At 36.6% G+C, this 72,089-nt stretch overlaps 1 protein-coding gene across 1 annotated transcript; it reads right to left on the reverse strand.

The window, feature by feature from the left end:
- Window positions 1-39,880: 39,880 nt before the first annotated feature.
- Window positions 39,881-43,354, reverse strand: LOC145660805 (uncharacterized). Its single transcript, XM_081726219.1, has one exon. It carries the CDS (start codon window positions 43,352-43,354, stop codon window positions 39,881-39,883), a length of 3,474 nt encoding a protein of 1,157 aa, XP_081582345.1.
- Between the last annotated feature and the right edge of the window lie 28,735 nt (window positions 43,355-72,089).

Consider the following 72,089-nt stretch of genomic DNA (forward strand, 5'->3'; position numbering starts at 1 on the left):
TCGATAAATTTTCTACTACTTAAGTGGTAGAGTACCTAGCAACATCCATTAGTGTGACTCTTTTTGTATTGCATTTCTATCATCCATAGCTCGCATGAGTGTATCCACGGAGGAGGAATGTCACCCCAGCCCCTCAAACGACTTCCTGCTTCTCCCAAAATGGAGTTGGACTGTTACGTGTTTCTTTAATAATTTCAATTACAGCAGACGACGAATACTTGGAACAGATATAAGTGAATATTCTTGACACACGAAGAACAATCTATATTATAAAATTGAAACTGACTATGTTTGTGACTCTTAATCTCTTGAACCTCCCTTCCGATCTCGATCAAATTTTCAACGTAGATGCGGTTCTAGCCTGGGAGTGTTTTTAGCTATTTACTTTGACTGTACAACTTAGGGTAGGAGGAGGGGTTCATAAAGAAAAATAAATAAAACTTAATAACTCTTGAACCACCCGAACGATATTGATCAAATTCTCAATAGATGAGGTTTGGGGCTGGGATGATTTTTATCATTTCACTTTTACGGAACAACGTAGGGAAGAGGATAGAGGTGGAGATATACAAAAATTAATAAACATAAAAATAAAAGTGACTATATTTGTGAATTAATTACTTTTGAATAGAGATACAAGGGCTCTCTAAAAAAAACGGCTTTTTTGGAAAAAAACCTCTTTTTTTCTGCTTCGCTTTTTCGCTTGGGAAATTTTGGGCTTTTTTGAAAATTCTGCTTTAAATTGATAAACCAGATTTTGTTCCGCTTCTCTACAACACAAAAAGTCATTTAATTAGTGGTTGATGCCGATAATAATATAAAACCTCGAAAATAAACCATGAATTTCGAAAAGATATTTCAAACAGTTTTACTTCTCAACATATTTACATTATGAATTCCAAAGGATTAACCAATGTATATAATAAGATTTTTTTAAAACCTCCTACATACAAAAGTAAGCAGGGTTGGCAAGAGCCATGGTTGTTTTTGAAAATGCCAAAAACCCGTTTTTTGGGAGGAGTTTAAACTAGGTTTTTTGGTTTAAACCAGGTTTTTTTGGATTTACATATTTTGCTTTATGTATTTATATTACATATTGATAAAAATAAGTTTGTTTCGCCTTGGTGTTATTATGCAACAACGGATTTATGCTGGAAGAGGTCACATAAGCTTAAAGAAGTCCGGTCAGTAAATTTCTTAAATTGAGAAACTCCCGCCCTAGCCATCGGGAAAATCCCGTCATTACTCTAAATGTAAAACAATAACGGAAAAAATCCTGTTATTGCTTTGCATGTAAAATTTAAAGGTCAACGTATCATAATCAGTACGCTAAGACTGTGGTATTAAATTATAAATTTAGTGTGTACATGTCATTGAAAGTACAATCCAAGCTGATGTTGGAAGCTACGTAGGCAATCGATAAATTTTGTCAATTTATATCACTATATTTAAGCAACCTTGGCTTCTTTATAAAACAACAGGCATTCAGGCATGCAGAAATATACAATTTAGTTTCATTTCGTATGTTCAGGCTTAACATCCTTACGTAATACCGAGGTTATCAAGGAGAAGACTTTCGCTTAAAGTGACATCCGAACCGCTACTTTGTTTACGCATGAAAGAAGGGTTGTGATTCGACCAAGAATTGAACATGGGACACCTTGATTAAAAGGTGAAAAGGAAATAAAACTAATGCAGATGGTTTGATGTATGGAAACGTCACCATGAAGTTCACAAGATTCGCATTTTTCGTACCTTTTTTTCGGTTTAAACCAGTTGTTTATTTTTAAAAAAAGAAGAAAAACAGCTGGTGTAAACCAGCCAACCCTAAAAGTAAATACTTCTTTTAAAAAAATACTCAAATAAGTAGCAAAATTCTATGTAGTATTTTTACTTCAAAATATTCCATACCCTCTTTTTGGAACAAAATAAAATTAAAATAAAACATAAGAAAAATACTTAGATTTATATGATACACTTAAAGGCTGCACACCTAGAGCTTTTGGTTTTGTATATTCTTGAAATTCTACAGTTTTATATAAGCACCATTACGGTTTATTCAGTCCTCAAGTTTTCTGTATTTTTAACAAGAGGGATTGAACTTGAAGGGTGTGAGATAAGAACATGGTAACCCATAATTTTACTATTTTAAGAAATTAGAAATTTTCTGCTGCACAATCCATTTTGAAAGTCGGAAAGCTGATTTTTCACATAAGTCTATACATGAGGGATTAAACGAAGCGGTATGCGTTGCTGCCTGTCTGATGCTGCGTAACTCAGCAATTGAAAATTTGTTAGTTACCATGTTCTTGGTTCACACCCTTCATATCATTATGGAACTCTCCCCACCCCACCAACACACAAAAAAAAAAGGACTACGGAATATATTTAAGTTAAGATAAATGCAACTGCACAACAAACATGATTGACTGGAGCTTTTGCGCTTCTATCGAGAAGTCCAGAATTCAACTCAGCATTCGACCATTCTGACAAAACTTTTCTTCATTCCATCTATGAAGTAGAAATAGTGCGTGTACTGTGAGTTGGCTGACTTCATTTCTTATTGTTTTTAAATCGTTATTATTACTAATTACCAGCAGTGACGGTTTTGCGAGGGTTAGGGGGGGCGGTCTTTCGGACTGTAGCCTGTTCCCCAAAATTACGGAATGTCTAAAACAAACGAAATATCTATTAGTTATGCCTTTACTCATAAACTTTAAGCTGCCGTCAAATAAAAATTACGAATGTTTAGAAAAACTAAACATTAGTAAGAAAAAAACTCTCCCAAAATACTTTTCTAAATCCGCCACTGATTCTCAGTATAAAATGATCTTCAAGGTTGTATCCGGAAGATTATCGCTAAATATATAAACGAAACGAAATACAGTATTAGTTATGCCTGTACTCATAAACTTCAAGCTCCTCCCAAATAAAATTAGGACATTTTAGAAAATGAAACAATCAGAGAAACCCGTCCCAAAGTACGTTTCTAAATCCGCTACTGATTATTTGTATAAATTAGTATTCAAGGTTGTATCCGGAAAATTATTGCTAAATCGTTGCACAGCTACAGTATAACAGAAATTTGGAAGTACGGTTAGACGGATATATTGAAAAACGTACGCTTTGACGGATATATAGAAAAACGTAAGTTTAACTTCTGCGTTAGAAGCTAGAGTACTAAGCTCTTAGAAATGAAACAGACGACAAACTGAAATGATATCGAGAAGAAAAAATATCGATAACTCAAAAGTTAAAATAAAGTAAAATAGCCTCTAAAATTGCCCTCAAATACTACATTCTTCATGTTAGCTTTAATTCGTAAAACATGTGCTCCATCCATCTTGATGGTGAATTTTAGAGCGAAATATGGCATTTAGGTCATGGAATTCTTATCTAAGTATAGAATATACTATAAGAAAGCTATTTAGATAGAAAAATCATGAAAATGAAAAAAGCCAAAATTTCCAAAATTCTCGTTTTTTTTCCCAAAAAAGCCGGCATGTGAAAAAAACCATCGATTCAAAAAAGCCGGCTTTTTTGCATCTCTACTTTTGAACCACCCGATCGATCTCAATCAAATTTTCAACATATATAAAGTTTAAACCTGGGAAGTCTTTCTTATCATTTGATTTTGATAGTAGAGCTTAGAGGAGGGGGAAGGAAGGTGGGGAAATATATGTAAATAAATAAAACAATAATTCTTGAACCATCCGACCGATCTCCATCAAACTTTCAACATAGATAAGGTTCGGGCCTGAGATGTTTTCTTCATTTCGCTTTTACAATGCAACGAAAGGGAGGAAGAGGGGGAGATATATATATATATATATGTAAAAGAAATAAAAATAAAGTGCCCGTCTTTGTGACTTCATCACGCTTTAACCACAGTACCGATCATAATCAAATTTTCAATATGGATGAAGTTCGGACCTGGAGTGGTTTTTATCATATCACTTTGACGATAGACCTTAGGGTTGGGGAGGTGGGCTACCGCGGCACCATGAGTTATTAAGTTTTATATATATATATATATATATATATATGTAAAATAATAAAAATGAAAGTGACTGTCTATGTGACTTCACTCTTGAACCACCTGACCGATCTCGATCAAATTTTAAACATAGATGAGGTTCAGGCCTGGGATAGTATTTATCTATTCACTTTGATGGTAGAACTTAGGGGAGGAGGTAGGAAGAGGAGATATATAAAAATAAATAAAACTTAATAATTCTTGAACCACCGGACCGATCTCGATCAAATTTTCAACGTAGATTAAGTCCAAACATGAGATGATTTTTGTCATATCACTTTGACGATGTGACATAAAGGAGTGGAAAGACATTTACAAATGATCGAAAATGGCCAATATGAGTGTCGAATCTAATGTTTTTGAGGTCGCTGAGATGAACAGTGACACTTCTGATGCCATTTAAATCCACATTGAGCTAAGCAAAAATTGTGGGAGGAGAGGGGAATATACCGTGCATTATCAGTGTCGAATTCATACTTTTCGGGGTCGCTGAGATGAACAATGACACTTCCGACGCCGTGGCCCGCAACATGGGGAGGAGAGGGGATATATATAAAAATCATAGAAAATGACCAATATCAAGGAACGCTTCAGTAATAGCAAACAGTGACTGACTAACAAAACATATTACTATTTTTTCTTAATTTAACCCAGTGAAGCGAGTAATTGATGATAGTATTTCATAAATATAAAACCAAAACTTTAAATATTGTTAAAAAATTGACCCTGTTCTTCCTTTTAGAAGCAAAATTTTCCAAAACGCTGCAAGATATTTAGACTTGTTCTTAATTATTAGGTTATGCATCGAATTCCATGCTTCCAACTTAAGCGAATACTCACATTAAACATTTTCTGGATAAAAGATCGAACAATTTCATAGTAGAAATTGTCCCCTTAAGGAGCCAAAATTTTGAAAAGGCTAAAACATGTTTTAGATTAATTTCAATTAGGAGTTTATGCAGTAGACTTAAACGAATACTCACACGTCTCTATAAAGAATAGAAATTCAATATTATAAAAATTGTTCCCTTTCCCTATTAAAAGTATCATCGCAACATGTATTCTCCTATTTTAATTTAGTAGTTAATTACCAAATTTCACATTTCTTGAATGCATCCTCATATTTAGTAGTTTCACAATAAAGAGTCGAAATTTCTAGAGATAGAAACTGTCGCTTTCCCATTTAAGAGCGGCACTTTCCGAAAATGCTGAAATATACATTAAGTTATTTTTAATAGGAAGTTTTATCTCCCTAATGTTCGATACGTTTTGTTGGAAACAAATTTGAATCCTTTTCAACCTCTCTCTTAGGACATTATTTTAAGAAACCCATTCCTATCTCTCATTTTTATGGTAAAAGGTGTTTGATGTCCAAATTTTATTTATAGCTTTAGTAGTATGGATTTTATGTTGATGACTGAATAATTCCTACTCTCTTAAGTAATAGTAGTCTGCAGATATGAAAGAAAAATCTTAATAGCGTCAACATTTGTAGTAATTATGAACTTCTCAAATGCAAAAATTAGTGCAATATTGATCAGTGGAATTGCCAGAAACACATTCAAATGCAATATTTTTATTTATAGCCCTTTCGACTAGGAGCACAAACGATAGGATAAGTGTCATTGGTTAGTCCATCGTTTGTGCACTTTTGTGCATGGAACCCCATCGTTTGTGCTTTTTTAGTTCCTAAGATAATAAGCAAAAATGTAGTACGAGGCCAAGTTTACGCTGGGACCGACTTTAAGCATAAACGATGAAAGTAGTACCGTTCATTAGTGCTTCGTTTGTGCTTCAATAGTTCCTGAGACATGAGCCAAAAACTGAAAACAGAGTTGGAAATTGAATACTAGTTTTTTCTGTTTGTTTTTAAACAAAATGCTTAAATTCTTACCCCAAATGAAGCACAAAATATGCATTATTACCATTGGTTAGCGCATCGTTCGTGCTCATTCATCAGTTATGTCATATCTCTCTTCTAAATTCATCTCCCAAATTTGATACACTTGTTACTTCTTTTTTCTAAGCGATTGTGTACTACTAGAAGCAAGAAATGCATCAAATTTAGAAGATGAATTTAGAAGAGAGATATGACACAACTGATGAATAAAACTTAAGATGAATCTTCCATACATATATCATCAGTTAATTATTTGCGTATGTTAGGGGTAAAGAATAAGAACGTACTCAAAATTATCAATTTCCCCAACAGTACGGCTTATGTAAGGGAAGGGGTTCGGGTGCTTGAGATGGGTGTAGAAATTACGGACCTGAGTGCAAGAGTAGTTTAAGTTGACACTGCAAAAATAAAACAGAGAAACAACGGTGCAAAGTCCAGTCTTCAACGGCCCCAAATAAAATTTCGCCATCGCATGTCATCAACAAATTGTACTACTTAATAACAGGGTTGGCAAAAACCATGGTTTTTATTTAAAAAACCAAAAAAAAAAACGGTTTTTTGGTTTAAACCAGGTTTTTATGGTTTAAATGATTTGCTCTATATATTCATATCATATATGGACAGAAATAAGTTTGTTTCGCCTTGATGTTATTATGCAACACCCGGGTTAGGCTGGAAGGGGTCATATAAGCTTAAAGCGGAATAAAAACCGCTTCTCGAGTTACATCCGAGAGAAATTGTACTCCATTTGAACTCGGAACCAGGACTAATTGGCCACAAATGCGATACGTCTGCCGACTCACTCACGAAGGAATCCTGATAAAAAAAAAAAATACGTTGTACTGATCTTTACATGCTTCTTAATATAACTGTCAAGAGGCATTTCAGAAGGACAAAAAGATAAACAGTTGCACAAGTGAAACCATTACACAGAATTACATATGAACAATTTCAAAGTACGATGGAGTACAGAAGAACTAATTTAGTTCAAGTTAGTTAACAACGACTTTTATTGGTCCAAATTAAAGAAATACACCGACTTAATCTGCATATCAATAAGAAAAGTGAATAAAGATACGAATTATTTGAGTCCACTTTGGCTCAGACTCATTTATACATAAATAGATACCAAAGATACTTATTTCACTAAATGCCTCTCGTGGGGTCTGTACGACCCCCCCACACACACACAAAAAGTACGGCATTTTCGATGTATTTTATCAATAGTAAACATTGAAACGAAACAATATTTAGAATTTTTCTTCGATTGCAATTACATAACAACAATAATAACTACAAAAAATCACAAAATAAACATTTATAAACTTGTAAAAAAAAAGTATAATCTTTTTGAGTAATGAATGGGGAATTTAGGTCTGAATATAATACGAATAATACGTTAGTGAAACGTGATAACCCACAAATGTGTGTTCATCAAGATTTTACAAACACTTACACTTTTACGAACAGTTTTTTGTTTTTTGGTTTAAACCAGTTGTTTTTTTAAAAAACCCAGCTGGTTTAAACCATGGTTTAAACCACCTTGGTTTAAACCAGCCAACCCTGCTTAATAATATTCAAAAAATAAATAGAACAGTCAAAATACCGTATACGTACATTATTACTACATTCTGGAATACAATTGGTCAATACTGAAAATAAGATTACCTAAACATAAATAAGATTCCCTAAACAAGAGATTAACTACTGTAAGTTCTAATTCGGCATCATCCAATCGAGGAAGAAAATGTTCTGGAAGATGCTCATTTGTGGGCCAAAACGAAAAGTACGGATATGGATAATTGATATACGTCTTACGATTTATACAACCTGCAATTCATATTCTATTTCTGGTTGCGTCACCACTTGACAAGAGGAATATTACGCTTTTCCACGCATAAAGAGTGTCGAACTATAGTTGTTCTGATCTGGCTTCGTCAGCATCTTCCAGAAGAACGAGAATGAGAAAGTTCTGCTCCTGGAATGCTACAAATCATACTCTTGCGCTTGTAGTATTCAATGAACACAACTTCTTTAATTGTAAAAACATTGTATATGTATGTATAAAGTCATATTTACAATTCAACGATATAAAAAAATAAAATAAACTTTATTAATACTTGTTAAATTAAATACAAATAAAACATATTTTGTGTTTTTTGTTGTTTATTTATAGCTTGCTCACCTTCTACACCAGTGTGCACTACAGTTTTTTTTGGTTGTTGTTGTTGTTGTTCTTCTTCTTCTTCTTCTTCTTCTTGTTCTTGTGTTAAGGTTGGTTGATAACTTGTGAAACATTGTATACCATATTTCAGTTCTTTCGCAAGGTGTAGGAGACATTCATGGATTGAACGGAGAGGTATTCTGCGTCTTACACTTACTGAAGGAAGAAGAAGGAAAAACAATTCTCAAAAGCATGTAACGATTAAGAACTATTTTATGCTGCTTTTCAAAAGTACTTCTACTGACATTATGTTGCAAGAATCTTGGAGCCCTACTCGCTGATCTAGTTTATAGTGCTCCCGCCTTTTGCGCACCCGGCCCTGGGTTTGATTCTTAGCGGGAAAACCTTGAACGTTTTACTCTGGTTCGTATTCTACCTATGCCACCTACTGCCCTTTACATCTACTTTGAAATGTATTCAATTTCAATTGGAACTGAATTCTATTTTCTGCGTACTTTATTTACTGCTTTAAATCGGGCTTTCACTGGTCGATAGGCTAGCGTCCATGCCTTTAGTTCACGTGGGAATCCCAGGTTTGATTTCCGATGGGAGAACCTTGAAATATTTGAAGTTATGACTATTGTTCAGATTCTACCTTACATAAATTGTACGTCTATGTCTCATATAGCCTCGTGCTGTAAAGGAAAACTAATCTTCAACGAACAGACACTTTTCGAAATAACTGTACATCAATTGTATACACTGATAAAATCTTTTAATTTTTGATTTGATTATCGTTTAGCGTCCCTTTTCAGTATTGAAGCTATATGAGACGTGAACCTACAGTTTAAGATTTAATCCGAACTATTGTCGTTCAGTGCTGTCCCACTAGGATTCGAACCCATGACCCTCGTGCAAAAAAAGCGCGCACTACAAAGTGAACGAGCGCGAATAGCTGCTTAAACTTTTAAGTATAGTGACGTAATATGGAGCAAAAGTTAAGACATTATCTTAAAATGACCAGTACCATGGACACAAACTGGCATTTTTACTGAATACGGATAATATACGGATTTAGTTTGTACGAAAAAAAAAAAAGGACTGAAAAGGCATAAGAGACCTTTCACAATGTATGATCACATAAATTAATACGTACGTCTTTCAGAATAAAAGTGTTTGAAGACGCAATATAAGTGACGGCAAGTAGCCTAGTATTTTCAAAAGCAAATTTATAGCAACAAATTTATAACTTTAAATACTTGTAATGTTTTATTTTTCTCCATAGGATGTAATCGTTATTTACTGAAAACAGGGAGTATTATTAGGAGGACCCAAGGAAGGGGGAAGTACCCGAAAATTAGTCTTAAAAAAGAGCGAGGTACTAGGTAGGAGTAATTAGTTATAATTAAAAGAAAATGCTATATAGTCAGCATATCAGTTTACTTCGACATTGTGTTTTGAACATTCGCCGCGATATAAATTATAAATAAACTTCTGATTAGTGACTGAAAAACCGTAGAACCAAACTGATCTTCCTAACTTATCATAAAAAAAATCCTCATATGCAACACTTTTCTTATGGATGTTTATATGGAAGTAATTGTTAAACTGATACATAATCATAGTCATACGTCTTGCAAATAAAATCAGAAAAATAAACACACTGCTGAACAAGACTACACTTATTTAATATAAAAAACACATTTACACGTGACGTTTCGATCTTCTAGCCAAGCGAGTGTACGTCTGATGAGGATTTTGGCTAGAAGATTGAAACGTCACGTGTAAATGTGTTTTTATATTAAATAAGTGCAGTCTTGTTCAGCAGTGTGTTTATTTTTTAAAAAAGTAATTGTTACATCTGTAATTCTTGCCTTATTATGACCTCCGGCTGGTAAAGTGTGGTTAGAGTGTGCATTAAGTACAGTAATTCGATTTCAGAAAGATAAGCCTTGAATTTTGAACATTTTACTGTGGTTCGGATTCCACCTTAAACTATATACAAAACCACGTTTCATATAGCCTAAGTACTGAAAAGAACGCTAAACTCCATTGCAAACACACACTACCAACATTTGCTACAGGTGTTTCAATTGAGTAAGTTTTCCATATTACATATTCTTTGTCAGGTACTATTATTTGCCCCGAAAATACTATTGAAGGTATTGAAGGATCCAACCAGTTAACATTTCTTTAACTGACTTTTGAAATGTCTAAAATTCTTATCTCTCTCAGTAGGATAATACAATCTAGCTAAATCACTTGTTACCACAACTATCTAATTAGCAGTTGTTTCACTTACGCTTCATAATGTAGCAGTGGAAATTATATAAGTTTATTACAAATTAGACAGTGCTCAAAGTTCAGAGTGGTATTCGGGGATGTGACATACATCCGCCTCAGAAAAATAATGGTCAGCATACCTCTCATTGTTTTGTTCACATCTCGGGACGTTCCATTTAATAAGTGTATGCACATGCACAAGTATTTATGTATATTGTAAACTTGCTGAATGTGTGAGTTAGAAAAATACATGTTCCAAAATATTGCCAAAATAAACGGAGATAGTAATTTTGTGTATAAGTACCTCCACTCCTTGAAAGGAACAAAGCGTAAATTTCTTAATTTTATGTCTGCTACACTGAAGTTTTCAGAAACGTATGAGTGGAAGAACTAATATATTCCTGTGACTTTCTTTTAACTCGTTGCAGCCTCCTGATCACTACACTTATTCGATTGTGTTTTAAGCCATTGTCGGTGCTCTTTAGATATTGCTTAATGCCTTGTATCAATACCGTGACTAAATAGGATGAGATTTAAGGTTTAATTTAATTTATGAACCACTTTTCCCCCAACAGGTATCGGACTCCTGAATTAGAAGGCAATGAGTGTAACCGATCACCAGTTTTTTTTTTTTAAATCAACCGATCATACCTCAGTTTCCTGGGCACCCGAGTTTCTTCGTATACAAAGTTTCTTTAACCTTTATCAAATTCCTCAGGGACACGAACAGATACATATCCTGGACAATTAAAATTCTAAAGGCTCTCCCACCGGGAATCGAAACCGGGACTCCGTACACCAAAGGCAGATGTGCTAGTTCCAAGACAAGCGCGGAGGGCTAACCGGGAAAACTATTTTTTCTTTACAAATCTCGCCTCTCAAACCCATTCAAAATATGAAATGATACTGCTGATGAACTGTCCATTACACGCGGAATTTTTCGCGAAAACAAAGAAGTATGACCACTTCCTCTGGTTTTCCACTTCGAGCATTGAGGGGAGCTTGAGTAATTCCGGAAAATTCTCAAGGTTAAAACTAACCATCTCAATTGTCAACTATTGACACCTGTCGGTTTGTCAAAAGATAGCGGAGTTTTTGAGATATGAATTCCCTCAAGAATTTTTCAAAACATCTTTTACTCCGAGGGAAACACTTCTAGCTCATTAACAAGAGGTAGTTAACTACATTATTAGAATGTCCATATCTGCCAAAAAGAATAAAACAAATACGTCTAGAATGAACACCGTTCAGTAACAACTGAAAAGAAGTCATATAAATAGCATATGAATTTCTCAATTTATAACTTAGATTTTCTTGTTTTCAATCTGAATAATTCAGTGTGCTATAATATCAATTTCAATAAACTGCGTACATAGTCTTCTATTTCATGGTTGTTTGTGTTATTGTGTTTTTAATCCGAAAAATCCAATGTGAAAAAAATTATGACTTCAATTTTCCGTACTACTATTACTTCAGCTTTTATATTATTATTATTATTATTATTATTATTATTATTATTATTATTATTATTATTATTATTATTATTATTATTATTATTAATTATTACAACACTGTATAAAAGTGAAAGATAGGGAGTTTGTATTTGAATACTAAAAAACTAGTTGATTGCCAACCTCGGTAGTCGTCAAGTCTAGGAGTCAAAAACATTGTTCACGAGCTTCTGAAATTGGGTTGAGGGTCTAGATTGAGTATTCGGGCTCGAGCCAAACACTGTTAAAAGTTATAGGGCAGTGGCCAAATACCTTCAAAAGTGCTCGGCTCGGATTTAGAATTGTCAACGACTCGAGCAGCTCGGCTCACAGCTCATTCACTCTCGACCCGAAGCGAGAAGTGAGCCCAGCCAACAGCTCACCTAACCGACTCGGCTAGAGCCCTGGGCTCAGTTGAGCCGAACCGAGCAAATGTCTCATCCCTACCAAGCCAGCTCGAGCCGATGGTTCACCCCAAGTGAGCCGGCTAGAGCCATCTTCTCAGTTGAGCCGAGCCGAGCTGAGCTTGTTATGAAAAATCTCTTCTGGTCTCGCTATCGAGACGAGACGAGATGCGAGCCGTGTCCCCTCTCGTGAGCAACACTAAAAGTATTCCATATTACTGTTTAGCTTACATTTCTCATGGCTTTCGTTTTCCATTGTAATCAGGCCATGATTTCAAGACGACCTAAAACGACCTAGCCATTTATCAAACTCGACTGGACTCGAATTCGACGCGAAAAACTGAATCGACTTGGAACTCGACTCGAGGATATTACCTTTGACTTGACTCGAAACTCGACTTGAATTCGAGTCGAGTCGAGTTTTAGCTTGACTCGTGCTCATCCCTATGAGTTAGAAAAAATGGTTGCTTATTATTATTCTGCTAAACTAATTATATAATAATAACAATGTTGTTATGTAAAATTAAAAACACAGAATATAGAGAAATATTACATTACTCTATAATCAACGGGACTCTAGGATAAGCAAACTGATCTGAAAGAACTCCAATATTACATACCATCAGCAAACTATTTTCTAGTAATAAAGTACAGTTTATTCATATTAACCCCTTACTGTAAATCGTTAATTATGGCACCCTAGTTGTTGATAAATATTTTCCGCCGGGGCACTTCAGACACTTTACTTTTAAATTCTGTCCACCATCATCCTCAGCTCTTAAGAAAAAAGTATTCTTTCAAATGTTCGAACGGTAAAATATTTTCGTTCTCCATCTTTATAAAAACAACACCAATCAAAGTAAAATAGACTACCGGTATCATTGCACTCCTAGTTCACTCACTGAATGTATTGATTTAGAGCTGTCAAAATCTACGACAAAATCTTCCAGGTACTTGCAATCAGTACACGTGATTTCCCTAAGGCTGTCCTCATCTTCCAAAAACAGCAAGTGGCACTACGAACTTATCTGTTTCTCTGTGTGTCTGTGACTGTCGGTCACTGACATACGGAGTTCATGCTCGATTGTTTCATTCGGAGAAATTCACTTAAGGAAAAAAAAGGTTTGTTTCCGAAAAAAATATACATATATTGTAGTTACTCATCCGAAATGTAACGCGAAAAAAGTAACGCAAACTAGGTACGTTACTTAAAAATTTGTAACGCGTTACAGTTACAGTTACTTTGGAAAAAAATGTAACGCGTTACTAGGAAACGTTACTTGCGTTACGTTACTTCCCAAGACTGCCCTTAGGTATAACATATATTTTGTTATGGGCCTGAAAGGGATGTCAACATTGTCAAAAAGAAATAAAACTGAAAACAATTGTGTTTTTCGCACTGTTTTAGAGCCATTTTCCACCCTTTTAGTGCCTTCAAGGTGAGGGCCCCTTCAAACAATTCCTTGCCAAAGTTCACAATTTTCCTTTCTCTTGTGTTCCTTCCCCATTTGTCCTTCTTCGGTTTCTTCGATTGTGTCCATTTCGGAACTGAAACACCAAATATATCTCCGTAACTGCCTTCCACTTCAACCGACTTTTGCACAACAAAGTTACACACACTTCGCGTCGTCTAATCATATGTACCAGTGCTTGCTTAACTGGCCACACAAAGTAGCGCTCTCTGTTACCTGTATCGGGAAACGGCGACTCGCTACCGATTAATAATGCTTTCCCACAACTGACGTTTCGAATACGCACTAGAAGCAGCGGAAAAACAAGGTACGCCTTCTATTTCTGTTTTACCTGGAATCGAAGTAACTCAACGTACCTGGTTATTGTAGAGGGACCAGCAATTATTTGGATAACTACTGGATAAGAAAAGACGCGTTTTGTTTCAGATATTCTGAGTACTATATTTACCAATTTACTTTCTTTGTTTTGATTTTTGTTTGGTGATGTAAGTTGTATTTCTTTCCTTCATTTACGAGTATGTACACCTTCTTCCAGAAAGGTTAATCGCATTGATTATGGCTGTTTTGAGGCAAAAATTTTCTAAGTCTAAATTCGGGTATCTTCGTAAACAGTTACTCAAAGATCTCAGGTTCGAGGCCATCCAACCATCGTAATCGGGAAAATGTGTGCAGATGTGTTTATATCTTCTTTTAGGTTTAATACATGTCAAAATACTGTAGAAAAAGTAACGTTAATTGAAATACAGTAACGTTAATGCTACAATAATTTGAAAATATGTATACATATGAGTACAAGCTTGCTTTGTCATTTCTGTTTCTTTCACAAATTTTCGAATGACATCCAGTGCGATATACCTCTCCATTTGAAATTTACCCGTTGATACTTGTTTCCCGGCATCACTCACTTATCACGAGCACTTCAAACAGTGAGCCTCCGTGGCACAAGCACTACGTGATAGAAATCTTCAACTCCGAACTCTTTCTTTAAAAAATGATCTAGAGTTAGACTTTACTTCGTCGTAACGAAAGAAATTAAACTTCTAGTTTGACGTGTCATCATTTGTAACCTCTTTGACCTATCAGTATAAGATAAACGTCAGCATTCGTTATTTCTTAGGAGCTTTTGAATACCGCCCAATTTGACATACTTTTATATTTGAAATTTTTTGCTGTCTTTTCTTTTATTGGAAATGTTCCTTTACGTATGGAATCAAAAATGGCAAAGCCAGCACATGTTCACATGTATACGTAGTTTCAAAATATTGTATCGTTAAGTTTTTCAATCAATTTTACTTCTTTCCTGCGCTTAATAATATTTCAACATATTTTATTTTACTTAAAAGAAAAACATATCTACACAATGTCTGCTGATTGCAAAAGTTGACTTATCACCTTCGGATTTATCGTTTCCGAACATACCCTAAGTTGAACATAGAAAATTTTTGCCTCAAAATAGCCATAATTATTGCTCTCAAAGTTTTTGGAATAAGATGTAGATACCTGTAAATGAAGAAACGAAACAGCAACTAAATACAGCTTACATCACCAAAGAAAAATCGAAACAAAGAAAGTAAATTGGTGAATATTGTACACAGAATTTGAAGCGAAACGTGTCTTATGTTATCCGATAATTATCCAAATAATTGCTGGTCTCCCCACAATAACAACGTGCGTGGAGTTACTTCGATTCCAGGTAAAACATAGAAAAAGAAGCCGTACTTATTTTTTCGCTGCTTCTAGTGTGTATTCGAAACGTCAGTTGTGGGAAAACATTAATCATTGGTAGCGAGTCGTCGTTTTCCGATACAAGTAACAGAGAGCGCTACTGTGTGTGGCCAGTGAAGCAAGCACTGGTACATATGATTAGGCGACGAGAGGTGTGTGTAACTTTGTTGTGCAAAAGTCGGTTGAAGTGGAAGCGCTGTTACAGAGATATATTTGGTGTTTCTGTTCCGAAATGAACACAATCGAAGCAGCCGAAGAACGACAGAAGCAGAAGAGACGCAAGAGAAAAGAAAATTGTGAGCTCTGACAAAGCATTGTTTGAAGGGTCTCTCACCTTGAGGGCACTAACATAGTAATAAAAAAGCTGTACGAAAAACACATTTGTTTTCAGTTTTACTTCTTTTTGACAATGTTGCCATCACTTTCAAGCCCCGAAAAAGAAATATATGTTGTATCTAAGGGTATAACAAACTTTTTAACCAAAAAATCAGCGAAGTGTCCTCCTCGAAATTTTTTTCTACATTTTTTTTTTTTTTTTTTTTTTTTTGAAATTTTCAATACGCAAAAAGCAAAGAAAATGCTCATCAATAGTTTTGCAAAATTGCACATTTACACCTAGATAGTATGTAGAATCTGTCAAACTTTCAAAATATTTCGACCACCCTCACCAAAAATTAAAAAATATATATATTCAATTTTGAGCGTGTATGATACGATAATTCGGTAATGGGAGAGGGTATGGGATCAAAAATACTTTTGGAGGTAGTTTTAGATCAAGAGTAACCTTTTGGGTCAATAACGACCCAATTTGGATCAAGGCCCGGTTTCACTATCTTACTAGGGAAGGCTTTAGAGAGCGAGTTCGCCGCGGAGAAACACGAAGGTTAATCTGCGATAATAAGAATTCCGAATCAACTTATCATTGATTATCTTATATAGGTAAAGTAAATAAGCTGTGCGACGTCGTTTGTCAGGGGTATGTAAATTCATTAAAGACATTAGTTCCTGTCTCGAGTGATCACTTAACTCAGGAATTCTAAATCTCACTATGGCAAGAAAAAAAGTTTAAAAACGAAAATAAAATGAAATCTTTAAGTTTTACGTCCCATGGTTATGCCGGTTAGGCTAAAGGAGACGGTGATGATGAGAAATGAATGAAATAGTGGAATAAGGAAAGTGGGAGGAAACGAGAGAACAACGAGAAAACTCACGAGCAGGATGTTTGTCCATCACAAAGTCCACACGGCGCGATCTGGGATCGAACCAGGGATTCCAAACACTGTAGGTGAACGCTCTACCACTGAATCACCGCGCCTCCAAGTTTAAAACCGAGTCGATGCGAGATAGATCAGTAAGTACAGCCATATTAAATATAGGCGAACAATATTGAATGATGAGGGAAATAAAAACCTTATAAAACATCGTAAGAGCAGGGAGACTTTGTATTTCAGGAAATCTAAAACGTAGACCAAGTAGTTCCATGGCTCTGATCAATATGATGTTATCGGCAAAGTAGAGTTTTTCGTCAAAGACAACTCCTAGACCTTTTTGAGATGAATCCCATTTAATAGGTACATTATTGATCTTATATATCTGACAAAGTACATTGTTTTTTTTTTTTTTTTTTTTTTTAAGGAGAGAGAAAACAGTAGAACATTTGTTGAGGTTTAAGGTCAGATTCCAGTTGTAACACCAGTTACTTAATATATCTGTCAGCTTGCAGTGAAGAAGCATGATCTACGATGTTAATAACTCTAAAGAGTTTAGAGGGGCCGCGGTGGCTCAGTGGTAGAGCGTTCACCTCTGGTGCTTGGGGTCCCGGATTCGATCCCAGCCCCCGCCAAGTGAACTTTGTGATGGACAAACACCGTGCGCATGGGTTTTCTCGGGGTTCTCCCGTTTCCTCCCACTTTCTTCATTCCACCATTTCATTCATTACTCATCATCACCGTCTCCTTTAGCCTAACCGGCATAACCGTGGGACGTAAGACTCAAAGATTTCATTTCATTTCATTTTTCTAAAGACTTTAGAGTTATCGGCGAAGAGCAAAATATATTAGAAGAGGAGGTCGAAAGGATGAAAGGATGCTAGGTAAGTCATCTATATACAGTAAAAACAGGAGTGGGCCAAACACACATCCCTACGTCACTTCGGATAAGACGGGACTATGCGAAGACAGGTATCCAGGAAAAGTAACACGTTGTTCTTTTCACGAGAGATTATCTAGAAAAGAGAGGTTCTTGACATGAATGTCATATCTAGTAGAGAGTTTATAAAGAAGCAATTGGAGTTTATGGTATCAAAAGCCTTAGAAATGTCAAAGTAAACTACATTAAGTTGAGAGTTAGCTGTTATTCCTTGGATCACATGTGTGACTAACACTGGCAAAATTGTAAGATACGATCGTTCAGATAGAAACCATGCTGAAAGCTGCTTAGAAATGGTTTCACAAAGTTGTATATTCTGTCTTTATAACTATTTTCTCGTAGAGACACAGAAGAGAGAAGAGAAATTGTTCTGCAGGATGAAACTTGTTTTCTATCTCTCCACTTGAAGATAGTTATGATATTGACAGTCTTCCACAAATTGGGAAAGGTGCCTTCCAAGAGGGTAAACGAGCGCGTGTGCTGTGTTACAAAGAAAAACTATGCTAATATTGTCAGGGCCAGAGGAACGGCGAGAAGATAGTGAGAAAATAGTTTATTTCACTTCATCAGGGATGTAATAACTGCAATCAGCGAGTACGAACTCACAGTTTGGATTTTCGGTAGAAAAGGGGGAATCCCAAGCTTAGAAAAACTATTGCAGAAATGTTTATTGAAAGCAATAGCTCTATCTTTCCCCTCACAAGTATTAAAATTGTAGTGAACTTGTAGCGGAATTCGAGGTTGTTTCCTCCGGAAATTTATGAGCGTCCAGAAGGTGTTCAGTTCAGAAGTAAATGGACATAATAGGTTTTCTACATATTTCTTATATTTTATATGGAGGAGACATTCCGAATCCATTCTAATATTTTTTTTTTAAAAAAAAAACACCTGTTATCGATACAATACGAATATTGCCAGAATCCACCATAAGAAAGTTTTCGCCATAGTGTAGACTTGGTATTCATAGTAAGTAGATTTTTTCTAATTGTACTGGATTTTAATTAAGTTTTTATCAAGGAAGAAATGCAATTTTTGAATTTTGCTCTCATTTGAGACAGGATTTTATCAATTCTTCACTCACTGATGTGCATTGTGATTATTCATATTTGAAATACTGCAAATACACTGAAAATTTGTGTAGACACGTGAAATAGTGAAAATATACTGGTAATTATTGTGCACTACTGGAGAAAGGTAAAAAAAAATCCCTTTGAGACCCTCCAAGATGGTAGTCCCATCATCTTGAAGTAGGTGATGATAGAGCTAACTGGCCTTGCTAGAAAATGGATAGTGTTTATAACACAAGTGGGGAGAATAGAGACCAACACAAAAACAAGTGATTGTGGATTACGACTGGGATTTGTAGTAGAGTGCTTACCTCTAGTGCGTGGGCTCCCTGCTTCGACCCTCGGCCAAGTAAGTTTCTGGTTAACAACATCGTGCTCGTGGGTTTTACCGGGCATTCCCGTTTCCTCTCACTTTCTCATTCCATCAATTCTTCCAATCATCGTTCACTTACTTTAATCATCGTCTCCCGTAGCCTAACAGGCCTAAATGTGGGACGTTAAACTCAAATATTTCATTTCATTTTTTTTTTTTTTTTTTTTTTTTTTTTTTACGACTGGGATTCTGGAAGATATAACGCCCTAAACACATTCTTGTTCATATTTATTTTATTTTTATATTTCAACTTGCTAATTTCTGTGCATTCTTTTTATTAGAATATTGAAAAAGAATGCTTTTTCAACGTATTTTTAAAATTATTAAATATCACAGAATGTAATCATACGTGGGACTTACTTTTTTTTTTAAGTTCACCGTAGCATATTGGAATTTTTTCCTTGTAGGGCGCTGAAATATCCAAGTTAACTCCAATAAACTTTTTGTGTGTGGATCAACAAGGTATTCAAGGAAAAATTAAAAGAAATGTACAAAAGATTATCTTACTTAAGAGGATAGAATGCTAACGCCTACAGGACGGGCGAAACGGACTGTCTATCGGGCTGGGCACGTGGACTGACGATGTATGGAAGATTATCAGAGAATTCATCTGTTGTGCATTTAAAAGATGTTCGATCTCGAATGCGCTTGATAGCACAGAAGATGATGCTCTGTACGAAAACAGTAACAAAGAAATAAGCGACATTGAATTTGAATAATCTATTGGCATGGGCGCCCAAAGGAGGTCCAGGCTACCCTGGCTTACGTGTATAGGTAATATAGCAAACCACGTATATATAATATTAGAAATACCAAACGTAATATGGCAAACATAGAGATGGGTCCCGCTAGAAAATTTTCTTCGGGCGCCACTGTCTGTTGGTGATAAAGAGATGACTGAATAAACAATGGCAGCAGATTTATTACTCATGCTTTCTATGCTTCATTAATATTATTTTCTTTTTTGTTCTCTTTTTCGTTTCTGTGACTTCCGGGAAGAAATTGGAATACAATTAGTGAAAGTTTATAATAATGGACTAATAATACCGTAATCTTCATAAGTATCGGACAGGCTACTAGAAAAATACGAAAATATCAGAATTAAAATCACTAAATCATTCAGTATCGTCACTACAGGTTTTCCTTTGGGGAATTGCAAACTCTCAGATATAAGTAGATTCCGATATACGTTTTCATTATAGTATTGTTATCTTAATGATTAAAATGTATACATATCTCGAACTCAGGGGGAGAGGAAATTCTCGTCCCTTCTAAAGGCCCCTTTCACGCCGCTGGTCTCTCAATAAAACTGGGGACTTCAATTATACACGTAGTAGTAAATTAAATGTTTGATACTGTAATACGAGACCTGATTTCTGTTATTCTAATGTCTCAGCGGAGGACAAATTATTAAGAAACTTTTTAGTTGACGAACAATGCTAGAACGATCAAATAATACCCCTGCAACATTAATGGTTGAAGTTAAATTTTCCTCAGCCCTAATTCCTAGACCTTCCTGCTTGTTTCTCGAGCTCTCACAACCTCACACAAACCCAACTCAAAATAAAATTAATGTTAAATATGACAGTAAAATTTAATAATTGTTGACTCTTAGTTTAGTAAACACAACTAAGCTTCTGATTGAGTTGATTTTAAGTTTAACGTCCCGTTCAGCAGCGAGGCTATATGAGACATGGACCTACTGATTAACGTGGAATCCGAACCACATGTGTTCCCGTCGGGAATCGAAGCCCGGTCTCCAACGCCAGAGGCGCGTTCACTAACCGCTAGAAATTGTGTAAATGCGGAAATTTTATTTCAAGCGTAGAATATGTTAATAATTAGGAAATACAAATAATACCCCCCCCCCAAAAAAAATTGAACTTAACGTTTTAACTAAAGGACAGGAAATCCAAGAAATTTGACTCTTGTGAGTTCTACATTTTTACAATTATTTTATTTTATTTATTGATAAATATTGATAAATTCTTTTCAAGTCCCTTTTCAGCACCGATCCTATTGAACCATTTTTCTTCACATTTCTCTTAACAACAGGACAGCATCAACGCCACCGACGCTCTGAACGCCTATAAATTAAATAGCAATCAACAGACTAGTACCATTTCTCTCGTGTCCCTCCTACTGCTTGCCTTAAAGCTTTAAAAATAATCTACCTTCAAAGCCTCTAGTCTACTTCAAAACTCTTAGCTATTCTCTTCCTCCTGATTTAGCCTGCTTCGGGCTTCTATTAAAATTCCAACCACAATTACTTAGCCTACTTCGGGGTTCTGTAACTGCTTGCTTCGAAGCACTGGGGCTTCCTACTCCACTCTGCTTAGCCTGCTTCAACGCTCTGTAGAAATCCTACCCGCAACGTTACTGTCAAAAACTACCTAATTTTTATCTAACAAATTAAAGAAAAAGCACTTTTATAGTATTTTATATAAATGCTGTTATTATTTTTAAAATACTTTATAAAATAAACCACCGACGTAATAAATGTAATTTCAAACCTTAATTTTATTAACCTAGCTCTACCTACGAAGTTTTACAGTATCAATTCTCTTTTTTGTTTGTTTGTTTGTTTGTTTTTGTATAGGATGAAAATGCTCATTGATTCGACAGAAAATGAGAGTGAAAATTGAGGAAATGGAATACTTATTTTATTTGATTCACATATTATTTTCCTACTTACGAGAAACCTTCCTCTAGTGTCACATGAAATGTGGAACGAGACTGGTCAATCGATTTGTGTTAGTGAACAAGAGCATCCATAGGGTGGGAAAACAAGTAACAACGTTCCGTACTTATGGAGGGAGTAGGGACACTGATAACAGAAAACGTTGTGAATAATGTGACGAAATATGGAGCTAGTTCGACGAAAATATGCATTGAACCGCAGTTAAACATATACCATAATGTGACAATACATTCAACAATACTCTGACAAGTGAGAGCAGAGCCGTAGCACGTAACGCCAGAGGAGGGAGCGGGCAAGCGCAAGTAAAAAAAAAAAGTCGTATAATTGATTAAAAGGGAGAAGCAAGACAACAATATACGCGCCTGTGTGAATGCACTGCAAAGCACCAAAGAAGCACAATACACTGCAGATGAATAACACGTAGCAAAGCATTTATTCAGGATATTGAACGGAATGGTCGAAGGTGTATCGACATACGTGTACGTTGCTGAAACAATAGATTGTATCTATAGCTGTGATAACGTCTAATAAGAAAAAAAACTGCGTTCTGTATGAGACTAGTGTTGCCAAATCTCAGGATTGAAAAGTAGCGAGGTTATACTCCAAAAGTAGCGGATTTGAACTATTTGTAGCCCAAACAAAAATGAATTATTTTGCAACTATCAACTCTTACTAATGTGTATATATATATATATATATATATATATATATATATATATATATATATATATATATATATATATATATAATTCTTGTCCCGTACTTTTACGTCAGATGCTTGGGTTGGTAACAGTCAGGCGGTGACCTGAGTTTTCGTCTGTTCGCGGCTGTCTGTTAGGCTAGTTTTAGACGGAAGCATTTATCGTAGCATTTCTCGTAGCAGATGTGCTGCAAAAAATTCATATAATATTCTATAGCATGAAAAGTATATGGTGAATTTAAACGGTAGCATTTTGATAAGCATCTGTCGTGACGTAGCAGACAAATCACTGGAGAAGAGCGCAATTATGGCTCCGAAATTAAGCGTGAGGTAGCTACAGCTATAGTAATTGTAACAATAGTTCTCGCTGGTCATATTAAGAAACGAAAATCACAATGAAGTATGTGGGCAAAGAGCATCCCTTCTCCAACTCATTTTTCTTTACTACAATTCAATTTCCCACACAAAACAAAGAGCATGGATATTTGGCACAAAACCTTCGCTTCTTTTTAACACACCACGGCGCTGTAATCGGGTCAGAAATGCTGGGGAAAATGCTACGAAATAGAGCAGATTCTATCGACAAGAAATGCCATAGGATAAGCCATGGCATGGGAAATGCTATAGCATTTGCTACTTTACACGGTAGGATATCGATGATACGATTTTTGCTACTAGAAATGCTACGATAAATGCTTCCGTCTAAAACTAGCCTTAGGGCAAACTCCATACTATGTCAGGAACAGTGAAACTACAGTGTGCAATGAACTGGGCAAACGATGATAGTATAAATGGCCGACACTTCTCATTTCCAACGAGACATGTTTGCTTATGTCAGTTGTGTGGGAATGTTTACAGTATGCTTTATCACTGTCATTCCTCACTCCTTTAATTCATTTGTTAAATTCTTTATCTGGAAGCTATGAATTTTTGAAGTTTTTATTGTGACTTCATTTACTTGTTACAGGCACGTAGCCAAGGAGGGGTCCTGGGGGTCCGGATACCCCCTTCGAGATCAAAGATGAAAAAAATAAGGAAAGATGAAACAAAATGAAATGAGAAAAACAAGAATCAGCGTTAAAAATAAAAAAAAATAAAAAATACAGGAAGCTTTTGGTTACTCTTTCTTATGAGGAGATTTGTATTACTTGCAATACATGGTGCGAGGTGAGCAAGATATCCTGGAAGAGTCAGGGAATTTGAAATTTCTAGAAAAGTTACAGAATTCTCAGAATTTCTGCTACTAGTCAGGGAGATTTCAAACTTCCGAATGCATAGTGCCGTTGAGTAACAGCGTGGACATTTTTTATCATAATTTTTGGTCATCACTTCCTTGCAGTATCAAACATGTTATTTCAAAAACAATTTTCTACTACTCCTTTAACCTGTCATTTGGAACCGACAGTAGTTGCCGGAATAATAACAAAAATTTATGTGGAAAGAAAGTTCTATTAGCATTCGATTCGACAGAGTAAGGAACGCAGATATTGTAAAATATTTTACGACATTAATCAAATACTTTTTACATTATTGAAGTACTTTTTATAATAGTGAGTATGTAGGTTTTCTATAATAGTTGAGGTCATAATGAAAGGAAAATTGTTATATTTGAATACACAGAGAAAGTAGTTAGATTGATCAAGCTCCTGGGCCTTCAGAATTTCATGTCAGCCCCCCTCCCTCCCCCCGTTACGAAATCCTGGCTAAACGAACCAATATATATTCCAGTAAAATAGTTTAAAGTGATCGAGAACCTGGTGTGATGACCACAGTATTTTATGTCACGGACCCCCCTTTTACGAAATCCTGGCTACGTGCCTGCTCGTTATGTTAATAAGAATAATACAGTAACATTTAAATTTTCAATGTTCACGTTTATACAGCTCCGTACAACTATAAGCCTAGCCAGTAACTAAGACAGCGACACTGTCAGTGATACTGCAGTAGAATAAACTCAACAAAAGTCTAGTGTTGACAGATCTGAAGATTAAAAACAAGTAAAATAATAATTGAACTAGAACCGAACATACTGGTTTAATAAAACTGTTGTTGATTGTGGATAGAATACCCAACAAATTAAACTTTTATTGTAAAACTAATAATTGCGATTTCACACATGAAAATTAGAATGTAGCGTATTCTCAACAGTTACAGCCTACAGATAATTTAAAGTAGTCCAAACAGTAGCATGTCACCTAATTTGAGATTTTGGTAGCGAGGACACTCAAAAAATCTCCCAATCCGCTTATAGCTCAATCTGGCAACACTGTATGAGACTTCAATTAGCATACACAATATCGTTACCTGCTATGTAGTAGCTCTCTTTGTAAAACGTAGCTGTGGTGTCCCGGAAGGTGACCTTGGTGTCAAATGATACAAACGTACAGAGGTTAGCATAAGAAGGGTAGTTGTTTATTTTGTGTGAAGCATGCCGGTAAATGCAATCATCATAGTGAGTGCCCTATAGACGTATGTCTCCGAAAAGTATGGAACTTTGTCTTTGGACAGACAGCCGACAGAGGAAGAAGATGATGTAGCAAAGCATTTATTCAGGATATTAGAACGAATGGTCGAAGGTGTATCGACATCCGTGGACGTTGCTGAAACGGACTAGATTATGATACGGATTGTTGTGAGTTGGGTGAAGAAGAAAGTGATGGTATTACCTGTAGCAAATGAAAAGAAGCAAGTGATTTGCATAAGTTATTTGATGTTGATCTAATGAAAAAAATAAGGAATTGCATGATCGTGGATGGCGTGTGCAATCAATTATGAAGTTGTATCCCAAGATTAAGCATTGAAAACAACTCTATCAAATAATACAATACGTGCAACAAGGTGGCACCTACCAATCGAAAATAACAGAATTAAATACGAAGGTGTTCGAGTTGTTTAAAACCGCAAGGTGTAGCGATCTACCTGTACACGACAGAGACTTGCGAAGACGGGCAGGTACAACAGCTTGTGTGATAAATTTACGTAGGTTTAAAGCAAATGCTTCGTTTATTCATAATTTCGAACAAGAGTTCGTGTGAAATCACGGAAAGTAACAAGAATAGTCACTACAAGACACCAGGAGGACGCCGAAACAATACGTCAACTTGCAAGGAATCACGTATCCAAGGCCAATCAGAAGCTCCCATATTACAACAGGACAATAAACGCTAACCAATCGGGATTCGCCATGGAATTTCTGTCCACACGTTCACTGTCGCATATGAGTGAAAAGCAAGTATATGTTAAGGCGAACTGTCTCCACAAAAACACTCATTCGTTTACAATTAAGCCTTCACTTACGTCAGATGACTGCTTGTTGAATCCATTGGACATTAGCCTTAAGGAGACAACCGGCAACACATTTGGACTTCACGTTGCCATGCAAGTTGCTAACACATGCCCGATAATGTGTTTGTAACCTGTAGTAAGTCCGGTAAGATGGCCAAAGCCCACTTCAAGGAGTGGATGGAAAAGTGTCTGCTGCATCATCTTGACAGGCCCACCATGCTTCTTTTGAACAGCTGGTCTGGGCAAAGTGCACCTTACGTTACACAACTCCTTCATGGAATATTGGATAAACGGGTATCTGCAGATGAAGATCAGCACCAGTGACGACGCCAGAGGGGGGGCAAGGGGGCGAACGCCCCCTAGTAGCTACTTCTGCCCCCCTGACTGCCACCTAGACTGCCCCCCCAGACTCGTACAATCTTTAAACATTCTTCATGTAGTATTTTATATCAGTATCATAACCAATCTCATTGACAAATTGTAGTCTACTTTCCATGAATTTACTATGTAGCAGATTAATCCTCAAGCTTTCTTCTTTGAGCGTCTGGGTATGCACGCATATTTCTGTTTTCTAATTTAGCCCCTTTTGAGGTAAATTTTAGTTATACTTCTTTCTTATGATTTTTAATAATTGTGCCTAGCGAACAATAGTAGATTTGGTCGACTTGTTTTCTTCTCATTGGATCAACTTCGATTGGAAACGAAAGAAAGGTAAAACCAGTTACGTAACTTGTTTGTATTTATCCAGGTTTGAAGTTTTCAGTTTCATATTTTGTTTTATTTAAAACTTCTTTTTTCTGAAACATTATTCTCGGCTTCCAATATTCAGAGGATGTGCTTATAACAGCTTAGTTTGCAACTACCAGGGCTTAATTTTTTGAAGGAGATAAAAAGAGTTGTGTTTTCCCTTCCTGCAAATGATAATAAAATTACGCAATGAAATTGATTCCCAATAAAATGTATTGTCAGAGTGCTGATCTTTAGTTAGTAATTGGTTTATACTAGTGCTCCTTTACTTATTTTGTTTCAAAGTACTGACGTGACGTCTACCATATTAACTAGGAACTGCTGAAAAATTCGTAGCCCAACCCAGAAGGAGTGCACGTGGATTGGTGAAGTTTTACTTCTTCTTCTTTTTCCCCCGAGAGTCAATATACTACCTTGTACAGTGCTCCAGCTTTTGCAGAAAAGTTTAAAAAATCTAGATTTCCTCGCACCACTGTTCGTAGCACTGCCCCTATCAGATCTAAAATGGCGTTTTTCAAGTGTTATTTAAGTTTGGGAAATAAGTACACGTAATAGTTAGACGGAGCTAAATCTGCGGAATAAGAATGATGATCTAGACATTGAAATCCTAGATTATGCAATGTCAGTTATGTTCGCAGGGGCTTGAGGGACAGGTGTATTCTCCTGAAGGAACAGAATTCCTTTGTTTTCATTTTCCGCAGCGTTGAACTTTGAATTTTTCTTTCAGTTTTGTAAGTAATGTAGAGATTCTGGATTAAATATCTGACCATTGAGGAGGTAGTCTACCACTCCATACTTATACCAGAAGAATGTTCCAAACAGTTTCTCAACCTACTTCTGTGTCTTGAACTTCTTGGGGCGATGGAGAAATGAGTGCTACTACTCCATTGACTGTTGTTCCGATTCAGGATCATAGTGGTACAACCATATTTCATCTATGGTTACTATTCGTCAGCGAAATTGATCAGCATTACGGTCAAATTGGAAGAAGACTTCTCTTAATGCCGTTACCCTTTTATTCTCCTGACATATATTTTGGGAACCCATTATCCCGAGAACTTGCGCATACCCAAGCCATTCTGAATTATGCTACCGACGAGCTCCAAAGAAATGCCCAGAATCTCTGACACAAGTTTTGCTGAGAAGATAAAAACTGAGAAAGCGGGGTGCAGACCTCAGACTATAATAAATATATCGTGAGTTTACTATACACTTTAAAAACTATATAAATAATAGCTTAAATTATTTTTGTCACACAAAAACTGGGGTGGCCTAGGCCCTCCGGCCCCGGGCTATATCCACCACTGGCTGAAATGCTGCAATTTTCAAGAATAATGTCACAAATTGCATCCATGATTCCAGGAAGAGTCATTGCTTTTAATCATCCTGGGTGTAAAGCATAATTTGTTCAGAAATTGCTACGTTTGTACTAAGCCACTTACTTCTTCACCACCATATATAACGGAGGAGAGTCCCGTGGTGTTTCACTGATTTCCTAATTAATTTACTTCGGTGACTTTCCTTGGTGGAACAAAAATATTATAACAGTAAGGATCTGGATGTTCGTGAAATTATCTGTTTGGGCACACATAATCACTTCAGAGGCCTGAGAAACAATAAGAATTTCATTATTAATATGAAAATTTATATTTCGACATTATCAGCAGCTCCTCGTAAATTCTCTCTCTGGCTATATATATATATATATATATATATATAGAGAGAGAGAGAGAGAGAGAGAGAGAGAGAGAGAGAGAGAGAGAGAGAGAGACGTAGCATATAGACGAATGTGTTACTTGTAGCATACGCGAAAGTAATTCAATTTATGTTTAGGCTTCAAAAGTTTCTTTGAAAAATATTTCATGTGCAGACGTTACTTATTTGTTAGTTACAAATTTTATTTGAAATAAGTTTAATTTATAATCATATAGATCTAACATAAAAACAGCAACGAAATACACAATGTAATGTAAAATAAGTCAAACGTAATAAATATGTCATTTTTGGTATGGCAAATAGCCGCCCCCCCCCCCCCCCCCCCGAAAATGTATCTGCCTCTCCTTTGCTCCCCTAAGAACTTAAAGCTGGCGTCGTCACTGATCAGCACCCACCTAATTGTAATTGTCGAGAGAGTAATGATGTGACGTGTGTGAGTATTCCCCCTGGTACTACTGGAATTTGTCAACCAAATGTATATTTTCTGCGTCAGTTGAAGCTATTTGTGCGAAGTCTATGACCGAATGGCTCTTGATGGTGTAGCAATACCACACGATCGATATTTTATTATTAACGGATTCGTTAATACACAATCGATTTATTATATTTGTACGACTCAATTAATTAGTGCTGGCGATTTGATGCTACAGTGGCAGGGACGACGGACCGCATGGAATGTAAACTGGGGGGGGGGGCAAGGCAGAGAAAGTCCAATTCACTATTATACATTAAAAGATCAGTTCAGGAAGGTGGGGGCCGTTGCCCTCTTGCCATTCTACTCTCCTCCCATGTTCTTGACTAGATTCATGATATATTACTATGCTATTCACTGCAAGTCTGGCTCATATGTGTTCATACCTTCTATGGAACTTTTCCCCCACGCTATACTTCACGCTTATCCGCCCTGCTCCTCTGTCGTTACGTGCTACGCCTTTGCCCTCACTGGTCACAGTGTTGTTGAATCTAATGTCACATTATAGTATATGTTTAACTACCCTTCTATGCATATTTTCGTCGAATTCGCTTCATATTTCGTCTCATTACCCACAAAGTGTTGTGTTGCCAGTACCCTTGCTACCCCCCCCCCATAAGTACGGAACGGTTGCGATCGAGACTTTTTTCCGCCTATGGATTTTCTTGCTGACTGTAATAATTATCGAGGCATTTCTCTTCTGTCAACATCCTATAAAATCCTTTCAAATATTCTGTTAGCAAGATTGACCCCATACGCGGATGAAATTATTGGAGATTATCAGTGCGTATTTAGACGAAATCGATCAACTATCGACCAAATATTTACCATTCGCCAAATACTCGAAAAGAAGTGGGAATACAATACCCCGGTACATCAACTATTTATTGATTTTAGAAAGGCTTACGACTCGGTTAGGAGAGAAACATTATACAACGTTCTTACAGAACTTGGAATACCGAGAAAGCTAATTAGATTAATTAAGATATGTTTAAGTGAATCCCAAAGTAAAGTCCGGGTGGGAAAATTTTTGTCCACGAGCTTCCACGTCGAAAATGGCCTGAAACAAGGAGATGCGTTGTCGCCATTATTATTTAACTTTGTGCTGGAATACGCCATAAGGAAAATCAAAGATAGCAACCAGGGCCTAGAGTTGAACGGCATTCACCAGGTTATGGCATATGCTGATGATGTAAATTTAATAGGGGAGAATAGGAGAACAGTAGAAATAAATGCAGAGATCTTATTAAACGCTTGCAGGGACATGGGTTTAGAAGTAAATGCAGAGAAAACTAAATACATGGAAGTGCGTCGGGACCGTAATACGGCAAATTGTGGAGGCGTTAAAATATTAAATAATGCTTTTGATAAAGTGGATACTTTCAAATATTTAGGATCAATGTTAACAGACGAAAATCATATTCACGAAGAAATTAAATGTCGACTAAAAGCAGGGAATTCGTGTTACTACTCGGTTCAAAATCTCTTGTCGTCGCGAATTCTGTCGAGGAATTTGAAGCTTAAAATATATAAAACGATAATCATGCCTGTTGTTCTGTATGGTTGCGAAACATGGTCGCTTAATCTGAGGGAAGAACATAGACTGAAAGTATTTGAGAACAGGATCCTGAGAAGAATATTCGGACCCAAGAGGAACAAGAATGGGGAATGGCGGAAGCTCCATAACGAGGAACTACATAGTTTATACGGTTTACCCAACATTGTTAGGGTCGTCAAGTCTAGGAGGCTTAGGTGGGCAGGTCATGTAGCTAGAATGGAAGAAAGTAGAAACGCTTTCAAAGTCTTGACTGGTAGACCCATAGGAAAACGACCATTAGGAAGACCTAGAAGCAGATGGGAGGATAATATTAAGATGGATCTCGCAGAGATAGGAATACAAAGTAGAAACTGGATGCAATTAGCTAAGGATAACAGTCAGTGGAGAGCTTTTGTGAACGCGGCACTGAACCTCCGGGTTCCATAGGCCATAGAGTTAGTTAGTTAGTTAGTTAGTTAGTTATGGATTTTCTTGTTCACTAACACAAATCGATTGGCCATAGTCTCGTTCCACATTTCGTGTGACACCAGAAGAAGGTTCCTCGTTAGAGAAAGCCTAAACACCTTGCCTTGAAAAGACTGAAAAGTGGAAACAGTTATCGTATTATACAAACGTACAATAAATAAATATATGAAATTAGAAAAAATAAGAAAGAAGCAAAGTGAACGACACAACACATAAATATTACACTATAATAAAAATATTATTCACCTTTATACACTATCCTAGTGATATATGTTACTCACCTCTAACTTCATTATTCATTTCATTGGCCAATCACATTACAGCAAATCAGAAAACACAATACAGTCTGAAAACACTGTCCTGTCCGCCGACATCAAACGGTTCAATACTCCTTTGATTTCCGGTGAACATCCCATGTCATGAGTACGGCATTTGACACGTAATTTTCAGACAATCGCCTACCGAGAGAGACTTCGCTAAATTAGGTAAATTTACTTTTTATTATTATCGTGGACTTAGTAAGTAAAAGTGGGAATTAATATTTTACAATTTTGTTGAAATCTTTATGTTTATTTCACGCATGTGGATTTCCCACGTTCGTTTTTTTCTCTCTGCTTCTTAAATTGTCTAGACAAGCTTTAAAAGAATAGCGTTATGTCTACACAATATGTAAATTATGTTATCTCCATTGTTTAACTTCCGTGCCATGTAAAACTGTGTATGTAACAAATTGTAACAAACTGTAAGAACTTCTGTTACTTACGCTGATGCCACGTATTTCTCTCAAACTGACAGTTTTTTCTGCACACGTCGAGATTTTGGACTTGAGACATCACAGATAGTACTTTTCCACGTTTTAGTACTATCTCTTCAGTGGTGTATAAATTGTGGACTTTCTAGTTTCATTCAGTTTTGTTTCTAGTATAATCACCAGTTACTATAAGATCAATACCTTAACCTTTCAAAGATAAACAGTCGAGTCTGCAACGCTACCTCTAAATTCAACCTATCCTATGAAAAGTAACACTCTCAATTACCATATATTCTCATTCTAAGTCACACTGAATAAGAAGTGAATCCAGTGGCTCTCGCGTTTAGTCTGATTCATTGATATACACGGACGAGCCGGTTTCAGGTTCATAATACGAAAGCCATCTACATGATTAACAGCAGGGTAGTGAGACAGAAATATGTTCCTTCCATGCACAAATTCTCTACACTTCACTGAAAGACTATTAAACTCACATCAGAAATAAAACATATTCTGTGTCAAGCAGATAATTTCTTCGAAAAGACTAAGATTACCAATACGAGATTGATGAAGTACGTGTCTATATGATACTTAATATTGTAATATTTAAGCTCTACCTTCATCCCTATAACAGTGCCACTAAGGTATGTAGTAGTGGTCTACAGATGGGGTTTTCAATTCGAAATTTCTAGAGAAAAAGTACTATTAAGCGTTACAATAGCTCTAGCCAACATGTCGTTATTGACGCTCATTCTGTTGCTGTAATCGTTACTTAAAATCTACTCATAAACACAAAACAGCACGATCCTAATAAATTCAAAGTTTTAAATACGATTCATGATCTGCATGGTCTGACCGAGTCATGATCTGCAAAATTTCATGACAGAAATTAATTGGACAATGTCGCATTTGTCTTTAAAACTCCTTTAGAAGTACAGGTTGTTTATTAATTTTCACGAATGTTCACTATTAGTCAAATATTGGGTTTATCCTGTAAATTTTTGCTTAATACAGCTCGTATCTATTAAGTATGAAATTAAGATCTTTGTTTACATTCTCAATACTTCTTCTGTTATAATTTACCTGTGTTTGTCTCAGCAGGCTCGAAGGAGGAATGTTCTGAAAGATTCCCGGTCTGGGATTTAGAACAGGTTCGAGACCTTCCGAGTTGGTTGCGGTACATGTTTTACGCTATACTTACACCAAAAGTCATTTCACTATATAAGGCTGTTATTCCGAACTAGGAAAAGGACATTTTTCCTTCTCGTAAATACGCTAGAATTATTATGAAATATTGGTGTTGATTAATACGCAGTCGTCCTTCTCATTTCTCCACCCACACCATCATACAGTGCAGCCGATGAAATGTGGTGTCGGGTGTTGCATCGAAAACAGGACATACGAATTGAACAATTAACTAACCAACATAATTGTACAAAAGCACTATGTGGCATACGAAAATAAAATTTTAAAAAATGTAAACACAATTTATTCAACGTTCTCTAAGAAAACTTCAGGCATACTAGGGGAAACATTCCTCGTGCAAACAACATTACTGCCATCAGTTGTTCTGTGAGCTTACACCGGGTTTTAACTTCGCAAGTCACACACACTATATATAATTCACTTGCTTGTCTATTCCATTCTCTGTTGTCATTATTCCTCTTTTTTATATTTTCTTTGTAGACTCTACTTCCTTGTCTTATCATCAATTTGATCTCTTATCTCATTAATGTTACTTGCAAAGTTTGAAATGGCCTGTTGTGCAGAAGACATATTTTTCTCACTCGATACTACCCAAGTTGTTATTACTTTGTTGAGGAAAGATTCCTATTTAGGGGAGTGTATTAATAGTTCTTGAAATATGATTCTTAAAAAATTGCTTATTAATATTCAGTTTTCACGTGGCTGTCAAAGAAGCCTACACTACCTAAGAAAATTAACTCATAAATGCGTGCTTACTTTCTTTTGTTTTCCATTCTGCTACACAGTTTTCTTTTTATTTTGTAACTCTGAGATCATTTTAGAAAAAAGTATCATTATATTGGTTAGACTTTAAGATGGATCACCACACGCAAGTCAGTACACATTTTACTTCATTCCCTTAACTACTGCGTAATGAAACGTTACATATTATAAATATTGTACTATAAAATAGTTATGCTTCACCTACAACACAAGGTACTGATTCATTTGATTATGTATTCTGATATTAACAAAAGTAACAAATAAAAGAAAAAAATTAATTCATTTTTCAATGAGTCCACCAGATGGCATTCCCTGTTAGATCATACTAGATCTGTGCTCGGTTTTTTGGAATCTTTATTTGTATATGTAAAGTATTTTAAAGTAACGATCTCATGAAATAGATATATTGTTTAACTGTTTTTCGTCTTAATGTTTCACATTGTCTTTGAACGTTTAATCTATATTTAAGGAAATAAATTTTGAGAAGGAAATTACACAGAACGTCATAATGCATCGTTGCCAAATTTGGACATGTTGACAGTCGCAGTGAGGAAGTTCCTTGTATGTAGCGTTGTAGCTCGAGAAGCGGAATCTAGCACGTCCGTGAACTTGGCCCCCCACTTTGAGCACTAACGATAAAATTAGTGTCAATCGTTAGTGCATCGTTAGTGCTTCTTAGTGCACCAACCCCTAACGTTAGTGCTTAATTAGTGTAGGAGCTACAAGCAAAAAACCTTTGGGGGGGCCAAGTTCACGCACTTCAAGCACTAACGAAATAACTAGTGTCATTCGTTAGTGCATCGTTAGTGCTTCCTAGTGCACCAACCCGTGACGTTAGTGCTTCATTAGTGTAGGCTCTAGAGCCAAAACAATGGTACACGCTGGCCCCCCCACTTCAAGCAATAAGGAAAGGAATAGTGCCGTTCGTTAGTGCATCGTTAGTGCTTCAAGAAAATACTAAAAGGTTCGTTAGTGCTTCACTATTAGTATAGATATAGCCAATTATAAGTCACGAAACTCCCATAAGAAATGCATGGGGAGTTTTTCATTGCGTCAAATTACCGCCAAATTCCAAAGCACTATTGACCTCTTCTAGTGCAATCTTTAGTGCATCGTTAGCGCTTCTTACTGCAAAAACCGCTAACGTTAGTGCTTCATTAGTGTAGGAGTTATAAAGAAAAAACATTTGGGGGGCCAAGTTCACGCTGCCCCCCCACTTCAAGCATTAACGATAAAATTAGTACCATTCGTTAGTGCATCGTTAGTGCTTCTAGAAAACACTTATAGTTTCGTTAGTGCTTAAATATTAGTGTGGTTATGACTTATTACATGTCACGAATCTCCCATAAGAAATGCATGGGGAATTTTTCATTGCGTCGAATTACCGCCAAATACAAAATCACTAATGAATTCTTGTAGTGCAATCCTTAGTGAATCGTTAGTGCTTCTTAGTGCACCAACCCTAACATTAGTGCTTCATTAGTACAGGAACTACAAGTGAAAAACCCTTTGGGCCTAGCGTGAACTTGGCCTCCCCACTTTGAGCACTAACGAAAAGATTAGCGCCCTTCGTTAGTATATCGTTAGTGCTTCCAGAAAATACTAATAGTTTCGTTAGTGCTTCATTATTAGTGTAGATATAGCCAATTGTAAGTCACGAAACTTCCATAAGAAATGCATGGGGAATTTTTCATTGCGTTAAATTACCGCCAAATTCAAAAGCACTAATGATCTCTTTTAGTGCAATCGTTAGTGCATCGTTAGTACTTCGTAGTGCACCAACCCTAACGTTAGTGCTTCATTAGTGTCGGAACTACAAGTGAAAAACCCTTTGGGCCTAGCGTGAACTTGGCCCCCCACTTTGAGCACTAACGAAAAGATTAGTGCCATTCGTTTGTATATTGTTAGTGCTTCCAGAAAATACTAATAGTTTCGTTAGTGCTTCATTATTAGTGTAGATATAGCCAATTGTAAATCACGAAACTCCCTTAAGAAATGCATGGGGAATTTTTCATTGCGTTAAATTACCGCCAAATTCAAAAGCACTAATGATCTCTTTTAGTGCAATCGTTAGTGCATCGTTAGTACCTCGTAGTGCACCAACCCTAACGTTAGTGCTTCATTAGTGTAGGAACTACAAGTGAAAAACCCTTTGGGCCTAGCGTGAACTTGGCCCCCCCACTTTGAGCACTAACGAAAAGATTAGCGCCCTTCGTTAGTATATCGTTAGTGCTTCCAGAAAATACTAATAGTTTCGTTAGTGCTTCATTATTAGTGTAGATATAGCCAATTGTAAGTCACGAAACTCCCATAAGAAATGCATGGGGAATTTTTCATTGCGTTAAATTACCGCCAAATTCAAAAGCACTAATGATCTCTTTTAGTGCAATCGTTAGTGCATCGTTAGTACTTCGTAGTGCACCAACCCTAACGTTAGTGCTTTATTAGTGTACGAACTACAAGTGAAAAATCCTTTGGGTCTAGCGTGAACTTGGCCCCCCACTTTGAGCACTAACGAAAAGATTAGTGCCATTCGTTAGTATATCGTTAGTGCTTCCAGAAAATACTAATAGTTTCGTTAGTGCTTCATTATTAGTGTAGATATAGCCAATTGTAAGTCACGAAACTCCCATAAGAAATGCATGGGGAATTTTTCATTGCGTTAAATTACCGCCAAATTTAAAAGCACTAATGATCTCTTTTAGTGCAATCGTTAGTGCATCGTTAGTACTTCGTAGTGCACCAACCCTAACGTTAGTGCTTCATTAGTGTAGGAACTTCAAGTAAAAACCCTGTGAGCCTAACGTGAACTTGGCCCCCAGCTTGAGCACTAACGAAAATATTAGTGCTATTCGTTAGTATATCGTTAGTGCTTCCAGAAAATACTAATAGTTTCGTTAGTGCTTCACTATTATGTAGATATAGGCAATTATAAGTCACGAAACTCTCATAAGAAGAACATGGGGATTTTTTCATTAGGTCAAATTCTCACGAAATTCAAATGCAGTAGTTGTCTCTTCTAGTGTTTCGTTATTGCTTGCTAGTGATCTCTGTGCACCATTAGTCAGTGTAACATTAGTGCACCAAGGCCGAACATTAATGCTTCTCATCGTGAATGCTTTTATTGGCTAGCGTATAGTTAGCTCCCCTTAAGTTTTATTTTCTACCGTCCATACTGTTGATGCACTAATGTTTGGAGTTCTGCAATAAGAGGTACTAACACTACAATATACTATAACCATTACACTATATGTGGTTATTAGTGCTTTTAAATATGTGGGAAATTTACAAAATGAAAAATGCTGTGTCTAAATTTAGCCCCGCACGATTGTCAAGTGCTAGTAAAACTATTTACATGGTTAGTGCTAAGTAATTTCACATTAGTACACTAAACAGTAACGATAGCACTATCATACTTTAGTAGTTATTAATGAATAACTCGTTCGGGGTTAACTTTAGATTTTTCAACTTTTACACATTTTTTTACTAATTGTGCCACAAAAGTGGGACTAACACCAGTGGGTAGTGCATTAATAGAGCCCTATTAAACACTGACTGCTGTCATAGTTTAGGAGTTATAAGTGAATAACACATTCCGGGCTAAATTTAAATTTATCGAAGTTTACAATAATTGTCTCACAAAGGTGGAATAATCGTCAAAGGTTAGTACAGCGTTAATACTCCAAAAATCTCTAACGTTAGTGAAATTGTAGTTTGGGAATTATTAATGAATAACTCGGACGAGACTGAGTTTAAAAGTATCGAAAAACACTAATTTTCTCACAAAGGTAGGACAAACTTTAAAGGATAGCATCCTTAACGCTTCAAAAAATAATAAGTACTAACGTTAGTTCTATCATATTTTTGGACTTATTAATGAAAACTCAACCCGGTCTAACTTTAGGTTTTTCAACTTAAACAGTTTTACACTAATTGTAACAAAAAAGTAGGACAAACACAAGCGCTTACTGCATTGCTAGAGCTATAAAACATTAAGAATTCTCGTTAGTGCTTTCATGAATAGTCCAGATAGGATTGAATTTAAATTTTCGAACTTTACACTAATTGTCCCACAAAGGTAAGATAACCGCCGAAGGTTAGTGACTGTTAGTGCTTCATGAAACACTAATCACTTAACGGCAGTGCCGTCACAGTTTAGGAGTTTTACCAAATAACTCGAGCGGGGCTAACTTCAGGTTTTTCAATTTTTACACAATTATTGTAAAATTCGATAAATTTGAATTGAGCTCCGTCCGAGTGATTCACTGATAACTCCTAAACTGTGATAGCACTATCGTCAATGCTTAGTATTTTTGAAGCACTAAAAAAGCACGATCCTTTAGCGATTATCCTACCTTTGGATTGACAATTATTGTAAAATTCGACAAATTTGAATTTAGGCTCGTGCGTGTTATTCGTTAATGATGATAACACTAGCATTAGTGCTTATTCAGCGGAGGACTAAACGCTGGTTAGGGCCATTTTTGTCAGACAATTAGCGTAAAATTGTACAAAATTTAAAGATCTAAAGTAGCTCTCCACCACCCGAGTTATTCATTTTTAACCCCTAAACTAAGATAGCAGTAACATTAATGCTTAGTGTCTTTCGGAGCACAAACGATGTACTCATCTTTGACGTTTATTCAACCTTTGTGAGGCAATTATTGTAAAATTTGCTAAAATTAAATTTAGCACAGAGTGAGTTATTCACTTATAACTCTTAACCCTTTCACTGTGGAAGGCGACGGAAAAAAATTTCCCTAACCTGCGAATGTCGATTATAGTCGACGTGTTAAAATTTGTCTGTATCTTGGTTTTGTCGATTGTAGTCGACAAAGGTTTTCTGTGTGATTTCTATTGTTTATCGAAAACAATAGAACACAAACAAAAATGAACGGTACAACTTTGGCGACTACTCTCGACAAAGCCAAGATACGGACAAACAAATTTTAACACGTCGACTATAGTCGACATTCGCATGGTAAGGAAATTTGGTTCTGTCGACAAAAGTCGACTTCCTCTGTGAAAGGGTTAAACTATAATCGCGCTAACACTAATGCTTCCTGTTTCGGGAAGCAATAAGGATGCACTAACTTTTGACGTCTATATCACCTTTGTAGGACAATAATTGTAGAATTAGAAAAATTTCAATTTAGTCTTGCAAATAATGTTCACTAATATAGAGTTGAATCAAAGCACTAACGTTAGAGTTTAGTGTACTAATGGGTACTAACGATGCACTAACATGTCAAACGTTTCTTTAGTATTTGAGATGCGTGCGGGGCTAAATTTAGACACGTAGCATTTTCCACTCTCTAAAATTCTTCCACCAAATTTAAAAGCACTAATAACAATATATTAGTGTAATGATTACTATTACGTTCGGGAATTTAACACAATGAAAAATACCCCATGTATTTCTTATGGGAGCTTCGTGACTTATAATTGGCTATATCTACACTAATAGTGAAGCACTAACGAAACTATTAGTATTTTCTACAAGCACTAACGATGCACTATTGAATGGTAATAATCTTTTCGTTAGTGCTCAAAGTGGGGAGGCCAAGTTCACGCTAGGCCCAAAGGGTTTTTCACTTGTAGTTCCTACACTAATGAAGCACTAACGTTAGGGTTGGTGCACTACGAAGTACTAACGATGCACTAACGATTGCACTAAAAGAGATCATTAGTGCTTTTGAATTTGGCGGTAATTTAACGCAATGAAAAATTCCCCATGCATTTCTTATGGGAGTTTCGTGACTTACAATTGGCTATATCTACACTAAAAATGAAGCACAAACGAAACTATTAGTATTTTCTGGAAGCACTAACGATATACTAACGAATGGCACTAATCTTTTCGTTAATGCTCAAAGTGGGGGGGCCAAGTTCACGCTAGGCCCAAAGGGTTTTTCACTTGTTGTACAATATGAATGTATATATTTGTAACTTCACTAAAGTACAATAACAATGTTAAAAACAATGTTCATACTAGTGGACTGTAAGGCTTGATTCGTACACCACATGAATGCAACCAAATATAAATTCACTGTATTTAATGATTACACCTTCAGTTTGCACACAAAAATAATACACGAGAATAAACATATTCACAAGGTCTTTAGTTGTAAATGATTTTAATACGATGGCTTATTATTTGTGCTGTGTTGTATGATTTCGACCATGATATATGGTCCACCAAAAACTGCATGTTCTTGCTGCCTCCACATTCACACACACCAAACAAAAGAAAGGCGTTAAGCAACTTGAACACTGTTGCCAGCTAAAGGCACTCACACTGTTAAATACACAAATAATCCCAAACATACTCCCCCCTGTTGGTCAGCTAAGGTCTGACCAAATAAAACAAAATGATACATATAAAAAACGAAACAAACACAAAACTTGAAGCAATATTACAACTGTACTTATTTTTTATTACTCAAATCTCAATTTTAATCCTTGTTATATGGTAATGCAACTAGTTTCTTGATGGAACGTTTATATGTTCCAGTTGTAGTACGAACCGTCACTACGCGAACTAAGAAATCCTTTCCTGGGAACACTTTTTCAATGATGCCCAATTTCCACTGCAATGCAGGAACGTTGTCTTCAATCAGCAAAACTACATCTCCGACCTTGAGATTGTGCTGCGGTAAAGTTGTCTTAGAGCGTTGTTGAAGACCATGTAAATAATCTCGGGACCATCTCTTCCAAATGTGTTGTTTTAGTTGTTGTATCTTCTGCCAACGAGATAAGCGGTAGTGTGGTAGATCGGTGAGGTTAGGCTCTGGTAAAGCTGTAAGTGCTTCTCCAATTAAAAAATGTCCAGGGGTGAGAACACTGATGTCGTTAGGCTCACTTGATAGCACTGTAAGTGGTCGAGAGTTGAGACAGGCCTCAATCTGTGTCAGTAATGTTGCAAACTCTTCATATGTTAACACTGCACCCTTTGTAATACGAACTAGATGGTATTTCATTGATTTTATACCGGCTTCCCATAGTCCTCCAAAATGCGGCGAATTTGGTGGTATGAAGTGCCACTGAATTCCTTCGGTCGATGCAAAATCATGAACTTGAGAACTAAAAGGATCTGATGAAAACAGCTGATACAATTCTTTCAATTCGTTGTTGGCTCCAACGAAATTTGTGCCATTGTCGCTGTATATATTGAGACATCTTCCTCGTCTGGCTATGAATCTGCGTAAAGCTGCTATGAATGACTGCGCACTAAGATCTGTTACCAATTCCAGATGTATTGCCTTGGTGGATAAACAAACAAACAACGCAACATATGCCTTACGTACAGATCTATTTCTAACTGCTCCTGATTTTATGTAAAACGCTCCAGCGTAGTCCACGCCTACGTTTAGGAATGGTCTGGCTTGCTGCACACGAGCTGCTGGCAACTGTCCCATAAGTTGTTTTGAACCACTGCCCTTTAACTTGAAACACGTGAAGCAATGATGGATCACTTGTTTTACTACCTGTTTGCACCTGATGATCCAATATTTCTGGCGTAGTGATGATATTAATAATTGGGGTCCAGCATGAAGTAATCTTAAGTGTTCTGCTTCAACTATAAGTTTTGTCAAGTGTTGATTTGAAGGCAGAACTATTTGATGTTTGGCGTCAAACTGAAGCTGACTATTCTCCAATCTTCCTCCAACTCGGATCATGCCTTCACTATCTAAAAATGGATGTAAATTGTTCAATTTACTTCTTGACGGAACAATGTTTCCATTACGAAGATGCTGCAATTCGCTGTGAAATCCAATTTCTTGTGTCCATTTGATGCAAACATGGAGCGCTGTGTGGAGTTCTTGTACTGAAAGACCTTCTGTTAGTTTGTTTTGCTTCTGTCTAATGTTATGAACAAAACGTCTACAATATGCTATTGTCCTAACTAACCTTGACAATTTTGAGAATCTTGTTATGGTTCCATTGCACCAATTGTCTAAAGTGACTGTCAATGTTATGGTTCCCTTACTCTCTGGAACTTGATCTGGTTGCAATGAATCCTTACTTGTCACTGACCAATTAGATTCTAAACTAGAAAGCCATTGTGGACCGTGCCACCATAATGAATTGTCCTTTATGGAAACTGCATCTATTCCTCTTGAAATCAAATCTCCAGGGTTGTCTGAAGAAGTTACATGTTTCCAACAGCTAACGTCAGTTAAGTCTTGAATTTGAGCTACTCTGTTGGCCACGAAAGGTTTCCATTTGTTGCACGGAGAAGCTAGCCATGCCAACACGATTTGGGAGTCGGTCCATAAATGGACGCTACTTATGTTCAATTTTAAAATTGGTAAAATCTTGTGAACTAACTTTGCCAAAACAACTGCTGCGCATAACTCCAGACGTGGGAGAGTGATTTTCTTGACTGGGGCCACACGTGATTTAGCACATAATAACTTAACTGATATTTTTTCTTGTTGATTGATCGATCGCATATAAATGCAAGCTCCATATGCTCTTTGAGAAGCATCTGAAAAACCATTGATCTGAATCTCCTCTATGTTTCCTTCAACGAGTACATATCTGTCGAATTTTATCTGATTGATTAATGGAAGTTGCTTGTACAATTGAGTCCATTTCCTTGCTAATTCCATTGGTATACTGTCGTCCCATTGAACCTTTTGCCGCCACAATTCTTGCAAAAATATTTTGTATGAAATGACAACTGGTGAAATTATTCCTAATGGATCGAATATAGAGGCAATGATTGAAGCAACCTGGCGTTTAGTAATGCACTCTTGAACCTTCATTGTTGACGTCTTGCTTTCAACGAGAAATATATCCTTGTCTGGATGCCATGACAATCCTAATGCCTTGACACCTTGGCCCTCATGGAACTGGATTGGACGCTGCACTTCTCGAAGCTCTGGCGAGATGGATTCCAATAACCTTGGATCATTCGAACTCCATTTCCTAAGTATAAAACCTCCCTTTCCCAGTAACTCTATCAATTGCTTCTGGACCTCTAGAGCTTTCTGTATGTCGCTCATGCCACTACAAACATCATCAATATAGAAATCTCGACGTAATATTTCTGCTGCTACAGGGTAATTATGCTCTTCTTCGTCTGCTAATTGCTGTAGGCATCTTGTGGCCACAAATGAAGCACATACCGTACCATACGTCAGTGTTTTCAACTCAAAAACTTGAATCGGTTCATTTCTAGATCTTCTCCATAATATACGTTGTAATGGCGTGTCTTCTGGATGAACATTGATCATGCGATACATCTTAGCGATATCTGCAGTGAATACTACCGAATGAGTTCTGAAGCGCAAAATGATAGAAAACAAATCTTGCTGTATTGTAGGACCAACTAAGAGAATGTCGTTGAGGCTTTTTCCGCTGTCAGATTTTGCTGAAGCATCAAACACTACACGGAGCTTTGTTGTAGAGCTTGTGGGCTTAAAAACTGCATGATGTGGCAAATAGTATGCAACGCTGACGTCTTCCTTTTTACTCTCATCTATCCTTACCATGTGACCAAGATCTTCATATTCTTGCATGAATTCTGTATATTTAGCTTCAAAATCCGGGTGTTGATCGAATCTTCTTTCCAATTGCTTTAATCTAACCAATGCCTGCCGATAAGAATCGCCTAAAACTGTACGGTCTTCAAGCAAAGGCAATCGTACAATGAAACGCCCTGTATGATCTCTTGTAGTATTCTGAACGAAATGTCGCTCACATGCAAGCTCTTTGCTTGATCTAGGTGTAACAGTAATTTCTTCTAGTTCCCAGAATTTTTGAAGTTGTTGCTGTAGATCTATGTTTGTCTTCACAAAACATGTTGTTAATGGAATATGGGGGTCACGTTCTTGAGGAATGCGTCCTGCCACGATCCATCCCAATTCTGTCTCCTGAAGTACTGGAAAATCACCTGGCCGTGTTTTGTGTCCTGACTTCATAATTATGTAGAATACTTCCGCACCTAAAAGAATATCTATGTCTCCAGGCGTATTAAAGGTAGGATCTGCTAGAACAGTGTCCTTGGGAATGTTCCAATCGTCATAATTAATTCTTTCTTCCGGTAGTTTACTTGTAATGTGAGGAAGAACTGAACAACTTATATTCAATGAAAATGTGTTAACACATGAATGGACACAAATATCTACAGAGTACTTTGTATTAGATATTGATTGATTTATACCTTGAATTGGAGTATACTGTCTATACCGTTTGATGTTCAATTGTTGCACCAAATTCTCTGTTATGAAATTGGTCTGACTAGCACTGTCTAGAAGCGCGCGACAAGGAACCAAATTTCCCTTATTATCCCTTACTTTTACTATTGCAGTAGATAACAACACTCTTGCGTTAGGCCTAGCCTTTAATGCACAATATGACACTTGCCCTAAATTTTCACTGGAATCTGAGTTGTTACTACGCTCTTGCACCGTAGCACTGCTTACACTTGGAAACCGCAGTGTTTTGTCCTTTGTTACGTCTACATGCAATAATGTATTGTAACACTTTTTACACTTTTTACAACCTCTCGATTTACAATTCTTCAAAAAATGATTACTTTTCAAACAATTCATGCATAATTTATTTTTACGAATGCACTCTAATTTTTGGCTGTGTGCCGCATTCACAAAATACGAACAAGAATATAAGGGATGCTGGCTATTACAAAATTCACATGCATTTGAAAATGTTGATAAATAAGTCTTTGATGACTGAATACTTTTTGTTTGCTTGTTTTGTACGCTACTACCATGCTTCACACCATCAATACTAGTTCTCATGTTCTCAAGCACCTGACAACGTTTCTCGAGAAACGAAAAGAATTCTGATAAAGCAGGAAAATTAGAATTCGTATTTTGAAGCTCCCATGACTTTCTAGTACTAGCGTCTAATTTTGATACAAAGTGTTGGGTCAAAATTACGTCTGTGAGGCTTACGTTTGGCTCAAGTGCTTGTAGCGCATTTATGTTGCTAGTAGCTGTATTTATAAAAGCGCGAAGTTCACTTACATTTTCTTTATACACTGGCTTGATTTGTAGTATTTCGTGAATGTAAGAAGAAGCAATTAGCTTTTTATTTGAATACCTGTCAACGAGTAATTGCCATGCTACTGAATAATTTGTTTCGGTAATTGGTAAATTTTCAATTAGGTTTAACGCTTCGCCCTTAAGAGAAGTTCGGAGGTACTGAAACTTCTGTACTGTGGAAATGTCTTTATTCTCGTAAATAAGAGATATAAAAGTGTCCTTATATGATAACCAATGTTTACAGTTCCCGTCAAATGCAGGCAACTGTATGACCGGTAATTTAACTTGTGCGCTACTGCTAGTGCTATTATTAACAGCTGATTCTTTATTTCCATGCTTTAAAACAAGTGCTTGCATTTGAGCCTCTAAAGAAAAATACACATTTTCAATTTCTGCACGAGCGTTTACTGCTTCCGCTTCGGGTTCGATTTGATCAATTTCAATAGTATCTTGCACCTCCTGCAACTTTGACCAAACGTTATTTAGATGTTTTAAGCGTGCACGTATTTCTTCTATATTGCCTTCATTTGGATCAAAGGCCTGAACAAAAGTGTTTATTCTTGTTAACTGGCCTCTGTATGCAGATCTTTGCCTTAAAAGACGCTGGTGTGATTCACTCATGATTAAATGCTACGCAGAAATATGAAGAATAAAAAAAACTACTGACCTGATGATGATGTTTTTGTTTTCTTTTTTTACCTATGAAATATACTCCAGAAGCATGGTCCTGGTACAACAGCTGTCCGCCTACACAAAACGTGATTATTGTCTAACGTACGTGATAGCACCACATATAGGTCGACACAAACACATTTCTCTTCACAACAGCACAGAACAATTCTCAGAAATCTTTGCACTCATCCGGCCCGGAGGACCAAATGTACAATATGAATGTATATATTTGTAACTTCACTAAAGTACAATAACAATGTTAAAAACAATGTTCATACTAGTGGACTGTAAGGCTTGATTCGTACACCACATGAATGCAACCAAATATAAATTCACTGTATTTAATGATTACACCTTCAGTTTGCACACAAAAATAATACACGAGAATAAACATATTCACAAGGTCTTTAGTTGTAAATGATTTTAATACGATGGCTTATTATTTGTGCTGTGTTGTATGATTTCGACCATGATATATGGTCCACCAAAAACTGCATGTTCTTGCTGCCTCCACATTCACACACACCAAACAAAAGAAAGGCGTTAAGCAACTTGAACACTGTTGCCAGCTAAAGGCACTCACACTGTCAAATACACAAATAATCCCAAACACTTGTAGTTCCTACACTAATGAAGCACTAACGTTAGGGTTGGTGCACTAAGAAGCACTAACGATGCACTAAGGATTGCACTACAAGAATTCATTAGTGCTTTTGTATTTGGCGGTAATTCGACGCAATGAAAAATTCCCCATGCATTTCTTATGGGAGTTTCGTGACATGTAATAAGTCATAACCACACTAATATTTAAGCACTAACGAAACTATAAGTGTTTTCTTGAAGCACTAACGATGCACTAACGAATGGTACTAATTTTATCGTTAATGCTTGAAGTGGGGGGGGCAGCGTGAACTTGCCCCCCAAATGTTTTTTCTTTATAACTCCTACACTAATGAAGCACTAACGTTAGCGGTTTTTGCAGTAAGAAGCGCTAACGATGCACTAACGATTGCACTAGAAGAGGTCAATAGTGCTTCGGAATTTGGCGGTAATTTGATGCAATGAAAAATTCTCCATGCATTTCTTATGGGAGTTTCGTGACTTATAATTGGCTATATCTATACTAATAGTGAAGCACTAACGAAACTTTTAGTATTTTCTTGAACCACTAACGATGCACTAACGTACGGCACTATTCCTTTCCTTATTGCTTGAAGTGGGGGGGGCCAGCGTGTACCATTGTTTTGGCTCTAGAGCCTACACTAATGAAGCACTAACGTCACGGGTTGGTGCACTAGGAAGCACTAACGATGCACTAACGAATGGCACTAGTTATTTCGTTAGTGCTTGAAGTGGGGGGGCAGCGTGAACTTGGCCCCCCCAAAGGTTTTTTGCTTGTAGCTCCTACACTAATTAAGCACTAACGTTAGGGGTTGGTGCACTAAGAAGCACTAACGATGCACTAACGATTGACACTAATTTTATCGTTAGTGCTGAAAGTGGGGGGGCCAAGTTCACGGACTTGAATCTAGCTGTGAATTGTGGTAAGGGTAAAACACTAACTTCACGTAGTGAAAGGTTTCCCTGTTGGTATGAATTTACCATATTACAGATATTTCATAATTACGTTGAGCAATAAGCGGAATGCTATTGCGTACCTTGAATTCACGTTATTAACAGCTTATCATAATGTTTTACACATAAGTACTACTTTTGTCTTTTAAAAATATGAATGCATTAACTGAATTTCATTTGCTAATTACTATTATTGAACTTTTTAGAAATTTTATATACTGCGAAAGCTTCTTGTTCACTGGAAACCCTGCCGTATTGCACGAGCATTGCAACGACTGAAGTATTTTAAACTTCTGGGAAAGAAGAAAACAGATTTAACATTCGATACAATATTTCGCGCTGCAGTAAAATAAATAAATAAATAAAAATATCGTTGTAACAGAATTAAAATTAGTAACTGTAACGGATTGCTTTTTCGTTTTTGAGGCAGTTTAAAATACATTTTACAATTATTGTTAAAGTGCAAAAGTAGTTACTTAAGGTATATATAAGAGTGATAGAAAGCAATGTTGTTCACTTCGTTGTTAATAATTTTAACGCAAATCGCTAATAATTTACAATGAAAAACTTTGATCGTTGCGCAACATTGCCGCCACAGCCATCACACTTTGCTGACGTATAATCCTGTCTATGACTGATAAACATCAAGACTAAACCGCACTATATTCCCAAGTATCAAGCAAACAAATAATAATTGTAATGTTTCGTGACAACCTGGAGGAGAACTTTGCCAGTAGATTGCACGCTTTGATATGGAAGTTTTTGTTGTGACATACAAAAAATAATCACAAAAAATATTGACATACGGCATGAAAAGCTTCATAATTCCCCCTTTCCCGCCTATATTGTCTTCAAATCGTGGCGGCTGTTGAAGGGAGGCACATCGATAAGAAATAATAATAATAATAATAATAATAATAATAATAATAATAATAATAATAATAATAATAATAATACTATGTAACACATATATACATTTAAATATTGCGGTCCCAGTTCATTTAAAATTACTTTGATAACCATCAAAACTTACTACGATAATTATTTTAATAAATTAAACTATTGTTGTTTCTTTTAAACTTTGTATTTTCTTAATACTTATCCTTCATTTCGCAGAAATTAAAAAGACACTTCCATTAAGATGGATCACTACGAGTTCTCAGTGCTATGCTAAACGCTACTTGAATAGTACGGCGCTGCCAGATAGTGTCGAATGTTTACTGATACCAGATTAAAGAGGAAATAGTCATGAAATTCTGCTTGGGTACTTAGTGGAGAAATTAGTTTTCGACCCTTACCGCAATTCACAGCTAAGTTACACTTTTTGAACTGCAAAGCTAGAATCCAGGAATTTTCTTATTGTGACTACCACAAATTTGGCAACAGCGCATTATGGCGTTCTGCACAAGTTTCTTCTCAATATCTATTTCATTAAATGTAAATTAATATTTAATTAAAATGTGAAACACAATACGAAAAACGGTCAAACAATATACCTATTTCGCAATAAGATCGTTACTTTAAAATAGTTTGAGCATTCAAATAAATATTTCCTAAAACTGAGCAGTTTTAGTATGATGCCATCTTGTGTGCTCCTTGTAAAATGAATCAAATATTTTCTTTTATTTGTTATATTTTTCGATATCAGAAAACAACCAAATGAATCAGTGTCTTATGTTGTAGCTGAAACATAACTCTATCTCATAGTACAATATTTATAATATGTAATGTTTCATTGCGCAGTACTTAAAGGAATGAGCTAAAATACATACTGACTTCCTGGTGATGATCCACTTTAACTATGGCTTCCTCACTTATTATATCTTTAACAGCATAAAGAAAACAAGTTTAAACAAGTCTGGTCACAAGATTGGTTATTATAAGTTAGCGGACTATTATCCTTGTTGCCCTAAAACTAAATATACATAAGCGTTATGGTTGCAAATAATAATAATAATAATAATAATAATATTAATACAAGTAACTGCAAGCTAGGGACAAGAAAGTTCATACAACATCAGATAGCTGTATACAGTAATAAGTATATCAGGTAAGGTTTCTTTCTTGTACAAGTGATATTTAAATTTGTTCACTGAAATGCCTTCCCTGAAAAGTTGCCAGTGCTCAAAGCTGAAAAGAGAAGTGTGTGGCGGTTCCTTGTTGAGTTGTTGTTTCTCCCAACAAACCTTTGTTAAATATACCACTAAGAAATACATTAATATATCTAGAAAAAGCATTTCACTGTATAAAATAGTACATAGAAAAGGAGCAAAGAAGAGGCTACAGTAGCTCAGTGATGCAGAGTTCATCTCTAGTACGCGGGTAGGAATGGTATCGAGACGAGACGAGATGAGACTTTGTACAGTCTCGGTCTCGTCTCGGTTGATAGGTAGCGGTCTCGGTCTCGTATCGAGTTATAAATCGCCATCTCAATCTCGTCTCGATCAAGAGATGCTTGTCTCAATCTCGATGTCGGTCTCGCGGACAAAGTCTCGGGTTTCGTCTCGAAAGTCTCGAAAAAAATAATGTGAAATTAAAATTGTAAAAGTATTGTTATCGTACAGTCTGTCGTTTCCGCTTATTTTTTGATTTCATTTTTGACTTCGAATAATGGCATTCGCATGGTGTACCTCTTCATAGCTAATTTGCTAGCGCTAATGCTTTCCGTGTATGAGAAACTCTGCAAATCTGTTTCTTTATACGTGTCTCTGATACCTTCTAAAACATGCAGCTTTCTGTTCATTTTTCTGAGAAAAAAAAATATTGTTTCTAGAAGGGAAGCTTTTGCTACAAGTCTTTCGATTTATGTACCGCAATGGTTACTGAGCGAAATAGAGCACGAGACAGATTTCAAAATCGCCTTCAAGAGAGAATCATAAAAAATTTGCCATCGACGTTTTTTATATATTACCACCTTTCCCTCTTAATACTTACTTACTTTGGGAAATGCTGATAAGTGTGATATTGATCTACAATGCTCAGAAGACACCGGATGATACTTGTTGGACCAACTTCTGAAGCAAGTTTTGAAAACACTCGAAGATATCCCCGTGGCATGTTTAGAGATTACCATGTGTAGGTGTCAAAAAATTCAGTTGTAAGTTTGAAATGCAAATGTAAGAATCGCGGTTTCTTGTGCACTCCAATGTGTAGTTGTCCGAGCGAGTATAATAATTCAATATCATTTAATGAACAGAGCGATGAAGAAGAGTGAGTGATTGCATTAAAGACATCACAAATTTCTTTATTTTTTTCGAGATATAAAGATAACCAAAAATGTTCTGTCTCTTTTCATGGAGGTTTGTTTTCAATTGGCCCTCACACCGTGAGTTGAATGTGAATCGAGATAAGGCGGAGGTTAGTTGTTGACGTGAGTATATCCAACATACTACCTGGTTGTGGCAGTTCAGTTACACCGTGAACTTATGTAAGGACAGAGTATACATGGGACCTCCACATAGCGTCCTAAAGGTGTGTATGATATACGAGTTCAAACTGGGATCAAACGCCGCTGAGCGGGGCGGAAGATATGCCAGGCCTTTGGTGAGGGTGTCGTGAATACATGGACAGCGCAGTGGCGGTTTGACAAGTTTAAGGACGGTGACGAAACACTCGAAGACGCACTACTTGCCGGGAGACCAACACATGTACAAAATTAAGATCTTAGGGCAGCAATTGGCACGAACACTGGTCGGACATGTGAGGAACTAGGACTATAATTCAGTGTGAGTGGAAAAAACATTCGGTAGCACCTCAATCAACTTGGGAAGCATTGCAAGTTGGGTCGATGTCTCCCACATGATTTGACTCCGGACTAGAAGGAAACGCGAACAGACACCTGTGTTTCTTTGCTGTCTCGTGTGACGAAGGAGCTATTTCTTGACAGGGTGTTGACCTGTGATGAGAAGTGGGTCCTGCACGAAGCTTCACGGCACCGTCATCATTGGTTAGCGTCCCATGAATCGGTTCCAAAACAGCCGAAACCAGCACTGCACCAGAAGAAGGTCCTCATGTGTGTTTGGTGCACTGCTCGTGACATCGTTCATCGGGAACTGTTGCCAGCTGGTCAGAGCATCAATGCGACTGTGAACTGTCAGCCGTTGGCCATGTTCAAGAAAAACTTAAAACTCTGGAGCCAGTACTTCTGAATCGGAAAGGGCCCTATTGATACAGGACAAGTCCTACGTGACAAGATGAGCCGGTACACCATTCTGCGGCAAGAATGGGAAACACTTTTGCACTCGCCATACTCCCCAGACATTGCACCGTCCGATTCCTTAGACAATCACCTTAGACGACGCCAGTTCAAATCCATAGTAGAGGTGGAAAATGCACTTGATACCTTCGTCGCTTCACAGCCCACCAAGTTCTACCGCGATGGAATCCATGGCCTTCCAGAACGTTGGCAGAAGGTCGTCGATGTTGATGGGAACTAATTTTGATTTTCAATGTATGTATTAGGTGAGAGATCAATGTTCGAAAACTTTCTTGGTTACCTTTATATAAGAGTGGCATAACATTATTGAGAACTAATTCTAGAAATCAAATAATTTGTTCTCTTGTGTAGAGATTTCTAAAGTATATGATTTCCTTCTATTACGTTTCTTATTATAGATTTATTGTACTATATCAACTGTACACAATCTTAATAATAGGTAAGTGTTTCTTTTGCAAATAAGATTTAACAGTTTAAAAACTGATCATTTATAAAATGTGTTAGGCATATCTTATATTTTGTTGCTTTTTTTTCTTACCGTTACAGTAACTATAAAGAGGGAACGGTGGAAATATATAGAAAACGTGGATGGCGAATTTTTCATGATTCTGTCTTGAAGGCGATTTTGAAATCTGTCTCGTGCTCTATTTCGCTCAGTAACCATTGCGGTACATAAATCGAAGGACTTGTAGCAAAAGCTTTCCTTCTAGAAAGAAGATTTTTTTTTTCAGAAAAATGAATAGAAAGCTGCATGTTTTAAAAGGTATCAGAGACACGTATAAAGAAACAGATTTGCAGAGTTTCTCATACTGTGTACTAGAGAAAGCTCTCTTTTTATTCTTCAAAGAAATTTTGTGTTTTGACAAGGGTCATTTTCCGAAAAGCCCCTGAATTGATATTTAAAATGGATATTTTTAATTAGATTATAGACAGACTTAATCATCAAGATTATATACTTTCAGGCAGACAAGATTATATATATATATATATATATATATATATGTGTGTGTGTGTGTGTGTGTGTGTGTGTGTATGTATGTATATATATATATATATATATATATATATATATATATATATATATATATATTAATCATTAGCTGCTAATATCCACCGTTTGTGAGAAGGTAACTCTTCTGCCGCGCCGTGATCAGTTTCGCACACGACAGAATATAGTCAGTTATAACTCAGGCACTATTTGTCTTACATTAATATTAGTATACATTTTTTGAAAGAGCACATAATGAAAAATTTTTAGAGGAAATATTTTTCCGAATTCGATCATGGAAACATTCTGTGGCTAGAAAATAACGTCACGCGCAACCAATACTGAATAAAAATAAAAATAACAAGAAAACCATTATATTTAGCTAAAAAAAAAAAATGCACTAGAATTAAATTATAGAAGACAATTAGGCAAACCAAATAAAAAAAATTGGATGCTCTAGCTTTAATGGTTAAGGAGATATAGTGAATAATAGAAACGGCTAAAATTTCGGTTTTCTCATCTCCCTCCCCTCCCGTGAGGTGTTTTCCCTGGCATCCGGCATTTTTGTGATCAGTGATGGGTATATATTTAAAAAATAATGGATGCCAAATTTTTACATGATTTGCCATTAGAACTCAATTTTTAAGCCCCGATGGCTAGACTATGATTCACCAGTCTATAATTCTTGCCATTAAAACTGAATCAGTATATTTCAGCTTCAATTTGTCTCTACATTTTCTTCCAAGTAAAATCTTACACAGATAAAACTTAATATTTCCATTTTTTTTTTTTTTTTCTAAAATGAAATCAGTAAAGTTAAAATGAGATTGCAAATATTCAACGTGAGTTTGCAGGAGCGTCATTTCAGATTTGCGTCGCAGGGGAAGGAGAGGAGGAGGAAAGATCCTCCACCGACATACGAGTTACACGTTTTTTCCTAGTACTAGTAGACAATCAATTAAAATAAATTTAATTCTCAAACTCAGATGGGCAGTTGCCCTTTGCTTCCCCGTTTTGTGCATAGCCCCTCGCGAAACAAAATCCTAAATACCCCACTGAAAACAACAGTTATTTATGTACATATTCTTATTAGCAATAGTAAATATAAATATAGCAATATAGCAATAGCAATATAAATATAGTAAGTACTATAGTGCAGATAGAACAAATTTTGTATATATGTTTTGACATGTACCTCCAAGAACTGAATAACAAAGGAAAATCCACCAGAGGGGGCGGATATTGAACCCTTGCTTCCCGCTGCGGCCAGCCATAGTTTCAAGGCAAGTCGGGATACCATGTGAAAGCATTCTGCTACCGATTATGATGGAATATGGAACACCATTACAGCAAGCTCCTGCAATCTATCGGCAAAGAATGGAACTACGTTTACAATGCCAACTGGAATTATTTGCGACAAATTGTATGGGCTGTAAAAGTCAATGATGTTAGTGATTCCAATATCAATTGAAGACACCTGGGCACAGAGGGTTAAAGACGGACGCAGCAAAAGCTTTCTTGTGGCTATACGGTTACCGTATGCGCCTTTTCTGCGACACACCCGGGTTTGATTTCCAGTGGGAGCTCTCCTGGTTAAATTTCTGCATTAAGCTGTAGACTTTCTATCATATAACCTCCCTGCTGAAAGGCGCTAAATTCCAATCTAATCTACAAAGACCTCATACATTGGATTTAATGCGCCTCTCAGGCTGTTTTACTAAAGGATTGCGAAAGTTAAATCCAAGTCATACCGTCGATTGGAATTTATGTTCAATGAATAAGATACCCTTGGTATATAACCAGGGATAAAACTGGATCAGTAAAGGTAGGGGGACGCATGACGTCAGGCCGTCCCCCGTGCATATCTTTGCCCTTGCAGTTTTTTTTTTAGGAAGTGGAGGGATGCCATCAATATTTCTTTAAAAGTGGGGGACGACGTTCTCCCGTGTTCCCACCTCACTTTTACTCCTGTGTGCAACTATCTAATGCGCATAGGTGCCAGGAATTTATATGTGGGCTCTCGGACAGCTAAGCATTCGAACTCATGAGCATAAATCAAAGAAAGATAACAGTATATGAAACTTATTTAAAAATACATGAGCAGATCTGATGCACTGTCAAAATAAACCGAGAAAAATGTGTTTTCGAGAGATAAATCTTTGTTTTCAAAGTGCACAGTTTATAGTTATTCCTTGTAAAATTTATTTACCATTTATGTTTATTTTAACTTCAAATTGCGTAATTTTTAAAATTTCGAATCCTAAAATCATGAACATATATTTTTTGCAAATTAGTTTCACAATAATGCTGATTTGTCTTAACTTCTATAGTTAAAAGGTCTGTGTAGATGATTATTCGGATCAAGATAGCTGTTTGTGATTATTATTATTATTATTATTTTCAGATTGTGAATAAAAAAAAGTATGTGAAAAGAGAATAATTTTCGTGAATACTCTCCGAAGCAATTTTGATTTGTATTAAAATTATTATATACAGTTTTGGAACAAATAATCGCAAGAGTAATTACTTCGTTGGATTTTCCGGGACGATAAATTGTTCTGCAAGGTAAATTTTACTCATGACCCGGGCCCGGATCTTGTTGACAAGTCAACTTTTTTCTGTTACGCATAGGACAAGGCAAGTTCAAATAAAAACGTTATCCGTCAACTCAAAGTCCTAAAAGTATATATTTTTTAGGGTCAACTTTTGATCACTTTTAGCTGTTTTAAAGTTTCAGGTCATTTTTAAATATTTTAAGGTAACTTTCAGGTCACTTATGGTATTTTCAGTCTTTTTCTTGTACATAAGAAAATCTTAAAATAAACACTGTTTACGGATTATAAAAATACCAAGTTATATTCTCTCTTTTCCTGCTTCCGGACTTTTGGGGTGCAAAACTGCATTCCTAAAAAGCTAATGAACACTAAGCTGTAGCTGGTTGACGAGGTGTAGGGGTTGGTAGGTAGCCAAACAGATGGTTTTGGGTTGTTGACCACAAAGGATGTGATCACGTGAATAACTAAAAATTGAGTAGAAGACGTACAAAGTTTTCAAACAGGGTTTTGATCTATTATTCTCGTGCATACAGTCTACACTTGCGAACTTCTAGGCTATTGTTTAAGTGTGTTTCTTAGTTAAAATGAAGTTGGAGTGAATTGACACTTTCAGTACGTGCCATAGTAGTAACTCTATGGTACGTACAACGCCGTACAACGGACTGATCTATGGACTGCAACTAACTGAAACAAACCTTTTGAAAATGAGTGAGATATTTTAATTAAAATTCAATAGATATTTAAAAAATGTCAATATTTAACGAAATAAAGATTTTTTTTTAAACGCATAGTTTTAAGTTCAATTTTTTGTGAATTTTAAGGTCATTTTACAAGAATGTTAGTGTCATTTTATAGGTCACTTTTAGAACATTTGAGGTCACCAAGACCCGGGCCCTGCTCATGATTAGTTGCAGAAGTTTTTTTTTTTAATTATTTTTTTAATCTTTCAGTTGAAAGTCCCACAATTATACTTTTAGGCTAAGGGAGACAATGATTAAGGCAAATGAATGATGATGGAAGAATTGGTAGACTGATAATGTGGGAGTAAACGGGAGAACCCCAAGAAAACCCACGAACACGATGTTGTCTACCACAATAGTTGCAGAAGGTGATGAAGAACTTCCAACAGTTTCATGCACATCAAAGTGAAATATTTGCGGAAGGAAGGAAGTAACACAAAAATAAACAAGAAAGAAACTAAAAGCATGATAGGTAAACTTTTAAGAAGTTTGGTTCACCAAATCTTCTTTCTATATTTACTTCGTCCATCCAGGAGACAAAAAAAAATCCTTTAAAACTATTTGATGGATCACTATCAATTTTTCTGAGATCTAGAGAGCAGAGATGGAGTGAGTAGTGGGTGAAGTGGGTCAGTGGGTGAACGTGACCCAATACGACCCACCGTGATCCACTCTGACCTACCGACCTACTCTGACTCACTTACCCACTACGACTCACCGATCCACTCTCTACTCAGTGCATTGGAGACAGCATGTTTTGAACACAGGTGAATTTGTCTACGTTTTGCTTTCAAGGTCTCCATTTTTCTTCCTTTTCCATTTGTTTATATTTACCTACCTGAGATGAGTATATCGAAGTGGAAAAAGACCTTCAGACACTTCTGGATATTGATATTTCTAATCATAATAATAGTAATAGGACATACTATTTGGGTTTCTAAATACGGCCTGTACGTTTTACACTTTTCCCCCTTTACGTTGACCTATTTTACCTTGATTTGAGACTTTCAAATTTCACCTTTTTTTTTCTACTGAAAAGTATCTGTAATTCAACAAGGAAATAATTATATATAGATAATTAAATTGAAATTTATCGTAATATGGTAGGTGACAAACACTTCACCATTTTATATCGTAAAGCTTAGATCCACCGGTATTGTGTTTGAGCGATTGACCGTTGAAATTCAAATTCCGATTAGTCATAATTTCACAGCATTATATTATTACAAGTGTAAGTCAGTGAAGAGAAGGGCGTGGATCATGGTTCAGAGTTGATGAGGATGGGTTTTGGTAGGTGTTGGGTCAGAGTGGGTCACGGTAGCTGCAGTGGCTCATGGGTCAAGTTTTCATTGACCCACGTCATCTCCGGTAGAGAGTCGAAACTTAGGAAAAGAGTTCCTTCATGTATGTGATGTTCAAACCAAAAGTAGTAGGAACAAACTATTTCCGGTTTCAACGTTGATCGCTATAGAGCAAGAAACGGTAATAGATAGCGAGAAGTGTTTCTCAATAATCAACTAAGCGTCCCAAGAATGTATTCTGTCTCCACTCTAATCTCCCTATTAAAACCGGAAATAGAAGATATCCACTATAATTTCCGGTTTTAACTGAAACATTTCACGACGTTCAAACCCCAACATCTTCACGTGGTGTACACGTGACACTACTACTTGTTATTTTTAAAATCCTGGTCACATGCCTTTCTTTAAAAACTCTGGCACTATTGAAACAAATATAGTGCCGTTTGTTATTTACTATTTTGAGCTCAAACCAAAGCACTAAATTGTCATATTGTATGAGTGTGAACAAATGAGTCCAATTTGTATTTTATTCACTAACTATCCATAAACTATTTGATAAACGTAGAAGATTGGAATTTACGGGTAATAAACACATGTATTGAAGAAAATGAGTGACATACCGTATTTTCACTTTTCATATCTAATAAGTTTTGAACTTCAATAATTAAGTTATTATAGCATGGAAAATTCAAAACCAAACGCGGGAATTTCTCCCTCTCGAGATGGAAAATGAAATGAAAAATGAAATGAAATCTTTGAGTTTTACGTCCCACGGTCATGCCGGTTAGACTAAAGGAGACGGTGATGATAAGAGATGAGTGAAATGGTGGAATGAAGAAAGTGGGAGGAAACGGGAGAACCCCGAGAAAACCCACGAGCACGGTGTTTGTCCACCACAAAGTTCACTTGGCGGGGGCTGGGATCGAACCCGGGACCCCAAGCACCAGAGGTGAACGCTCTATCACTGAGCCACCGCGACCCCCCCCCCCGGAAAATGAAATGAAATGAAATCTTTGAGTTTTACGTCAGAGAAAGAGAGAGAAGCGAGCTCTACCTGGTGGTACTTTCGCAGAAACGTAACTAAACAAGTATTACATGTAGTAACCTGGATGGCAGAAATACCAGTATTCTAGGAAGCGATTTTGATAGAATAACAAACTTCAAAAGTCATATTCCTACAAATATGTATTTTTGACTGGTAATAGTCTTCCACCGGGTGTGTGATATGCAAGAAACTCAAACCAAAACAACTGCAATTTATTTAATATAAACAGAGTTTAGAGAGAAATATATATATATATATTATCACAAATGAGTGCAAAACGTTCTGAAGGAATTACTGACAAAAGTACGGTCAGTGTGTTTGTTTGTGTTTGTTTTTGTGTTTGTTTTAAATCAAGTTCCCTGTTTTGTGGGTTCCTGTCACCACGGCATGGCGCGTCCTCAGGTTGCGGATCGAGGAGAAGGCCTCTAGATATAGAGGTTAGCTGCGAATATACTGAATAAGCAGTCGCGGACAGCCGACTAGGAGTGGTCCTCCAGCTAACACCCTCATCCTGTAAAAAAAGGTACTTGTTCAGAAACATTCACAAACGAATATTACCAGCAATTAAACGGGTTGAATTTGTTACTGACAGACTATCTTTAATTACTCTCAAGGGAAGGTCCGTTACCCCCCTCCCCCACATTCAAATAGTAGAATATTTTGTAGTCAGCTGTTATGTGCGTCTTATGTGCGCTTATGTGCGCCGAGTTTCAGCTTATGTGCGCACATATTTACACACGAAAATGATGATAGAAAAGCGCACTCCAGGGTAACGCCTGAGTGCAACATTCGAATTCAGACTTCAAATTTCTGTACCAAGTAGTATTCCATATGTGCGCTTATGTGCGCATAAAATTTCCATTTGTGCGCGCACATGAACGAAGAAAATCCGTAGACAAAAATGTACAGAAAATTCATGACTTTCTCTAAATCAAAGAATAACAACTTGAGATTTCTGCAGCAAGTAATACTCCATATGTGCGCCTAAGTGCACATAATATTTTTAGTGTGCGCACAAACAAACGCAAGATGTATCTTATTAAAAATTGTAAATCAGTGAAGTTCAAAGAGCGCACTTAAAGCAATGAAATAAGATAACAACTTCCAACAACATTTGTTCTTTTGTGCGTCATATTTGCCTTTATGTGCGCTCAATATCATTTTCTGTGCGCACATACTAACACATGAAAACGACGATAAAAGTGTACACCATCAGGGAAACGCATAAGTATGATATTGGAATTACGACTTCATGTTTAGTTGTCAAGTAGTATTCCATATGTGCGCTTATGTGCGCATAATATTTCCATTTGTGCGCGCACAGGAACGAAGAAAATCCGTAGACAAAAATGTACAGAAAATTCATGACTTTCTCTAAATCAAAGAATAACAACTTGAGATTTCTGCAGCAAGTAATACTCCATATGTGCGCCTAAGTGCACATAATATTTTTAGTGTGCGCACAAACAAACGCAAGATGTATCGTATTGAAAATTGTAAATCAGTGAAGTTCAAAGAGCGCACTTAAAGCAATGAAATAAGATAACAACTTCCAACAACATTTGTTCTTTTGTGCGTCATATTTGCCTTTATGTGCGCTCAATATCATTTTCTGTGCGCACATACTAACACATGAAAACGACGATAAAAGTGTACACCATCAGGGAAACGCATAAGTATGATATTGGAATTACGACTTCATGTTTAGTTGTCAAGTAGTATTCCATATGTGCGCTTATGTGCGCATAATATTTCCATTTGTGCGCGCACAGGAACGAAGAAAATCCGTAGACAAAAATGTACAGAAAATTCATGACTTTCTCTAAATCAAAGAATAACAACTTGAGATTTCTGCAGCAAGTAATACTCCATATGTCCGCCTAAGTGCACATAATATTTTTAGTGTGCGCACAAACAAACGCAAGATGTATCGTATTGAAAATTGTAAATCAGTGAAGTTCAAAGAGCGCACTTAAAGCAATGAAATAAGATAACAACTTCCAACAACATTTGTTCTTTTGTGCGTCATATTTGCCTTTATGTGCGCTCAATATCATTTTCTGTGCGCACATACTAACACATGAAAACGACGATAAAAGTGTACACCATCAGGGAAACGCATAAGTATGATATTAGAATTACGACTTCATGTTTAGTTGTCAAGTAGTATTCCATATGTGCGCTTATGTGCGCATAAAATTTCCATTTGAGCGCGCACAGGAACGAAGAAAATCCGTATACCAAAATGTACAGAAAGAAATAAGGAAGCACGTCTTAGTACGTAAGTTCAAACACATCCAATCCACGGAAGTCGCTTCACAAGTAAAAAGTTAGACATCTGTAGGATGTGACCTGAATACACAATACCAAATTCTAATAGGAAGATTTGTCGCAACACCCTCTCGATTCACATGAACTTGACATGATTTAATACACAAGATTCAGAGGTCGTCTGCACCTGGTCAGTTCCTAAAATCTCAAAGTTACGAACAATGCAGGATGCTTGAGGTCCAGTCGTTCCAGTCTGTCTGACGTCTAACAACTTGAATCCAACCCAGCTGAGTCAAGTAGGTTTTATTATTGTGGGTAAAAATAACGCTAAAAGTTTTACTCACAATCTTTTATTGCACCTAACAACTACCACGAATATCCGGTGTCTAGTCTACTCGGGGATCTGGGTTTCAGTATGTTGATTCGGCTTTGGTTCAAAAGCTTTTAAGGGGTGCCGATAGATGGATAGAACACTCGCAGTAGCTCTAAGATTTTTCAATATGTCGCCAAAAATTAACTTATAATTACTATTATTAACCCTTTCGAGACCAGGCATTTTTTTCGCGTTTTCGTCGACTTTAAGTTAAAGAATGATAACTCAAAGACTATTTACCCGACTGATTTACATTTATAATACAAAGTTCAAGAAACCAAGAAGGTTTATTTTATTTGAAAAATAAAAAGTAACCTTTTCTGGGAGGGGCGATCGGGGCAATTGCTCCTCTGGATCCGCGCCTGGATGAAGCACATTAGTGTATGCAGCTCACCGGTTGCGGAACACTGGGCTTGTGTTGACGACTTCGGAAGCTTCAGAATTGACTAAGCAACATACTGGTATAATTCTAAATAAGTACTAAAGTCATTATCAAAACTCTTTTTAGTAAGAACGTTAATAATTATTCCTGAAATTAGCATATTAATAACATGTGATTTCCTGTCCCCGATCCCCCGCTCGAAAAATGTTTATGATGTAACAGTCAGAGGCGTAGCCAGGATTTCATTTCTGGGAGGGTCCAGGTCCCTTCCAAGAAAATATTTGGCAATGTGTAAACAGAAAACACAGTTTTTTGCTATATTTTAAGGATCTTTGCGAATTCGAGGGGTCCGGGGATCCTGCCCCATTTTGTGGGGGGCAATAAGTAGACTGCATATGCAATTTAATCCTTATTTTAACAACTTTTCAAAGTTTTGAGGATGTCCAGATCCCCCGGACCCTCCCCCTGGCTACGTCATTGGTAACAGTCTTTAGTTCCCCAAAGTTGATTGTCTAAATAAAACATTTCAAATTTCAAGTTAAGTTTATGCTGTACAATTCAGAGTAAAGTTCATCAGACAAAAGAAATAATACATTAGATTATCTTAAGCAAAGTTATTTGGAGGGCTCTACTCCCATATCTTTAAGATTGGGGTGACTCAGTACTCATCATTAACATTGGAGGAATCTCGGGCACCCCCAAGCCCCATGAAGTCGGCGCCTATGCTTTGGCTCAACCATATTTGGCATAGAAACAATCTTCCAAATATCTTAATTAATGTTCACACAGGAGAGGATTAAATACGCGCCAGGTCGGTCTCGTAAGGGTTAAGGCAATAAAAAATATATATATAAATCGCAGAGTCTACTTATCTCATATAAAAAAGCAGCACCTTTGTACGGTAAATTGAAAGTCAAGTGAAATAAGTTGTTACAATTCAAACACAGGAACAACAAAATTTTCGACAGCAATGGGATCTTTATCTTGGAATAACTTATGTTTTTAGACTTATTGTGTAGCAGAGCAGACAACTACAAGACCAGCACTAGCCAATATATATAACTTTCTGAAGAGCGAACTTACGAGTTGCATAAACATACTGCAGAAAGGCGCCAATAACACTGCTCAACAAATTTTCACTTTTTATTTTTTACAGAAACGAAAGTAGCCAATCTTTATAGATTTCGAGGCGCTGAACACGAATATCACACTTAAAATTAGCTGGTAGATCAGGGTTGCCAGTAAATGTGGAATTTACCTTTAAATAATTCATGTTTTTCACATTTATTTTGTTAGGTTTTACTCAGGAACGTATAATTACGTCCCTATTTATCGTTGCGGAATGTGTTATACCTTTTTCTATTCATCGATGACAGTACTTTCTGAAAATTTAACAATCGTTCCGGTAACCGGTACCGTTGGGAAATTATATACCCATATATTCGAAAATATTCCTTTTCTAGAGCAAACTCCGATTTTTATTTTTACTGGCAACCCTGCAATAGTAAAATTATAATTTATATTTGAAAAACAACCTGTCAATATTGGGAATGTTTCCTGCAAATGTCGTCATGATCGAAGCGAGCCGAACTGTGAAAAAAAATATTATCCCTTCTACCGAAATGCCGAAATTTTCCCTACCTGTACAACATGTACATTAAAAATGTAATATTGACTTCCGTATGCCGAACAGAACTATAGGACAATACATTCTGACAATGTAACTATCATTTCGGTATTCTGTACTGGGATGGGGGATTTTATGTACTGAAATATTGCATGAAAAATTCCCTTTCGGCAAAATTCCGTCTTTTTCTGCCTACAGCTGGCAATCCTGCAATAAATAACTGGATAGAATACTGGAAAAGTTATTCTAAGACTGGTAACATTATGTGCCATCAAGAAGACCGAACAGAGAATAAATATTATCCTTTGAACTGAAATACCGCAAATTTCCCCTGTCTACTACATTTTTGTGTTTTCAGTTTACACATTGCCAAATATTTTCTTGGAAGGGACCTGGAACCTCCCAGAAATGAAATCCTGGCTTCGCCTCTGACTGTTACATCATAAACATTTTTCGAGCGGGGGATCGGGGACAGGAAATCACATGTTATTAATATGCTAAGTTCAGGAATAATTATTAACGTTCTTACTAAAAAGAGTTTTGATAATGACTTTAGTACTTATTTAGAATTATACCAGTATGTTGCTTAGTCAATTCTGAAGCTTCCGAAGTCGTCAACACAAGCCCAGTGTTCCGCAACCGGTGAGCGGCATACACTAATGTGCGTCATCCAGGCGCGGATCCAGAGGAGCAATTGCCCCGATCGCCCCTCCCAGAAAAGGTTACTTTTTATTTTTCAAATAAAATAAACCTTCTTGGTTTCTTGAACTTTGTATTATAAATGTAAATCAGTCGGGTAAATAGTCTTTGAGTTATCATTCTTTAACTTAAAGTCGACGAAAACGCGAAAAAAATGCCTGGTCTCGAAAGGGTTAATAATAGTAATTATAAGTTAATTTTTGGCGACATATTGAAAAATCTTAGAGCTACTGCGAGTGTTCTATCCATCTATCGGCACCCCTTAAAAGCTTTTGAACCAAAAGCCGGATCAACATACTGAAACCCAGATCCCCGAGTAGACTAGACACCGGATATTCGTGGTAGTTGTTAGGTGCAATAAAAGATTGTGAGTACCACTTTTTGCGTTATTTTTACCCACAATGATAAAACCTACTTGACTCAGCTGGGTTGGACTCAAGTTGTTAGACGTCAGACAGACTGGAACAACTGGACCTCAAGCATCCTGCATTGTTCGTAACTTTGAGATTTTAGGAACTGACCAGGTGCAGACGGCCTCTGAATCTTGTGTATTAAATCATGTCAAGTTCATGTGAATCGAGAGGGTGTTGCGACAAATCTTCCTATTAGAATTTGGTATTGTGTATTCAGGTCACATCCTACAGAAGTCTGACTTTTTACTTGTGAAGCGACTTCCGTGGATTGGATGTGTTTGAACTTACGTACTGAGACGTGCTTCCTTATTTCTTTCTGTACATTTTGGTATACGGATTTTCTTCGTTCCTGTGCGCGCACAAATGGAAATTTTATGCGTACATAAGCGCACATATGGAATACTACTTGACAACTAAACATGAAGTCGTAATTCTAATATCATACTTATGCGTTTCCCTGATGGTGTACACTTTTATCGTCGTTTTCATGTGTTTGTATGTGCGCACAGAAAATGATATTGAGCGCACATAAAGGCAAATATGACGCACAAAAGAACAAATGTTGTTGGAAGTTGTTATCTTATTTCATTGCTTTAAGTGCGCTCTTTGAACTTCACTGATTTACAATTTTTAATAAGATATATCTTGCGTTTGTTTGTGCGCACACTAAAAATATTATGTGCACTTAGGCGCACATATGGAGTATTACTTGCTGCAGAAATCTCAAGTTGTTATTCTTTGATTTAGAGAAAGTCATGAATTTTCTGTACATTTTTGTCTACGGATTTTCTTCGTTCCTGTGCGCGCACAAATGGAAATATTATGCGCACATAAGCGCACATATGGAATACTACTTGACAACTAAACATGAAGTCGTAATTCCAATATCATACTTATGCGTTTCCCTGATGGTGTACACTTTTATCGTCGTTTTCATGTGTTAGTATGTGCGCACAGAAAATGATATTGAGCGCACATAAAGGCAAATATGACGCACAAAAGAACAAATGTTGTTGGAAGTTGTTATCTTATTTCATTGCTTTAAGTGCGCTCTTTGAACTTCACTGATTTACAATTTTTAATAAGATACATCTTGCGTTTGTTTGTGCGCACACTAAAAATATTATGTGCACTTAGGCGCACATATGGAGTATTACTTGCTGCAGAAATCTCAAGTTGTTATTCTTTGATTTAGAGAAAGTCATGAATTTTCTGTACATTTTTGTCTACGGATTTTCTTCGTTCATGTGCGCGCACAAATGGAAATTTTATGCGCACATAAGCGCACATATGGAATACTACTTGGTACAGAAATTTGAAGTCTGAATTCGAATGTTGCACTCAGGCGTTACCCTGGAGTGCGCTTTTCTATCATCATTTTCGTGTGTAAATATGTGCGCACATAAGCTGAAACTCGGCGCACATAAGCGCACATAAGACGCACATAACAGCTGACTACAAAATATTCTACTATTTGAATGTGGGGGAGGGGGGTAACGGACCTCTCAAGGGACGGTGGTGTGATATTATTGTTTTAAATGTACATGCTCCAACTGAAGATAAGGTTAACGATATAAAAGATAGTTTTTACGAAGAAATGGAACGTATATTTGACCAACTCCCGGGATACCATATGAAGATTCTATTAGGGGATTTCAATGCGAAGGTAGGACGAGAGGATATTTTCAAACCGATTATAGGGAACGAAAGTTTGCATAAGGAAAGTAATGACAACGGTGTTAGACTCGTGAACTTTGCAACATCCAAAAACCTAATCGTGAAGAGTACAAAATTCCCACATCGCGACGTTCATAAATACACTTGGACATCACCAGACGGAAAAACACATAATCAAATTAATCACGTTTTAGTAGATAGAAGAAGGCAATCTAGCATAATTGACGTCCGGTTGTTTAGAGGGGCCGATTGTGACACTGATCACTACCTGGTAGTAGCGATAATACGGGAGAGATTATCGTTCAATAAAGGTAATATTCAATGTCCGAAAACGGAGAGATTGAATTTAAAGAAATTAGAAGAGAGCCAGGTAAGAGAGGAATACCAGATTGAAGTTTCAAATAAATTCTCGGTTTTAGAAGACTCGGAGTGCACTAGTGTTGAGGATACTTGGATTGAAATTAGAGATAGTATTAAAAGTTCAGCAATAGAAAAATTGGGACACGCGGAAATACGTAGGAACAAACCATGGTTCGACCAAGAATGCATTAAACTAGCAGAGAAGAGAAAACAGGCAAAATTACGCTGGCTACAAAATCCGAATGAAATAATTACACAAAATTTCGGAGATATCAGGCGGGAAACTTCCAAAAGTTTTAGAACAAAGAAACGCGATTTTTTGAAAGTTAAAATTAAGGAACTTGAAGATAATAGTAAAAATAAAAATATTCGGGACATGTATAAGGGGATCAGCGAATTTAAGAAAGGCTATCAACCTCGTGCTTATATATTAAAGAAAGCTGACGGAACAGTTCTCACTGATACGGATAGGCTCTTAAATAGATGGAAAGATTTCTTTGACGATTTGCTGAACACGCAGCCAAAAACTAATGTGCGTGGAGAAAAGGAGATACACACCGCAGAACCGTATATTCCAGAACCCAATCGAGTAGAAGTAGAAGCCGCTACAAAGAAATTAAAGAAACACAAATCTCCGGGTGTGGATGAAATTCCGGCTGAATTAATTTTAGCTGGAGGTGAAAAATTGTGGAACAAGATACACAAACTCATTCTCCTTATCTGGAACAAGGAAGAATTGCCACAAGAGTGGAAAGAATCAATCATTGTTCCAATTCACAAGAAAGGAGACAAAACTGACTGTAATAATTATCGAGGCATTTCTCTTTTGTCAACATCCTATAAAATCCTTTCAAATATTCTATTAGCAAGATTGACCCCATACGTAGATGAAATTATTGGAGATTATCAGTGCGGATTTAGACGAAATCGATCAACTATCGACCAAATATTTACCATTCGCCAAATACTCGAAAAAAAGTGGGAATACAATACCCCGGTAAATCAACTATTTATTGATTTTAGAAAGGCTTACGACTCGGTTAGGAGAGAAACATTATACAACGTTCTTACAGAACTTGGAATACCAAAAAAGCTAATTGGATTAATTAAGATATGTCTCAGTGAATCCCAAAGTAAAGTCCGGGTAGGAAATTTTTTGTTCACGAGCTTTCACGTCGAAAATGGCCTGAAACAAGGAGATGCGTTGTCGCCATTATTATTTAACTTTGTTCTGGAATACGCCATAAGGAAAATCAAAGATAGCAACCGGGGCCTAGAGTTGAACGGTATTCACCAGGTTATGGCATATGCTGATGATGTAAATTTAATAGGGGATGATACGAGAGCAGTAGAAATAAATGCAGAGATCTTATTTAATATTAAACGCTTGCAGGGACATGGGTTTAGAAGTAAATGCAGAGAAAAAAAGTAAATACATGGAAATGCGTCGGGACCGTAATACGCCAAATTGTGGAGGCGTTAAAATATTAAATAATACTTTTGATAAAGTGGATACTTTCAAATATTTAATCAATATTAACAGACGAAAATCATATTCACGAAGAAATTAAATGTCGACTAAAAGCAGGGAATTCGTGTTACTATTCGGTTCAAAATCTCTTGTCGCGAATTCTGTCGAAGAATTTGAAGCTTAAAATATATAAAACGATAATCATGCCTGTTGTTCTGTATGGTTACGAAACATGGTCGCTTACTCTGAGGGAAGAACATAGACTGAAAGTATTTGAGAAGAATATTCGGACCCAAAAGGGGTTTATTCTTTGGCTACCATCATACAACAAATTAAAAACAAACAACTGTAATTTATTTAACATAAACAAAACACAAATTTGTTAAATTGATTCTATAAGTAAAGTTGTGCGTGTAAAAGGAGTTATTCCTACGTAAAAATGGCCCGGTAAAATATTAATTAACTTTGAAAATCGATAAATCGAGACAATACCCATCCCGACGACTGTCCGGTCGGGACGCAAATCGGTCAAATAAGTCAAAAATCGGTACAGTCCTGACGGAATCCGAACAGTTGGCAACCTTGAATGAAGGATTATTTGTGTCTGTTATGCAAACAATATGTGTTAAATATCATTGTGCATGCAATTGAAATTTACATGTTATTTTTATTTTTGTTAGTAAATTATATTGAGATATGGTACAACGAAGTTGTTACTGTTGCATTTCTTGAATTTTGCAATGAATATTTGGTTAGAGTTGCCATATTTGAAAAATGAAAATCCGGGATGCTACAAAATTACGAGAATCTTTGAAATGCTTAAAATGAAAAGAAGTGTTATATATTAATTTACTTTCTTCCATTAGATAGTTCTTCAAGTATTACGTAATCACATTTTTAGTCATGTTAGTAGACCTTCCCCTCCCTAGTTGAGCAAAAATAAGCAGATGGCGTTTACCCCCTCTCCCTGGTAACTTTTTTTTTTTTTTTTTTTTTTGTAATTTCTCAGGATTTTTTATGTTTCGTTGCTTTCAGAGTCTGTTTGAGCTCATTTAAGGTGTCATGTTTCCTTTCACACGTTTTGTCTGTTCGTGTTGTATTCTTTTTTTAAAGAGCGGTTAATTCATTGGCGATATGTTCTGGCGACGTTTGTTATCTTCAAAGAACTTTTTTCGTTTAATTTTTACTTTATTTCTGTTATTGTTAACAAACTAACAATTCAATAACTCGAACGGATGCTTCGTTCAATGACAAAGTAGTTAATCGTGAACTTAATTAAATCCATGTTTTATGTATTCAAGTTTGTTTGTTTGTTTGTTTGTTTGTTTTTTTCAACTTTTGAATTGCCATACTCAGAAGCTGAAGAGAATAATTATATACCTAATCCTGTGGGAAAAAAAGCAAACTATAATATTCCATTCCATTCTTCTTCGCTGAAATCCGGGACATTTAGGCGTCCCGAAAAATATTTTCGGGATGCAGATATCGATTCCGTAAAAGACGGTCCCGGCTTTTCCGGGACGAATGGCAATCCCACATTTGGTAAAAGATGCAACATTCAGTAAAGGAAAGAAAGTTATATTTCGTATATGAGTAAAATTTCTTGTACTAATTTTCTTTGTATGAAAACCCTATTTATATTTTTATTATTAATATTTATAATAACAACACTTAATTTTCTTGAGTCATTCTAGAATGCGCACTACTATGTTTATGTAGGACATTGTAGGTACATTATTTTCTTTAGTCTGCTAGATTCTTAATTAACATTTTATTTGGGTAGCGTATTCAGATTTTTTAAAAAAATGATATAAATGGAAAACACTCATAGGAGTTCTTGATTGATTGATTGATTTTAAGTTTAGCATCCTTTTCAGCAGCGTGGCTACATGAGACGTAGACCTACTGATTATCGTGGAATCCGAACCATAGAAGCTCCCGCCGGGAATCGGACGTGGGTCTGCCACGCTAAAGGCGCGTCCGCGCTACGAGTGAGATCTCGTAGGAGTTCTCAAGAGGCATATAAAGAAGTCAGATCTTTTGAGCCTTACGTCCCACGAATATCCCGGCTAGGCTAAAGGAGACGTTGATGATGAGAAATGAGTGAAACGGTGGAATGAAGAAAGTAGGAGGAAACGGGAGAACCCCAAGGAAACCCACTCACACGGTGTTCATCTAACACAAAGTTCATTTGGAGCGAGCTGGAATCAAATCAGGGATCCCAAGCACAAGAGGTGAACTCTCTACCACTGAGCCACCGCGGCCCCCATCAGAGGCATAAAGTTTGTACTACAGATATTTCGTTACTTCTTTGTATTCATTTCAAATAAAAAAGTGAAAATGTTTTCTAAAAATATATTGTGTTGGAAAGTTTGGATGAGGAAGCGAGCGAGAGATCGAAGATGTCTTGTATTCTCATGAATATATATATATATATATATATATATATACGGATCCAGGATATGATCAAGGGAGGGGCTAAACCATAGTTTGCCGCTTTATCCAGTGTAAAGCAGGATTGAAGTCCATTTTATCCAGTATATACCTGAGGTTCAAGGGGGGAGGACTATAGCCCCTATAGCCCCAACCTTGGATTCGCCCTTGTATATATATATATATATCAGACTGAAATATAACATTACTTTGTTATTATCAGGAGCATGCAATTCCAACTTGCATGTTCCTAATAAATAAATAAAAGCATCTTGAAGTGATAGCAGATGACATCAAAAGTGAATGACAGTTAACAATTTTCTCGTTAGTTTAAATTATGCTTCTCATAGTCGAGATGTTTACGACAAAAATTAACCTACGTTGCTGATTATGCGAAAACATGAAACCGGAAATCAGATACAAGTGAAAGAATGTCCAGTAAGCAAATTTAAATCAGTAGAAGGCGTCAGTTTGTTTCATTACAACATCCTTTAAGAAGTTGAGTTATTATTGTCAGCACCGTGAGTCCAACAAAGAAAGCATTTTTTTTTTTTTTTTTAATTTATATGCAGTGTTGTTTAAATGTTATCAATGGTAGACACTTTATTTTTCGTTTGAAGGGTTGATAACGTTTAAAAAGAAAAAGATATTGCGATAAAATTACATCCGTTGCTTGTAGGGTGAACAATATCTTAACAAGTTCCGTAGAAGGAAGTTCGTTTCCGCTTACGATCTATTTCTGCCAATAGGAAATGAAAGGGGAGTTGATGTTTGATTTAAAAGACGAACTACTGACAGTGTAGCGTCGATCTATCAAGTGCTCCAAACTATTGAAAACTGATTGAAGACTAAGCATCAAATTTCAGGTAAGAAATAGCGAATCAATTTTCCTAAATATCTTTACTAGGTAACATATAATATTGTAAATGGACTATATGATCAAATGTGGATTACTTTTTATGTAAATTCTTTTGTTAACTTTTGAAAATAGTCATTTGAGTATAGCAATCCATACTGACCTCCCTTTAACGGATATCGGAGGCAATAGATAAAATATGATGAATTCAGGGCCGGATTTAGGGGGAGGATGCCCCGGAGCACGTGCACCCCGCCCCCCTCTGTTCTGAATATACACTATCTAAAGTGAGAAACTGGCAGTGGAAATAGCAGTACTTTCCTAAAATTTCATGTCATGTTTCCGTTTCGGGCTTAAAAGAAAGCGGGTTTGCTAAACACAATAGTTTAAGTTAGTTCCTCATACACATCACAGATGCATAAAAGCATTTTAAAAAATTTAAATTTGGTTCAAATGTACTTATAGTTATTGGTGCACACCCCCTCAGAAAATCCTGGATCCGGTCCATCCATTAAAATCCATTATGAATCCATCAAGTTTAAAAGTACGTCTACTGATTTTAGACTTTAAAAACTAAGGAACATACACAGAAATTTATTACAGGAGTCTAATTTCAATATGAGGATAAATTATATTAAAATTTGTAACATAACCCGTAAAATTAGACTATATTTATAGAAATGTCGGAATTTTGGGGGTCCAGACCCCAGGACCTACCCCATGTGTATATCTCTGCTAAAAATATTAAATTTATTGTTTTATAGTACAAGATGTTTGTGTGTATCCATTTACAAAGGGGGGCACTGTGACTCAGTGGTAGAACGCTTACTTTTGGTGCATGGGGTCCTTGATTCGATCCCAAGCCAAGTAAGTTTATGATGGATAACATCGTACGTGGATTTTCTCAGAGTACTTCCGTTTCCTTCTTCATTCTCATTCCACCAATTCTTCCATCATCATTCACTTGCATTAAATGTTTCCCCTAGCCTAAAGACAGGGGCGGATCCAGAACGGACTTCTGGGGGGGGGGGCGGGGGTTGTAATACAGCTACTTAGAGCAAGGGTGTTATAAAATAGAGGATCTGCGCATACAACAAAATCGTGAAGCAATACGTCATATCTTCGCCACACCTACTCTGCCCACTCCGCGCCACTAAGATCGCAATGTTTCGAGCCAACAATCATGACGGAAACGAGAGTAGCCAATCCGACGTTCCGGCTCAGACGATGCTTGATTGTTTTTCGGCTTCATTGAAAAAAAAATGAAATCTTTGAGTTTTACGTCCCACGATTATGCCGGTTAGGCTAAAGGAGACGGTGATGATGAGTAATGAATGAAATGGTGGAATGAAGAAAGTGGGAGGAAACGGGAGAACCCCGAGAAAACCCACGCACACGGTATTTGTCCACCACAAAGTTCACTTTTCGGCTTCATTGAGTTCATATGATGAAGATAGATATGGGCAGATCCTCTATTGACTTAGAGCTACTTTTAAGAGCTCCAAACTCTGGAATGGGTTTAATTTATATATAAAATATTAAAAAATCCTCTTCTTGGGGGGCGACCCCCCTGGATCCGCCACTGCCTAAAGGACATAACGTGGGAAGTTAAACTGAAATATTTCACTCTCTTTCATGTATTTACACAGATTAAATAGTGTGCTTGATAAAAAAAAAAAAAAAAGTACTCTATCGTTCCTTTTTCTTTCGTAATTTAATTGTGTAATTAACCAGTACAGACCTAGTGTCGGAGCTTTGGGACAATCGACAACATTGAACCGATGATCACTCTATTCATCCATTAAAACGAGCTAGCAATGTATCAAACGTTTCTTTTTAATATCAAGTTTTTATTCTGAAATGTAGATCTGCGCAGTCTTTTCCGCTGGTCAAGTACACTGACGACCCTGAAAAGGGCAAGGAGGCGGGTGACCCAGTGGCTACCTCTACCCTACTGCCCCCGCAGACAAGATGTGCCGTGATGTAGGTCAAGTA

Source organism: Thermobia domestica, chromosome 9 (genome assembly GCF_964235325.1).
Source record: "Thermobia domestica chromosome 9, izTheDome1.hap1.1, whole genome shotgun sequence".
In the NCBI taxonomy this organism is placed as follows: Eukaryota; Metazoa; Arthropoda; class Insecta; order Zygentoma; family Lepismatidae; genus Thermobia; species Thermobia domestica.

Coding starts and splice junctions, on each gene's coding strand:
- LOC145660805 (XM_081726219.1), bottom strand. CDS start 43,354: ATGAAGTCAGGACACAAAACACGGCCAGGTGATTTTCCAGTACTTCAG.